Source organism: Lissotriton vulgaris, chromosome 5 (assembly GCF_964263255.1).
Source record: "Lissotriton vulgaris chromosome 5, aLisVul1.2, whole genome shotgun sequence".
Lineage (NCBI taxonomy): Eukaryota > Metazoa > Chordata > Amphibia > Caudata > Salamandridae > Lissotriton > Lissotriton vulgaris.
The window spans coordinates 1,694,622,318-1,694,694,406 of record NC_141693.1 but is presented as its reverse complement, the minus strand read 5'-3'; the positions used below and the strand labels follow the sequence as shown (position 1 = coordinate 1,694,694,406).

The 72,089-nt window shown below is 47.1% G+C and overlaps 1 protein-coding gene across 1 annotated transcript; it reads left to right on the top strand.

Annotated features, from left to right (window-relative positions):
- The first annotated feature begins 21,080 nt into the window (after positions 1-21,080).
- Positions 21,081-70,937, top strand: WNT9B (Wnt family member 9B). The gene is made up of 4 exons (XM_086920465.1): positions 21,081-21,226; positions 57,919-58,175; positions 59,175-59,440; positions 69,363-70,937. The coding sequence occupies exons 1-4, from the start codon at positions 21,144-21,146 to the stop codon at positions 69,834-69,836; spliced, it is 1,080 nt and encodes a 359-aa protein (XP_086776591.1). The 5' UTR covers positions 21,081-21,143; the 3' UTR covers positions 69,837-70,937.
- The last annotated feature ends 1,152 nt before the right edge of the window (positions 70,938-72,089 follow it).

The window sequence follows — 72,089 nt, the reverse complement described above, 5'->3', positions numbered from 1 at the left end:
ATCTGTAAATTGCCCATGATAATGTCAGACCACAATCCTCTGATATTAACAATGGATATTAATAGGCCGGCTAAAAAAGTAAGACCTTGGACCTTTGATAGGAAGCTTTTAATAGATGGTACTTATGTGGCAAACATCAAGAATTGGACTCAGGCTTTCTTTGACGCAAAAAGATATAGTGCATCGCGAAATGTAGTTTGGGACAGTTATAAAGCTGCTTTAAGGGGGGAAACCACCAGTTATACTACTCGGAAGTGGAAAATGATTAATTTAGAGAGAGAACAACTAATGTGTAAACTGTCTGACGCTGAGGGGCAGTACAGAAAGGATATATCCCAGGGGAGGCAGGGTATAGAAAGCCTAGAGAGTGTGAGTTCCATCAAAGCTGAGATACAGAAACAACTAGCCAAAAAAGCAGCCTCGGAATATCAGGCACATAGAACTAGGCTGTATGAAACAGGGGAACAAGCAGGGAGGGGACTCACACTCCGTATTAGACAGGTCGCTTCTATGAACTTCATCACACATATAGAAGAGCAGGGTCGGAGTTATGAGGAGCCGATTAAAATTCTAAATGTCTTTAGAAGATATTACCAAGATCTGTATCAGGAGGAGTCAGCCACAGAGGGTCCTAAGACAGAGTGGACAGGCATGGGAACTAAAGTGGCTCAGGGAGACAGGGAAATCCTCGAGCAGGCCATTACCTTAGATGAATTGTCGGAGGCCTTACAAGATCTGGCAACAGGTAAGGCTGCGGGCCCCGACGGCCTACCCCTCGAGCTATATAAATGTGTATCTGATGAAACATCCCCACTCATTTTGGATTGTTTAATGGGATCACAAATACGGGTATAATACCAGAGTCATGGATGTGTACTAACATCGTGTTGTTCCATAAAAAGGGCAAACCTAAGGAAAATCCAGGCTCTTATAGGCCCATTTCCCTGATAAACGCGGATAATAAACTATACGCTAAGATCTTGGGTACGCGCTTGGGGCGGATCATTGGTGCCTTGGTCTCTCCCTGGCAGCATGGATTCATCCCCAGTAGGGGTACTACGGACCATATTAGAAGGGCAATCACGCTGTTTGATATCCATGCTGCCGGGGGAAGGGGGGGGGGTCGCAATGGTCCTCCTCGATGCGGAGAAAGTTTTTGACCGCTTTAGGTGGGGCTTCCTGTGGAGTGTGCTCGATGAGAGGAGGTTTGGCCCGAGATTTCGGAAGGCTATTCAGGCAATGTATTCCACCGCGACTGCTAAGATTCAAATGATGGGTGAGAGCTCAGGGAAGATCTGTATAACAAGGGGGACGAGGCATGGGTGCCCCTGCTCACCCATTCTATTTGCGTTATACATAGACCCGTTAATGCGCCAGTTAATGAACAGCACCGCAATAAAACCGGTAGTTACGAAAGGATTTCAAACAAAAATCCTCGCATATGCCGACAATTTGGCTGTCATCACTATCGATCCTGAGGCGGCCATGCGGGAAATGGTGGGCATTACTAGCCTATTTGGGAGACACTCAGGTTATCGGCTAAACGAGGCAAAGACCCAGGCGCTGTGTTCTAAGAACATAATCAAATTAGACACAAGATTTGTTGACTCTGTGGTGTACCTGGGGGTAACGATCAATGCACAGCCGGAGTACATCATTAGAGATAACTTTACTCCCCTTATGAAATCTATGGAGGTGGACTTAAAAAGAATGGATAAATTGCATCTCTCAATAATAGGGCGGGCCAATGTTATCAAAATGACCATGTTCCCTAAGATTCTATATAAATTCCGGGCGATTCCCTTTAAAATAGAGGAAAAACTTATTAGGGAAATTGAAGCCATTTTCTTGAATTTCCTTTGGCAATATGGAAAGATCAGAAGATCCAGTAAATACATGTCCTTGCCACAGGAAAGGGGAGGCCTAGGATTGCCGAACCTTAGGTATTACCACTGGTCTTGTCTCCTTACGCAGATGGCTATACTATTTGATCCGGTGGATACCCCTAACAGACAAGGGGCTATCCCTTCTATCTTTCAGCTGGCACTTGGCAGGGAGGCAATCGGGGTATTATTAAGGAGAACAGAAAGAAGGTACTACAAAAAATCAAGATACAAACTATTGGAAGGTATATGGGGGGGGTCTGGGTGACAGTTCAGAAAGCTCTGGGAATTCCTAGATACAATCACCATACTCCACTCTGGAATTCTGGTCTCTTCCCTAATCTGTGTGATGACGGGTTCTGGAGATATTGGGAGCGACAGGGTATTGTGACATTGGGGCAAATAAGGGTAAGGGACGAGTGTAGATCTCTGGAAGATATGAAGCAGCGGTACTCTCTGCAGGGAAGTCAAGATTACAAGTATTTTCAGCTGGTTAATACAATCAAATCAAGGAGGCCTCGTATTACTCTTGATAAGAGGTGTGCCCTTTTGGACTATTTGAAGGGGGGAGGTCGCAGAATCAAGGGAGTATACAGGCTATTCATGGAGGGATCTCTCGATGATATGGTTAAAACCGAGGCAGGTTGGGCCTCTAAATTGGATGATCCGGATATCGACCTGGACAGAGCCATCTTAATGGATAAAAGATTTATATGCTCTTCTAATTTAAGAGCGCAGCATTTTAAAACATTATTTAACTTATGCTACACTCCCTCCAAGTTATATGATTGGGGCAAGAGGGCGGACAACAACTGTCTCAGATGCTCTAAAGGACCTGCTGATATCATCCACATGTTTTATCAGTGCGAGAAACTTGAACCAATTAAAACGGAGATCGAGGCATTCTTGGAGTGGCTGCTAGACGTTAAAATAGATCTAACCCCAACATTGATGATTGTAGGATGTGATAGTAAACTGAAACTTAAATATTGAGATTGAAGCTTTAGTCTTTATCTCAACAGCTGTACTTCGCATATTAATCTCTGCCGCTTGGAAAGATACTGAGGCCCCAACCTTTCAAATGTGGTTATGTAGGCTGTTAGGAATGCATAATGTTGAAGCGGCACTCTATGAACTCAAGGGTAAAAAAACAAGAGGGGCTGAAGATCTGGGCACCTGTAGCCGCTTGGAGGGCCACTAGACTATAGTGGGTACATACGGTGGCCAGTAATGTCTCAGGATATATGATATTGCTTATGACCATTGTTCTATCTCAATCTTAATGCACAGACATATCCTGTCATATTATCTCTCCTGATATCTTATGTACCATGTTTTATCATACATCCCTTTGGCTCAATTTATTTGGTTTATTAATTAACCAGCCGATGGTACTCATTTCTATTTTATCAGATTTTAATTAATGGGATCTGGCAAATTGATTTTGCACTTTTCTATTTTTAACATTGCTGGAAGATCGTATTTATAATGAATTCGTATTATTGAATGATTTGTATTGTGTCTTTTACATTGTGTTTCATGAACTCTCAATAAAAATAAAGGGAAAAAAAAGATACTGGTTTAGCCTTTCTGTCTGGCAACTGGTCTGAGGATGTTAATTGAATTATAAAGTCATCTGCAGTCTTAAAGCAAGACAGACTCTGGTAAAAAAGACCAGGCATACACACAATGACTAAGATAAAACATTGAACCATAACCTCAGCTGAGAGAATCTCTTTGAAAGGAGAGAAGGAAGTCATTTTTTAAAAGTAATCCACAATACCCGTTATTACTTGGTATCCAGCAGAAAAAAAAGAGTCACTCTGGGGTTCTGGGTTCAAGATGACATTGCAGGTCTAGTTCTTTTTGCCTAGGCAAGAGGGCGACATGTATGGACACCAGGATAGCAGTTCTTTCAGAGCAGCAGTCCAGCAGAGTGTCAGTCCTTGTAGCAGCACAGCAGTCCTTCTTCCAGCGGGAGTACCCACTGGTCCAGAAATGTACTGCAGTGGTTGTGTCAGAGGTCCTGCTTTTATACACAGAGTGGGGAGAAGCTTCTATTGGCATTTCTTTGAAGTGCACAGATGCCCTGCCTTCCCTGCCCTGGCTCCAGACTAAATGCAGGGGGTATGTAGCGCTTGTGTGAAGACAAGACACAGCCCATTCAGGTATAAATGAGGCTGGGCCCAGCTCCTTTCTTGCATCCTGCCACGGATGCCCCATAGAGTTACACCTAAGCTCCCATTGTGAATGGCTGTCTAGGAGAAATTCACAAAGCCCTGCTGCCAACTACACCCAGACATGTGACCAGAGACAGGCTGCAGGCACCAAATGGCTATATCAAGAAAATGGCAACTTTCTACAAGTCACATTTTCAGAATTGTAATTTAATATCCGACTTCACCATAAGTTAGGATTTTAAAATTGATTTCAAAAACACCAAACATGAACCAGTTATCTCTTCTCATTTGGAAATTACACTTATGAAATGTAATAAGGCAACTCCAATATAATCCCATAGGCGAGTTAGGCCTAGCAGTATTTGAAAACGAATTGAAGAGTTTTTCACTAGCATGACATGTAAAACGTAAAAGTACATGTCCAGCATTTTAAATACATTGCATCCTGCCCTTGACGCTGTCCAGGACCAACCTTATGGGTGAAATACGTATTAAAGTAGAAGGTTTGGGTGACCCCCCACTCCCCAGATCCTGAATGTCACTGGCGGAGTGAGGTCGGTGGGGTCTATGAGGTGATGCTAGGCCGATGGACGGAGGGTCCAAAACGCTAAGAAAAGTCCTGGCTTGACAATTAGACAGTTCCATTTCGTGACTTCAGCTTGAGGGCTATTTTGGTGGACACAATGATGCCCTGTGGGGGTGCAGCCTAATGTACATATTGATGTCTATGTTGGGGCCTATTTCACTAAGATACTCCGGCGAAGGAAAACATTACAGCACGCCAGCTTGCAGATCACCAGGGGATATTGCAGCCTGGAGGGGGCCTATGTCAGCAGCCACTGGAGCAGATAAACAGCGGAGTTTTGTAATCCTGCTGAATTGCGGAGACCCTTGATTGATCGCTGGCTATAGGGGGAACATGCCTGAGGTAGGGTCAGGAGCTGGGAGGCGACGGCCGGCTGTGGTGTCGGGTGGCATCCAGCACGCTTCCCTCTGCGGCCTGTGGACTGCACCTACAAACGCCTTTGGAGATCAGAGTGGTGTATGTTGGTACCTGCGGGTGTCGGACGGCAGGTGCGGAGGAGGGAGGGATGAGTGTGTCTTCCCAGACTATCGGCGAGACCGTCCACTGCCGGTGATATATCCCAGGGGCACAGTAAACAAGGCCCGGTGGTGAATCCAGGGCTGGAGCGGCAGGCCGAGTGGGGGATGTACGGACTTGCCCTGGGTCTGACAAGTGAGGCTGCGTCCATACAGCGGCCAAGATACCATTGGGAGGACTTGTGGTGGCTGGACTCATCTCCCGCTCCCCCACCTGCGTCTAGAAGTGGTGCTACTGACGCAGTGTCAACATGGCGACTGGGGGAAAGGGTCTCCGGAACAATCCCCAAAAGCAACTGGCTAAATTTGCATCGGCTAAAAATGGCGACAAGGGCGACTCCCTGCGATCTGACAAAGAAACTGACACGGCGATACAGGTGAAGACCCTTGAACCTACCCTTCATGATGTAATGGCGGCCATAAGCGGAATACGCACGTCTGTGGACTCAGTAACAGTGGAGGTTTCTCTCCTCCGAGCCGATTTTCGCAAAATGGACGAGAAAGTCAAAGAACTTAAAATAGTTACCACGGCCCTCCAGACGGACACCTCTGAGCTGCAAACGCAAATGCTTGAACTACAACGGAGGCAGGACAGAATGTCACAGCAACTAGACGATTACGAAGGAAGAGCCCGCCGCAACAATGTTCATATTTTGGGGGTTCCGGAAAAAACAGAGGGGCCTACTGCGAATTTATTTGTGGAGGACCTCATCACGGAACACCTCAAGCCGAAGACTCTGTCCTCCTACTTTTCGATTGAAAGGGCCCATAGAGTGCCACGAGGCAGACCGAAACCTGGAGCCCCCCGAGACCCATCATAGCGTGAGTCTTCAAATACAGCGATAGGGAGATAATTTTACAGACGGCACGCCCGAACCCCCCTCTGAAGATAGAGAACTACGAGGTTGCCTTCTACCCTGATTTTACGGCTAAAGTTCAGCCACAAAGACGCAGCTTCCAGGCCGTGAAGAGGGAACTGAGGGACAGACAGGTCAAGTATGCAATGTTATTTCCTGCGAAACCAAGGGTCGTATCGGATGGTAAATCCTGGTGTTTTGATTCGCCAGAGGCCGTCTGGGAGTGGATGGAGGGCTGGTCCACAGTAGGGAAGCAGAGAAGGGACCGGCAGACTCGCCCAAGCCAGCGCAGAGATGGTCAGGAGGGGCCGGACAATAACCCCCCAGACGATAACTCTAGCCGCCTGGAGGCACAGGTATGAGACTCAGGAGTCTTAGGCATAGTCAGCCCATGCTGGGACATTCAAGAGAACGCAAGTAATGGGGTTGAGGGGGTGGGGAGATGGGGTTTCTGCTTAAAGGTGTGTGATGTGTTATCGAGAAGTTACTCCCAAGTACAGGTTTGCCCTGTTTGTCTATCTGCATATATTATGGGGGAACTCCGATGTTTACAGAGTGGATGGCTTCTATGATCTGACCCATCGGGGGGGCAACTTTCCCCGTGCACTAGGACCTTTCTGGGGAGGGAGAAAAACACTATGCCAAGTTTGTGGGTTGGTAGTTTTGAATCCACGGGCAGGGGGGCAAGGAGGGGGGAGGAGGTGAGGGTGGGGGGAATAGGGTTTCTTTCAATGTTGTCGGGTTTATTGATGATCGGACTGACTTACTACGATGTTTGAATACGCTAGTGAATGTAGAATTGCATAGACTAAGGTTGTTTATTGATGATCGAACTGACTTGCTACAATGCTTGATTACGCTAGTTAATGTAGAATTGCATAGGATGATGCTGATTCTTTCCTATTCACAAGATGGTAATGATATATTGAAGGTTGAACGACAGTTGCCATGTATACAATATGATGTACTCTCCTACGCAGAATTGATCAGTAGACAGGGACGTGAGGTAAAATACAGACATGGGGTTGGGTAGTAAACGTACTTTAACTGTGATGTCCTGGAGCGTTAATGGGGTGGGAGATAAAATGAAGACGGGCATTGTGCAACACTACCTAAAGAGACACTCGCCGGACGTCGCCCTGCTACAAGAAACACACCTAGCGGGTCAGAAAGCCAAGGCCCTCACGAGATGGGGATATAGATTCTTGACACACTCAGACTATACAACGGGCTCTAGGGGCACGGCAGTCCTAGTGAAGAGATCCACTCCCCTGATCGTACACAAGACATGGACGGATAGAATGGGCAGATTTGCGGCGGTGGAGGCACAGTGGGATGGGAAAACTGTCAACCTAGTATCGGTCTACTTTCCACATGCGGCTTCCAAAACGGCGTTGGAAGACCTCGGCAGCTATGTAGCCAGAATTCAGGTGGGGTGCTAATCATGAGGGGAGACTACAACTTGACGATAGATGATACGGAGTACTGACACCCACCTAGGCCCCGGGACAGAGCTAACAACCAACTACCGGATTTCATACAAGCACTAGGTTTCGCTGATGTGGGCCAGGCGCTCCACCCCAATGACAAACAGTATACCTCCTTCTCCAACGCACACTGCAGCCTCTCCCGTATTTACTGCTTTCTTACGCATCTGTCATCAGTGGGTTTATTTGCACAATACACCGCATTGCCTAGAGGGATTTCAGACCACTCTCCGGTCTGCACACAATATACACATTGGGAACACCAACCCCCCACCACCCTGGTGATCCAACCAGGTTACTACGTAACCCCGATATTCGAGACGAACTCCGCACACATACGGGGAATTATTTCACTGAAAATGTGGGTTCAGTAGATTCTGCACAAACAATATGGGAAGCTTTTAAGGTGGTTATCAAAGGGCTGGCCCGGTAGTTAAAGACTGGTTACCTTATTAAGCAACATGAACTCCTGGTCAAAGTGGAAAATGAACTCCTTGAAAGGGAGAGGGAATATTCGCTTACTCCATCGCCCGATACAAGTCATCGGCTGTTCCCGAAGCAGGAGGAATTTAGGATAATGGCTAGGGAGCAGGCAGTGGTCAAGCAAAACGCGAGACAACACAGAGTATATGAACTCGAGGATAGGACCGGCAGGACATTGGCGTGGCTCAAGAGGCAGGAACAGGGATCTAGATGGGTCCCGATGCTGATGACCAGGGTTGGGGATATGGTAACATGACCACTGGATATAGCGAACTTATTTGCAGATCACTTAGAGAAGGTATATACCCCCTCAACAGCTTATACAGCTGACGACTCCCATCAATTACTTCAGGAGATTAACGTCAGACATAGAGAGGGATGCGATGGATGCCGACATCTCCACAGAAGAGATTGGCAAGGCCTTGGGACAGCTTAAATCAGGAAAGGCCATGGGACCCAATGGTGTACAAGTAGAATTTTTAAAAGCGACGGCCTCCTTGACTGTTCCGCATTTGAAAGCCATGTTTGATGAGAGCTTGGAGGTGGGACAGCTGCCTCTGGATCATCGCTTGGCCTCGATTGTTGTTATCCACAAGCAAGGTAAACCAAAAGACGCATGCAGTTCTTACAGGCCGATCTCTTTCATTAATGCCAAGACAAATATATTAGCGAAAGTATTGGCTAACAGGTTAACGTCTGTTATTACAACACTGATCCACCCAGATCAATCCGGCTTTATGCCAGGGCGGAACAGGGCTCTCAATTTGCGTTGTGTGCATAATGTGATGGCAAGAAGGCCGTACATTGAGGAAGATGTGGCGATCCTTTCTCTTGATGCCTCTATGGCATTCGATTCCATAGAGTGGCCATATTTATTTGAGGTGCTACGGAGAGCGGGGCTAGGCCCCAAATATGTGGCCTGGGTAAGACTCCTATATACGGAAGTGCTAGGGCAGGTGAAGGTTAATGGTTTCGTTTCCCGACCGTTCGAACTCCGCAGGGGCCCAAGGCAGGGATGACCGCTGTCCCCGCTGATTTTTGCCCTTGTGTTGGAGCCACTGGCGGCCTGGATACGTAGAGACGTGATGGTGCGTGGCCTGCGCTGCGCGGATGAGCTGGAAGATCGTGTATCGCTGTAGGCAGACGATATCCTATTGTATCTGTCATCCCCATACAAGTCTATTAGTGTAGTCTTAGACATTTTTACAAATTTTGGTAAATACTCAGGTTATGCCATAAATTGAACAGAAGTGATTGATAATTTATAAACGCAAATAAAAAGAGGTGCACCATACAGAAGGAAATTACACAATGCACAGCCTAGTTATACTTCAAGCCGCTCTGTCAGTTTAACCCATTTAAATCTTTATTTATTGAAAAAATACGATCAAGATCTGTGTTAACTACTTGTCCTAGAATTCTTTGAGCTGGTATACTTTGAATGTGACGCAAGTCAGAATAACCCGGAAGTGCTCTTCCTTTAAATTGGATAAGTTTGTCTAATTAGAATCGCGATCGCAAAAAGTTTTTAAGCGAATCAGGGAGGGATGCCGGATCGATATAAATCTTCACAATAAGGTATTTGACCGGGGTGTTCTTATGTGGAGGTATTGGATTAATAAGTGCCAGCATTTTTTTTCCAAATCGCCATGCTGCGGCTGCTGATAAAGAACTTTTCCGCCTCATAACCATAGCTCCATTCATTCACGGGTTTCCTTAAATTTCTGTGCTTTATCTGCCCACCCTACCGAGAGATGCCCATCCTGAAATTAATGTTCATAGCGTTTTCGAAAGGCTCTTAACACCAACATGCTTTCTTCCACAGATTTCATAAACAATGGAAACTGAGAAGCGCTTCCCCTAGTTACTTACACACGCACACTGAAGGTATCTGTCCATTTTAATATGGATTATTTTGTAATTTAATTTACGTGTGTGTTCATTTTTAAATGCCAGATTTTCCATCTCTTTTGGATTTTCTGGGTCCATCTAAAAAAAGTCCCTTTGCAAACATCGTTCCATAACATTGACTGCTGGACATCAAGTAAGTGTGCTCACACTTTTTTTTGGGTTCTCTCTATTTTTTGACGTCATACCTCAGATCTAATCCATGACTCTTAATGTTTGGCTTGTGATTCTTTTTTTGTTGTAAATTAGAATTGAATTTGGAAGACTTCCTTTCATTTGGACGTGAGATCGGCTGATCTCAATCAATAGGTAAGCACTCAAGTGCGCTTCTTGAGACTTAGCTTATTAGGTTTTGTTTGTTTATTGGTTTTGAAACTAAATTGTTTAATTTGTATGCTTTTTTCTAGTGTGTGGTCCTGAAGAGAACACCCATTTGAGACACAGGCGGTTCGAAACGCGCCGACCATTTCCAATTCCAACAAGTGTGATTTTGATGTTTGAGGTTTCTGCTTGGTTTACAAATTCAATTCAATGTAGTCAATTTCTTTAAGTGCGGAAAAACGTCTTGTGAAAAAGTTCACACTGTTTGTTTAGCGAGTTGTAATATTTTACAAAAAATATATGTAATCAAACCACTGTCAATTTTTTGAATGTCAATTGGTTTTGTGTTATTTGTTCTATGTTGTGTCAGTCTATGTCTAAATGTTGTTAAATGAATGTGTTTTTGATTGTTGTTTTCAATATGTTGCACATTTATTGATTTTGGGTATTGTCTTAAAGCTAAATTAATGTATGTTTTGCGTGTTTTGTCCTAAAAATTGATTCACATTTTAATGAAATAAATAAATGTGAGCGTTCTTATGAAATTGAATTAAAAAAGGATTTCTGATGAAAATAGACTCTGGTGACATTGATTAATGTCTGTTCACCAAGGAGTTGTTGTTATAAGAAGTTATCAGTATTGGTGACTTTGTAGTTGTTTTTTGCAGGACCATAAGTAGCATTTAGTTTATGGGTCCTGGACACATGTAGTGCACTTTACAAGACACGTATAAGTAAATTAAATATGCTAATTGAGTATACGTCAATTTTACCATGTTTTGAGCAAAGAGCAAAAGCACTTTAGCACTGGTCAGCAGTAGTAAATGTGTGCAGAGTCCTAAGGCCAGCAAAAAACAGGAGGTCTGAAGGCAAAAAATAAGTTGGAAACCACCCCAAGGATGCCAGATCTAACAGACAAAATAAGATTTTTTTAAATTCACAGATTGTTTTCAAATATGCCTTAATATGCTACTACCAAATGATATGTCCCACCAAACACATCGCTCAGGCATACTGCATTGATGCCAGCACCAACAGAAGCAAAGAAATCTTCGCTATTGTGAAGGCTTTTACTTTACCAGCAGCTGGCTCCAAATCAATCACCCCCTCTTTGGACCTCTGTAACAATCTATCTCAATACTTCAGCAACAGAATCACTGCCATTTACAGAAACTGCAACCCATAACCAGAGCCGACAGACCTTGCCAAAAGCCTCCTGATCTATCTAAAGAACCAAAGCTAAGTACATGGCCGATCATCACCCCACAAGAAACCGTCACCACCATGAAGTCCATCCACTCGGACTCCATTGGACCCTTACCCCCACAACACCTACTTAAGAGGACTGCACCCCATCAGTGCCATGCCCACACCCTTTCTGAATGCCTCCACCTATTCCATGACCTACCCAGATACTTGGAAAACCCATAGCTTTCCCCTCATTGCTCAAGAAACCCTCCGCAGACCTATCAATGCTCGCCAACTACAGACCGATCTCCCTTCTATCATTCCTGGCCAAGGTCTTAGAGAAAATCATCAATAGACACCTAACTGAATACCTCAATGGCCACCAACTACTGGATACCATTCAGTCTGGTTTCAGACCCAATCACAGCATGGAAACTGCCGTCATTTGCAAAACAGATAACATCACCATGACTCTGGATGGAGGAAACACGGCGGCCCTCATCCTCCTGGACTTCTCCTTAACCAACACCTACAAGACATCGGAATCCAAGGACATGCACTATGATGAATCTGCTCCTTCCTGATTGAAAGGACTCAGTATGTCATCCTGGCACTGTACACCTTGGACACTGCAACCTCAGCTGCGAAGTTCTGCAGGGATCCTTGCTTAGCCCGACCCTCTTCAACACATACATGATCCCTCTAGCCTCTCCTACACCAACAATACACAACGTATCATCTCTCTCACAGACCAGATGCCCAGTACCCAGATTAAGTTCAATGCCTGCATGTCTATAATCGCCCACTGGATGAAGGCCAACCGTCTGAAGCGGAACACAGACAACACTGAAATTGTGATGTTTGGGAAGAACACTTCACTGCGAGACTCCACCAGGAGGACAACAGCGCAAGGACCATCAACCACGCCAAGATCCTTGGGATCATTATTGACAACAAACTTGACAAGACTGCCCAAGTCAGCGCTGTCACAGCCTCATGCTTCTATACCCTGAAGATGCTGAGGGCAATTTTCGAATGGCTCCCAATCAGCACATGTAAAACTGTCACGAGCATTCTCATCACAAGCAAGCTGGAATACAGGAAAACCCTCTATGTCGGGTTGAACAAAAAAAACTCATCTTCGGGCTGCAGACCATTCAGAAAATTCCGAACTTGGCTGCCAGAATCACTCTCAACCTCACACTCCGCCTTCACATCACACTACATCTGAAGGAGCTCCACTAACTTCCCAAACAAGCACAATTCAAACTCCTCACCCACACTTTCAAGGCACTACATAACACTGGCCCAGCATAACCTCAACATTCGTATCTGCTTTCACAAACCTCTGGACATCTCCACTCATCCGGAGTCCAGCTTGCATACAGAAAACTGGATTCAGCTGTTGAATCTTCTCCCTACATCACTCTTAAAGCATGGAAAAACCTTCCGCTACACATATGAGACGACTCCTCACATTTTGAATCTGCAAGGAGCGGAAGGCCTGGTTTTTCGAGCAGTCCCACTAGGCCTTAGGTTTGGCTAGATTTGTCGTATAGTTCCTATAAACCTATATAGAATCTGCGCATTTACACAACATAGACTGTGGGATTGGTGTCCAGACTGATTCCAGACACCCCACTGGGTATGTTCGCCTGTATACCTAGCTAGCCCAGAGTGCCACTGCCAACTCCTCTTACCAAGGAGAGAATAGTTCCTGGCAACTATCGAACAAGACAACTCTGTCCCATCAGGGATCATGGAAACAGTACAGTACTTTTCGCTCAGTCACTCGTGCTCACTTTTGTCTCAGAGAGATACACAGAATAAACAGTGGGGACGTTTTCAATAAGCATTTATTGAACCAGCGTCATTCTAGTGTAAAATAGGTGTGCTGAAACAACCATAAGACAGAAACAGATTAAATGATATTAAGCACCAACAGAGTAAATCAATGGTAGATTTCTACCATAGTGCTAAAACAATGAATATATGCAAGCATATAAATACATGACAATATTAATGCGTACTCCTACGATGCAACCCTAACTAGATGTTACTAAGTGTACCTAGCATGTATGTAGGGGTAGTGCCAAGAATCCCCCAGGCTGAAGCCAACCCCATTACCTGGAGTAAAAGACTGTGGGACCCCATCTTGTTCTTGAGATGGACACCCCGCAAGGGATGTCAGACCACTGCCATCTGGCGTGTCTGCGTGCAGGAACCCCAGCATCTCACGCCAGTATGTCAGCATGAAAGCCTTTCTCCTCTGCCTGCCCTGGCAAAGATATGGTGTACAAATCTAAGCATGAGCGAATTTTGCGGATCTCGCGTTCGCGAATTTTGCGGATTTGCGGATTCGCAATCCGCAAAATCCGTGAATTCCCGCGAATTTGCGGATTTTTTTTTTTTTGTGTTCGCCCGTGTTTCTGCCAGTTCGCGAGGGTTTTGTACACTTTCGCAAATTGCGAACTTACCTGTCGGGTCGCAAGTTTCGCGAACTTGTTGTTTCTACGTGTCCAGCCTGTTTGGGACACTCTTCTTCATCACTGCCACTCTCTGTCACCACTGCCACTCTCTGACAACTCATGCCACCCTCTGGCCCACCCATGCCACCCTCTGTTTCATCACCACACCCTCTGGTTGTCCAGTGTACATTATTTTCGGCAAAGCAAAGCACACCTTCCCTGCCTCAAGTGACCTGAATTAATTTGGGGCTGATTAATGTGTCACAGAATATTTTTTTAGCTGGCACCTGCTTCCTTAGTGCGCCCTGATTAGTGATCTTTTGCACTTGCTAAGTGCTTTCATTGTTGCAAAATTAGTTACAACACCTGCCCTGCCCCAACTGACAATAATGAATTAGGGGCTGATTAATGGATTTTAACTTCCAGCCTGGCTCCTGCTTGTCTCCCTTAGCTGTAATTCAGGACCTTTGTGGCATATGTGTAACTATTCTGAGGTTCAGAGCAGGGTCACATAATAGTTTCAACTGGCAACTGAACTCTGGAGGGGCCCCTCAGGAAGCACTACAGGAAATGGCTACTAATGATGAGCCTGAACTTTTGAACCTGGTAAGTAGTTACTTTCAGTTTTGCTAAAATCGTATTTCTGCAATTTTGCACTTATTCGCGGGGCGCGAACTCACGCGAACTCACGCGAACAGTGCGAGCAGTGCGAGCAAAATCCGCTGCTCGCGGATTTGCGGATTTTGCGGGAGATTCGCAAATCTCGCGGATTGCGGATTTCCCGAAAATCCGCAAAATCCGCGAGCGGAACGGATTTTCCGCCCATGCCTAATAAATACCCAAAAAGGTACCCTCAGTGGATTCTACCTTGCTGTGTCATGTTGGCTAAGGATGACGGAAGGGATGACCCTTATAAATAATTGTGCAGATGATGGTAATCCAACTGTGATTCTGAAAATCTTCTTGCATTATTAATGAGGCTAGTTTTCGGGGGAAACCACACGTCATTTATGTAGCGCTTAACTAGGTAAGAGGTCAATACCAAAACCCATTATGTAGTGTACTGGTATGGTAAATGTAGGTGAAGGGTTAGGGGAATGCTCAAGCTTATATTGGGGTACCCTATGAAACATAACAGATTAACAACTGCCCAGCACCAGGATGCCCTCCTGGCTGATAGCGCGCTCTACAAATCTGCATAACATAACATCTAATGAAATAGGAGGTTCAGGGTAACGTTGAGAAAGAGCATTCACCGATATATTTGTTGAGCTAGGGATCTAGCTGATATAGAAGTCCTGATGAGAAAAGTAATAAGCCCACCCGGACTGTTTGCTATTATGACTTTGATATCTGTGAAGGCGTTGATGATTCTTGTTGCCCATCCTAATCGCAAAAGGTTCTCATGTACCAATTAAAAGGTATATCCACCCTTCATAAGCATGTTTTATAGTATGAATTTCCATCTCCACAACGAAGTAATTTAATTCATGGAACGTTAGTGCTCGAAAGCTAACAAATAAGATGTTCCAGATTGTCATCCTCCTATATCTGCAATAAAGCAGCACCAGCACCCACAGCTCTTTGAGAGGCATACGCTTCTAGAATAAACTTCTTGGAAAAATCCAAATGATGTAATAGAAGCTTTATTAAAATAATGTTTCATATCTTTAAAAGCTTACTCAACAGCAATATCCCAGGAAAATTCTTTAGGTTTTCTTTCTTAAGGATTATAAATACACAACTGGAGAGTTCCAATAAACTTATGGTAAACGGTTTCTAATCCCAAAATCATTGAGTTTTTCCTTAAACTTCATGAAAATTGGTCAATCAAGAATTGCAGGGATCATCTTTGGATCCACAGAAATACCACAAGATATTAGTAGAAATCTTATATATTCAATCTGTACCTTTTCAATTTTGTGTTTCTCAGTCTTACAGAAAAACTAATGTCTCAGCCAGGAAGGAAAAAAATGACATGAATCCTGTGGTCCTCAATTGTTCGGGTAAAATTAGTACATCATGACGAAATACTACCAAATATTCTTTCAAGATGCCAGCAAACATGTAGTTTATGAATCTTTTAAAAACTTCTGTGACTTTGCACCAGCTGAAGAACATGACCGGATACTCAAAATGAGCAAAGATAGTGCAAAAGTAGATCTTTCACTCAACTCCAGGCTTAATTCTTATCAGATGGTAGCCCCTTGAAGGTATAGCTAAGCAAAAATAGTGGTTCCTGGCAGACTCTCCAGGGTACCCTAGATCGAAGGTAGAAAATATATATCCTTAATAGTGACCATGTCTAAACCTTGATATCAATGCATGGTCTTGAGGCCTTGGTCTTTTTAGCAACAATAAACATTAAAGCACCGGCTGGAGAAGAACACTGAACAATTAGCCCATTCTGTATGTTTTCCTCTGGATGCTCTGAGTGTACCCATCTCATTTCCAGACAAAGATTACATTATTTCAAAGAGTATTAAAGCTTTGGGTTCATAGGAATGGCACAGTGAATTTCTGGCTGCTGGGTTCAAGAGAATTCATTAGGTATTTTTGATGATATCAGAGAAATCTTGCCACTGCAGGGGAAATCCTTGTCAAGGTGGCAATAGTTAGAGCTTCTGTGTTTTTTTATATTCTGCAAAAGGTGTTTAATGTTTCCATTTCTCCGTACACCTTTCACTGCTATCTCTCTACCTTTCTGACTATCTACTCACTTTGTCTGGACCATCTTCCTAAAACTCTTCTTATGCTGCTCCTCTCTCTGCCCCACAGATTTCACCTGGTTCTCTCTGTTTCTTTTCCTGCCTCAAGAATCTCTAGCTGTCAAACTCTATCACTCTCTGCCTTTACTTTCTTTAACTTACAACTCTTAACTCTCTCTACCTCAGCTACCATTGTCCCTCTTTCTCTATTTCTTTGTTTCTTGCTCTCTTTTATCTCCTTATTTATCTTTCTACCTCTGATAACCTACACCATCCTCTTTCGGTCTCTCTGTATTTTTCCTTGTGACTACTTCACTTTTCACCATTTACCTGGCATCTATCCCTATCTCACCTTTCCCTCAACATCATCTCACCCTCTACCTCCCTTTTACCACTTTTCACCTACTTGCAACGATGCCATTTGGTTCCTCCCCTGGCTCTCTCCCTCCAATATCTTTTACTTTGCAGAGTCAGATGTCCAGCCAGAGAAGACCACAAACAGACAGAGGAGAAGGCTGAGGCACAGGAAAAGAAACAATTAGAAAGTTATGAGATTTCACCAAATGAATGGTGGAAGTCCTCAGAGCAGTGCTTTGATTTCCACTGTTACAGCAAGAACGTCAGAAGTGAAGAGGGTTTGTTTGTGACTGAGACTAGCCAGATGTAATATCAAGTGCTATATGCAAAGGTCTTTTTTTAATATTACACATTAGCTTATTAAACATGCTTCAGTACACCCATGCAATGCAGTGTATTTCCTATGATGGGAGTAACAAACTAGTTAGACTGTAAATTCCATGTAAAATGTCATTGTGGAAAGAAAATAATAAAATATATATCCAAGTCCAAAAGGAAATGACTTGATTGTTTTTTGTTCAAGTGCTTTTATTTTATTGTTTAACTGGACAACTTGACTTTCACCTGCGCTTGCCTCTGTTTCTTAAGGTTTAGCATATAATTCAATATTGCTTGGCATCAAAATGGACTGAGTTAGGTGAAAAGTGGTTACAAATTCACAGTCGATGGGGAAAAGTTCTGGACACTAAGGGGGTCATTAAGATAGCGGGCAGATCGCCACTGCCTGTATGGCGGTGGCGATCCGCCCGCCAAAATCCACTGCCCGCATGTAAATTTCCCCCGCCCCATTACCATGGGGGGGGGGGGGCGGGCAGATGGAAAGACCGTCCGTTGGTTCTCCGCCCGGTCGAAGAGTCGACCGGGCGGAAAAGCTGTTAACATGGTGGCGGTGTCTGGGAGACACCGCCATCCATATTAGCATACATGCGGGGACATGCCTTTTCGTAGCGGCAACGCCGCCATGGAAAGGCATGTGGTTCCCAGCATTGGGGGCCTGTAGCGGGCCCCCCAGGGATTCTGGGGGGTAGGGGTGCCCATGGGGGGTACCTATGGTACCACCCTGTATTTGACAGTACAACGCGGCAGGCACCGCTCAGTGCCTATCACGTTGTACTGTCAAGTGCACAACTTGCATTTCTGGCATTATGGCGGAAAGTGCTTTCAGCACCGCCCGCCGCAATGTCAGAAATGCAGGATGTGCCCACCAGTGTGGCGGGCGCATCCTAATGGGAGGTGCCGCCGCAAGCATTGCGGGCGGTCCCATTTCCCGGGGGTCCGCCCGCCATACTAATGAGCCCCTTAGAGTGGCCAAGAGACTCGACTCTTCCACCTTTCATTCTTATTTTCCAGGTGGCAATATTTATTAGAAAGCAAAGTTTCTAATAGCTGAGAAAAGGATAACGACCGAGTAGAGCACACCAACTCATCCCTAATTCATTCCTCAAGACCCTGCCTAAAAAGCGACATCTGACTTCTTATAAAGTTGTTTCTTCTAAAATCCAGGTAGTTTCAGTGGCCAGCTTAGGAAAATTAGTCACCTAGGAAAGAATGTCACCATTCCCTGGTTGTATTCCACATAAGGCGTCTTCAGCTGAAAATTCTCTATTTGCTCTCTCAAGCATCTTCTTGAAAGAGCTCAAAAAAGTTGGATAATCATCCAGATATGGGGTTGGCTCCTAAACCAATGGAGAACTCTAAGCCAGAGCAGCTCCAGGTAGACAATCAATAAGGTGTTCCACCTTTGAGCGATAAGAGATACATGGAAAGTGATAAAAGACAAAATGAACTAAAAGTGAATTCAGAAATTCTTTTGACTTGGTGAACTCTCGATAGAGAGGAACAGTGCTTGAATTGGCTACAGGAAGATCTTGAGCGCCAATGTCTAAAAATGTCATTCTTATTTCTCAGCTGTTGGAGTTATTGAGCCTTCTGTCAAATTGCTACTGCCAGGTCCTGCAATGGAACCATTTCTAAACCAGAATTAATGAGTTTTTGGTTTCATAATCTGTCAATAACTGGACGCAACGATTGCATCTTCCTCTCTTGTAGCAGCTGCCAGGAATAAGGGCAATGCAATTCCTTCCTGTAGCCATTGTGTGGCTTAACACGTTAGGAATATCACATGGAAACAACCTTTGAATTCCTTGAAGGGTCACCGATGGAGGGAAAAGCAAACTCTAGTGCGACAGGCTCTCCTAGGTAGAGAACTGTAACAGAACTTTGCACTCACAAAACCAAGCCCAGAGTACATGAGATTTGGATCCAGATGAGCAGGGATACAGGAAATAGAGCCGGATAACAGGGGCAACCAGGAGCAAGTAACCAGGAGGCAGAAACCCACCGGCGCAATTTCCAGAACATAATCTGACATATGGTACTGATGAGTCCGTCTCCTTATGGATGAAAAACAGGAAGGGAGAAAAGAAGGAGGAGGAAGTGACATGCAAGAATTTACTCAACCATAATGGATTGAAAAAGGGATTTTTTTAAACTGGTGTGGGATCCGTCATAGATTGGGCACATCAAAATATGACACTTCCTGTTCCTGAAGAACAGAGAACAGAAAAAGGAACAATGTTTTGCTGAATCCAAGTTCCGGAGGTGGTGTTAAAAGAAAGATGGAAGGTAAGTGATATAATGCAGGGCTCTAAGATAGATTTAGGGAGGAGAGAGTATGTCAGCCTTTCCCCACACAGCACCAATGGAGAATGCAACACACTTGTGGGTCTGAGTTTGTTAAAGATTGAACTTGCAATGCAGTTTCCTCCTCCCGAAAGCCACTCCAGAAGAAAAGCCAACATCCATCCCCAGCATTAAAGAGAGGACTGTTAGAAACAGTGCTGCCTGGCGACCCGCCGAGGGTGCAGTGGCATAGCACAGTACTGAGTTCTGGATGTGCCATCATCGGGTTTAGGGTGTTAGCATTGGGTTTGAACAGTGGAGCTAAAATGAGGGAATGCAGCACCCCATACAACGTGAAAGACTTTAAATGGAGGCTGAACAATAAAAGAGCCCTTCAAAGTGTTTTTTTTTTCCTAGCAGGTCTTTTATATATTAAATGAAACACTTTGACGTACACCAAAGATGAAGGATCCAGGCACCCAAGTCCTGCACACGTCAGCACAAAGTGAAAAGAGTAGATCACAGTCACAATGGACAACAAACCCAACGCGCGACCCTTCCACACTTCTGAGAGGAAATTAATTTCCAAAATGAAACTACAAAACAGTGGCTCAGCACTCAATTTCAAAGTTAGTTTAATGTACAGAGTAAGACTTCAGTCTAGTGTACCCAATGTGTAATTACAAGCGACGTCATCTTTTGGTCTCAATAACCAGATGTTAGAGTAATATCTTCTTTCAGTAAATCTGTATTCGTCTTTTTTTCTTAAAAATCACATCAGAAGCCAACGCTTTTCGTCCGCCAAGGACTTCTTTAGGGAGAGTGCAATTGCTGCAGTAGAGTCCAGTGCTGCGTCCGATTCAAAGAAAGGCGGTCTGGCGCTGTTTAAAATTGCCTCGTGCGCTGTGCCACTTTAAGGATTTTGGGGGTCCCGGGCAAGAAATATTTAGGAGGCTTCTGTTGGGAACAAATGAATTCTATTACGCATTGGCTTCTCACTGAAGCTCCATGATGCCATTCAGAATTGAATTATAGGTTAAAGGCCGAGAAATAAAAACACAAGTAGGAAAGAGGAAAAGTTGATTCCACCTGGGGCCCCTTGGAATCATGCGAGGGGGTCGGGGAGGACGGGCTGCGAAATTGACCAGTCGCCTATGCCTTGCTCGTGCGGATTCTTAATGTTGTCACAAACAAGATTCTAAAACGCCTTTCTGGCTGCAAAGCAGTATATTTACATGACATTTGGGAGGAGTGAAGCCAGATGTGGAAGGCTGCATCCCCGCTCAATTACAGCCCAGGAAAATCACTGCCCGGGGGCCTTCGCTTACCTGAGGCCGGGCCTCCGATGACTGCACAGGTGAGCTGAAGCTCCGCCCCCTCACCACACCCGGGAGCAGGCAGCCAATAGGAAGTAGGGCATATGCCTAAGGCAGCCAATGAGCTGCGGTCTGGGTGTCGGCTGCGGAGCGGGGCTGAGCCGGGTGGGGATGCAGGGCGTCCGGAGAGGCGGCTGCTCAGAGGCCGGACACCGAGCGGCTCTGCTGCTGCAGCGAGGAGCGGAGCGATGAAGAGCCGGCACCATGCGCTGCTGCCCCCCGGACGCCTGCCTGCTGCTGCCTGCGCTGCTGCTACTACTGCTGGAGCCAGGGGCCGCGTACTTCGGGTGAGCACCTGCCCGCTGCGGGGACAGGGGACTCCGGGCACACTCCGTTCTGCACACCGGACCTAGATATTGGAGCGCACAAAAGTCTGCACACTTGTGGCGGAACCTCAGTACGTGGGACACAGGCACACACGGCTGGAGGGGACACTTCAGAATCTGCACACAAGGAACAAGGTCTGCTACAGGGGACACAAGAGGGGGACACTTCAGTGTCTGCAGACAAGTACCCGGTACAGGGGACACAAGAGTTACACTAGGCTGGAGGGGGCACTTCAGAATCTGCACACAAGGGACACGGTCTGGTACAGGGGACACAAGAGGGGGACACTTCAGTATCTGCACACAGGGTACAGTACCCGGTAAAGGGGACACAAGAGGTACACTAGGCTGGAGGGGACAGTGCCTGGTACAGCCATGGGACACAAGAGGGGGACACTTCAGTATCTGCACACAGGGTACAGAATGTAACAAACTTGTGGGTCTGAGTTTGTTAAAGATTGAACTTGCAATGTAGTTTGTGTAGTACAGGGGACACAAGAGTTACACGAGGCTGGAGGGGACAGTGCCTGGTACAGCCAGGGGACACAAGAGGGGGACACTTCAGTATCTGCACACAGGGTAGAGTACCCGGTACAGAGGACACAAGAGTTATACATGGCTAGCGGGGACACTTCAGTATGTGCACACAGGGGACAGGGCTGCTATAGGGAACACATCCGCCTCTACACATGGACATAGGGTATCGGGGCCCCATCGAAGTCCGCACACCCGAACAGGAACCTGGCATAGGGGACGCAACAGTTATGCATGGCTAAAGGGGAGACGGCCACATGTGAACGCAAGGCATATGCCTTTGTATAGGGCACGCACCCGTTTCTGCACACGGGAATCTTGTATAGAGGACGCATAAAAGTCGAGACACAAGGGCGGGTCCTTGATGCAGGGGGCATATACGGTGGTCACAGGTTTATGGGGCGCGACCATATCTGCACCAAGGGACAGAATCCGATACAGGGGACGTATCCGTGTATAGACAGAGGTCCTGGATATCTGCAACAGGGTACAGGGGTGCGTCAGTCTCTGCACCCATGAGACGCGGCCCTTATATAGGGGACACATGAAGTTCTACACACAAGGGGCAGGAGACAAGTCAGTTTGTGCACACGACCTGCATATATGGACAGGCCGATTGTCGCCGTATGGGACATATCAGAATACAGGGGAAACGTCGGGTTACACACACGGCGGCAGGATCTGGATACAGGGGAATGTCGACATCTGCACACTGCGGCTGTGGGCGTGGCTACCGTGAGTGCGGACTTATCTCTGTATGAGGAAGGCTCTGGGAAGGGGGCAGTTTGGTGCGACTATCAGCAAGGGGACAAGGGGGAAGGGCTGCATTGGAAGTTATTATCCGCGTTATGTTGTGTTGGCTACTTCGATAGCGCTCTATAGCACCTAAGCGCTAAATGGGGGCAGGAGAGATGGAAAGTGTGGCCCAGGATGAAGGGCAGGCAGAGACGTGATATTCTGTGTGGGGAATGAGGACGAAGTGTTTCAAGCGCTTAGAAAAACCCCATCAGTATATAGGCGGCAGCAAAGACTTCAGCGCACAGTATACATATAGGTGTAGAATACTGAATGTGCTGTACAGGGGCGACGACCTGCAGGGCAGAGGTGCCCAGTTCTCCGCATATACCTGCGCGCAGCCCTGCACATCTGGGATACACGCTGCTTTGATGAAAACACCTCACATGTGCCACGGTAAGGCAGCTGGCAGGGAATGCATATAGGGAACGTATGCACATGAGCCCTGTCTAACGTGTGGCTCGTGGCGGACAATATACCAGTGTATATTCATATAGTGGGGACAGAACGGACTACCGAGAGCAGATAGTATATACGGCAGGATCTCGACTTCCTTTCCTGGTGAAAAAAATAAATATATGTATGTATATATATATATACACACAAGGCCGGCCTTTAATTAGAGGGTGTACTATGCGAAACCAAATTTGGCACTCGTCCTCTTTAATTGTCTATACATTGAAAATGTGGGACCAGTAGGAAGGAGGTGGGCTAGATTGAGGACGTCATGAAAAGAAGCAGCCAAGGGCGCCAGCAGCCTGCACCTTTGGGCCCAGGTAAGGAAGACTAGTGCAGGGAGCTCCAGCGCCCCTCTGGAGATTGGCGCCCTGGGCCTGGCCACAGTTAGCACATGTAAAACGCCGGCCCTTTATGAAGACTTCATACGTGGGGCGGTGCATGTATGTGGTGAACACGACCTGCATTTAGAGAAGCGTGTTTACATAGTGGGGCCCTTCGCGGTGTGGGGCCCACTCTTTCCCTTACAACACTCCTTTTAGAGCGGACTCGCTTCGTATGGGACAAACACCTGTTTTTGGCAGGCGTGACATACACAGGCGTTGGTCCCATACGAAGCTCCCTATATGATCATCTCTGCATATGAGTGTCCGGGTGTTGCTATAGGGGATTGCCCGCGGACCTGAACACTCTCTTCTGAGGCGACACGACCCTCCCGCCCCGGACCGTGCGTCCTTCATGGAGGGGGCTGGGTCAATTGTGGGTACCTCGTGCCCTCCCTGAGGTACAGGCATTCTGCTTCATGGCCTCCCCCCCCCCCACGAGCGCGGGCACGCTGATGACCCGTGCTCTCTCGATGTGTCCCGAGAGCGCTCCCTTCCGGCCTATATCACCCTTCGTAGGCCGCTCTCTTCCAACTTGGAGCACTCTGCCTGCCCGAACTATTATCCATGGACACACTCCACCAGGGCTTCAGCGCTGGTGACGCCCCGTGTGACAATCATTTTTGGCTCCCCCACACCCCATGACAATCTCCCACCCTCATCTCTTTACTCACAAGTTGTTGTAAACACAGCGCCCCTCCCGAGGTTAGCGCCCCCCTCAGAGATTATGGCCCCTCTAGGAGGTTAGCGCCCAGGGCGGCCCACTGGTCACACTGCCTTAAAGCCGGCCCTGCTCTTCACCTGGACCCTCTCACTCCATCTGCACCAAGGACACACTCTTCAACATGAACCCTCGCTCTAAGTACCTCTCTACCACGAACACACTCTTCACCAAGCCTCCCACCCACTCTCTTCCCCGGAGCCTCTCACTGTCGATTACAGAAACACTCCCTGCATGGATCCAGTCTCCACCGCAGACCCTCTCGCTCCATCTCCCCCCCCCCCCCCGCCCCCCCCTCCGACTCTCGTAGTCCCCTTCTCCCACAGACACACTCTCCCTGTCTACCATTATGGACTGCCTGCCCCGCACACTAACCCCGTCCGCCCCTACACGCCCCCTCTCTACCAGGGGCGCTGTCCCTGGCACCGCGGACCCACGCTCTGTCCTGAACACGCTCCTCTATCACGGACAGGGCGTGTCTCCCCCCGGATAATCCGCCCTGTCCGCCACGGACACGCCTCCTGTCTGCCTGCTGGGGCACTCTCCCTGTCTGCCACCGACTCTGACTACCACCGACCCCCGCACCCTCTATCACAGACATTCCCTCTCCCCCATCCATTATCGGTGTCTATCACCCGCTCGCTGCTCTTTACCACGGACACTCCCTCTGGACGCCACCTTCTCTCGAACCCTGCGTGCTTCCCAAACTCTCGCCTCCCCCCTCCGAGGCATTGTTTCCAGTCCCAAGAGAACACAGTGCGCTCACACCTATCAGAACACACCTGATGCACCCCTGGTACCGCCGGGCCGTCTCTTGTGGCTGTCTCAGCCCCAAGGATATCACTAGCCCACCCCACCCCCACCAGGCCCCCTGCCACTGGTATTTATTTAATGCAGGTTTATATAGCACGAACTTTACCCAAAGGTGTCAGATCGCTTTACAAAAGAACCAGGTAAGTTACACAAGGAACACAAGATACAGTAACAAGTTACATATATACAGTTACAAAGGTACACAAGAAAGACTGCACGTTAACAAGTTACGTATATGCAGTTCCAAATCTAACAATTTGCATATTTCTAATGTAAAAAAATAAAAGGTGCCAGTGTTAGGTTATACCTGCTAAGTTACCCCGTGGCGGGTGGCAGTGGCACCGTCAGCCGGGCATGGACTTTTAGCCCACATCCCTGCGCTCGCACGGATTTCTGAGCTCCGTTTTACACTGTTAAAGATAAATCTATATGTTCCTAAAACTAACAGGCGCGTGGTTTATGTTCCCGTCCTGGCTGATTGGCACACATGACTCTGGCAGACCCGAAAGAGGTGCAAAATGCTCCCCCCCCCCTGAGATTATCTCACGCCTTTCTTAGTATTTTACACCATTTAACCTCATGCTGTTGTTAGCTTTGCATAACGCGTCGCTTAAGCTAAATTAAGAGAGCGATCCCGAGACATTTGCATTTGCTCTCCCTCCGAGTCAATTCTTCCTTGTGTTTTCTGTCTTCTAGGTTTTCATTTGTTTAATGTTTCCCTTCCACCTTTGCGTTCAAATTCCTTTCCCGCTTTTTCTCGGAAAATTGCGTTTTCATTGCTTTGCTTTTTACTTTATTTTCAGTGCTTGATTCAATTTCAGCACCCTGTCTTATTGTAGACCATGTATCCCACTTCGTAGTACTTTTTTGTTCCTTTTTGCTTTTGTGCTTTTTACATCTTCACTTTTTCGTTTATCATTGCTGTAATTTCTTGACCTCCAATTGTTGTCTCATACTTTTTATTTTCCTCTCAATTTTCTTTCTCTTTTCCGTGTTTTTCCTAAACCCATCCACCCTATTTAGCTCCCTTTCTTTTGCTCACATTTTGGTATGTTGCTTCTTTTTGTTCATATGGTTTTATTGGCTCTCTTTCTTTTGTTCAAATTTTGGATTATTTGCTTCTATCTTCCTTTTTTCTTTCAAACTTTGCATGTCCAGCCGGTCTCTCGGTTTATATTCTGTTTCGTTTTGTCCATTTTTTACTTGTATTATTTTAGTTCGTGCGAACCCTTCTCTCTTCTTTTTGTTGCTAATGTCATGCACACCCGGCCGTGTTCTTCAGATGTTATCTTTCTGTCTCAAGGCGGCCCCTTCACTTCGAAGTGTATATGCTTTTTTATCGCTAGTTAGTGTGTTTACCTCTAGTGATGGTCCGTGTTATTATTTTGCTCTAATCCGCGAACATGTCCCCTTCCCACTGTAGGGATAATATTATAATATTTTCGTTTCATCCCTTTACCCCGCTGTTCGTTTTCACATTTGACAACCGTGACTTCAGAAGTGAAAGACATTTGGCGGGACAGGCCGCGGTTGTCGGTTCGATCTTCTTGTCGACGTGAAATTAAAAGTGCGTTCGAATTTGTCGAACTCCTGCGTGAGGCGCGAGGGTGCGGGCGCGTTCGGCTGTTCTGCGGCTGTGAATAGAGACTGGAGCAGGTAGGGTGGGTGTGGACGCCCCAGGGGCTGACTGGGGGCACAAATGTCATGTATAGATGGGCTATTTAATAAATAAATGCGAGGCAGCGCCACGGAGAAGGCACGCACACGCGTGGGCGCTATTATTATTTTACCTGATAATTAGCAACAATAGATCAAATAAAAACACGGTATATTGAGAAAAGACAGCTCAGTGGAGCAGGGCGCCAGATGTAGAGATCTGTTCATAATAGCCAGCATGTAGGTGAATGTATCCTTTCAACTCTCCGAGGATATTACACTAAAAACCAGAGTTGGATAATACTGAGTGATGTCTCATAACAGCGGTTAGTGACCTTTTATTAGGCGCCGTATACAATCACTGATTACAATGATTACTATCCGACGCTTGCCACTTTTTCTAATCCTTTATTTAAATATTGTTCTTACTTTTTATAATGCTAGTGCATCGCCGTCTGCACACATGGTTGCGCGGATATAGTAAAAGTGTTGCTCTAAACTTAAAAATAAAAGGAAACTCGTGGCTTAAATACAGCGAGCTGGCGGCCCGCTGAGTATAGGCGCAGAGTCCCAGGCAGGCGCGACCTGGGCGGAACCTCTATTAGAGGCTATTCGCCCCTACTCTCGGAGGAGGTGCCTGGAGCTGACCCCCTACTCTGAGCTGTAGGCACACTCCCAGCCGGAGGTTCATGGGAAGAGGTCCTCGGAGCTGCATTCAGTGCCTGCCAGTGGTGCCTGCACTTCGACTTGCACCCGCCCTAGACGGCAGAGGAGCTGCAGGCACAATCCCAGGGAGAGTTAAATCGAGTGCACACATACTCACAGCGTGTTACCTTGAGCGGCACCATTACTCTTATAGCGGTACCTGGAGCTGCATCCTTACTCCCAGGGACTGTTACTGCGAGATGCACCCACACTTCTAGGGATGGTACCCGGAGCTGCACCCTTACTTTCAGGGAGTATAACTCTGCGTGCACCCATACTACAAGTGTGGTATCTTGAGTTGCATCCTTACTTCCAGGGAGTATAACTCCGCGTGCACCCATACTACAAGTGTGGTATCTTGAGTTGCATCCTTACTTCTAGGGAGTATAACTCCGTGTGCACCCATACTACAAGTGTGGTACCTTGAGCTGCACCCTTACTTCCAGGGAGTATAACTCAGAGTGCACCCATACTTCTATGGGTGGTACCTTGAGCTGCACCCTTACTTCCAGGGAGTATAACTTAGAGTGCACCCATACTTCTAGGGGTGGTACCTTGAGCTGCACCCTTACTTCCAGGGAGTATAACTCAGAGTGCACCCATACTTCTAGGGGTGGTACCTGGAGCTGCACCCTTACTCCCAGTGAGTATAACTCCGTGTGCACCCACACTCCTAGGGCTGGTACCTGGAGCTGCACCCTTACTCCCAGTGAGTATAACTCCCTGTGCACCCACACTTCTAGGGATGGTACCCGGAGCTGCACCCTTACTTCCAGGGAGTATAACTCCGCGTGCACCCATACTACAAGTGTGGTATCTTGAGCTGCACCCTTACTTCCAGGGAGTATAACTCAGAGTGCACCCAAACTTCTAGGTGTGGTACCTTGAGCTGCACCCTTACTTCCAGGGAGTATAACTCAGAGTGCACCCATACTTCTAGGGGTGGTACCTTGAGCTGCACCCTTACTTCCAGGGAGTATAACTCAGAGTGCACCCATACTTCTAGGGGTGGTACCTTGAGCTGCACCCTTACTTCCAGGGAGTATAACTACAAGTGCACCCATACTTCTAGGGGTGGTACCTTGAGCTGCACCCTTACTTCCAGGGAGTATAACTCCGCGTGCACCCATACTTCTAGGGGTGGTACCTTGAGCTGCATCCTTACTTCCAGGGAGTATAACTCAGAGTGCACCCATACTTCTAGGGGTGGTACCTTGAGCTGCACCCTTACTTCCAGGGAGTATAACTCAGAGTGCACCCATACTTCTAGGGGTGGTACCTTGAGCTGCACCCTTACTTCCAGGGAGTATAACTCAGAGTGCACCCATACTTCTAGGGGTGGTTCCTTGAGCTGCACCCTTACTTCCAGGGAGTATAACTACAAGTGCACCCATACTTCTAGGGGTGGTACCTTGAGCTGCACCCTTACTTCCAGGGAGTATAACTCCGCGTGCACCCATACTTCTAGGGGTGGTACCTTGAGCTGCATCCTTACTTCCAGGGAGTATAACTCAGAGTGCACCCATACTTCTAGGGGTGGTACCTTGAGCTGCACCCTTACTTCCAGGGAGTATAACTCCGCGTGCACCCATACTACAAGGGTGGTATCTTGAGCTGTATCCTTACTCCCAGGGACTGCTATTGCGAGATGCACCCACACTTCTAGGGATGGTACCTTGAGCTGCATCCTTACTCCGAGTGAAAGTTACTCCGAGTGCACCCACACTTCAAGGGTTGGTACCTGGAGCTGCACCCTTACTTCCAGGGAGTATAACTCCGAGTGCACCCATACTTCAAGGGTGGTACTTTGAACTGTATCCTTGCTCCCAGGGACTGTTACTGCGAGATGCACCCACACTTCTAGGGATGGTACCTTGAGCTGCACCCTTACTTCCAGGGAGTATAACTTTGAGTGAACCCATACTTCTAGTAGTGGTACCTTGAGCTGCACCCTTACTTCCAGGGAGTATAACTTCGAGTGCACCCATACTTCTAGTAGTGGTACCTTGAGCTGCACCCTTACTTCCAGGGAGTATAACTCCGAGTGCACCAATACTTCAACGGTGGTACCTTGAGCTGCACCCTTACTCCCAGGGACTGTTACTGCGAGATGCACCCATACTTCAACGGTGGTACCTTGAGCTGTATCCTTACTCCCAGGGACTGTTGCTGTGAGATGAACCCATACTTCAAGGGTGGTACCTTGAGCTGTATCCTTACTCCCAGGGACTGTTACTGCGAGATGCACCCATACTTCTAGGGATGGTACCTTGAGCTGCATCCTTCCTTCCAGGGAGTATAACTACAAGTGCACTCATACTTCTAGGGGTGGTACCTTGAGCTGCACCCTGACTTCCAGGGAGTATAACTACAAGTGCACCCATACTTCTAGGGATGGTACCTTGAGCTGCACCCTTCCTTCCAGGGAGTATAACTCCGCGTGCACCCATACTTCTAGGGGTGGTACCTTGAGCTGCATCCTTACTTCCAGGGAGTATAACTCAGAGTGCACCCATACTTCAAGGGTAGCACCTCGAGCTGCATCCATATTCCCAAGGGCTGTTACTCAGAGTGCATTAGTACTTCTAGGGCAGCACTCATCCTTCCATAGAGTATTACCCTGGGTATACCCATACTTCAAGGGTGGTACCTTGAGCTGCACCCATACTCACAGGGAGCATAAATCCAAGTGCACCCAAACTTCTAGGGTAGCACCTTGAGCTGCAGCCATATTCCCAAGGAGTGTTACTCGGAGTGTATCAATACTTCCAGGGCTGCACTCATCTTTCCATGGACTATTACTCCGAGTATACCCATACTACCCAAACTAACAAAATATTCTGTAACTTCATTGTTGTTTTTTCACTTTCCCGTAACTCCATATGAAATAACACAAACATCTAGAGTGAACACTAACTCCAAGAGTAACTAATCAGTGGGGAATATTTTCTTTTATGCAATGACGTGGCGGCTAGTTACTGTGATCACTGCAGAAGTCTGTGTGCGTGTAACCAGGGAGTCCTAGTTTTGAATCCTGGTTGGCACAGTTTGAAATAGTGAATTTGCACATGTATACTGCTGCTACACGGTCCTAGTTAGTAACAGAAAGCACTGTGAATATGCAACTTATTACTTAAAAATGGTGTTGCACACAGTATAAGATAAAGTGCCAAAAATATGCGAAAGATTTAGTGTTCACAATAAAACAAATGCTTTCAAGATATATATTTTAGTAATATGCAATCAGACTGTACATAGTGCAAACATTTTTTTAAAGTGCCCATTCAAAGGATGCACTCCAGAACTAAGCTGTTAACACCCTTACATTACCTTTAAAAAAGATATATATTTTTGTCAACTTGAAGCTTCAAGTGACTCCATCAGTTAGCGGCTTACTGGCTGCCAAGCAGCATTGACATTTGCTGATTAACCAATTGCACACCTTACATTTCGTTCAGACAGCAGGCCCCCCGGTGAGAAGGCTGGTTTCTTCTTTAGCCCCTTGTCCTTCCCTCAGTATCACAGTAAAAGTGCAAATAGGGCACAGACTTTATATTTGTACTGTCTGTGAAGATTCCCATTCTAGCCCAATTTTAGATGTTTAGGGACCAATTCACAAAGGCATTTAAGAGTGCGTAAAATATTACTACAAGAGTCCTACTTTATGTAGTCCAAAATACTCTACTTATGCCTAATTTCTCCAATGTGTAAATTTCACAATCAAATGATTCAGGAATTACTGTAATATACATTTTTAGGTCTCAACCTCTGCCAATGCGCTTGCGCATTGCAGATGTCGAGACTATTGAGTTGAAACCAGGAATGCTAAACCAGGCGGATTGCGCCGAGTGCATGTGTGTCCGTGCACGTGCTTCCCATTTGCTTCCCGAGCCGCCTGTCTGCTTCACACTTCAAAGGAATGCGCCCCCCGCCCACGCAATGCCGAGAGCCAGCGCTTCCCTCCGACTCGCTCACTCCCCTTCTCCCCCGCCCCCACCCCATCCAACTTGTTTTTTTTATTACCGCACGGCGTCACATTTACAGCCGCGCGGCGCCAATGCTTGTTATAATAATGTTTCACCCAAATTTTATTCTTCGTCCCTTTTTGTCCCTCAATTTACTCTGCCATTTACAGCTGCAGTAATTGTACAATTTAGATTCATATTACTGTGTTATACTAGACTCTACACACTATTGCATAGGCTTCCTGTCGCCATATGTGAACGCTTTCGCATTTTGGCGTATCATCCTTCGGGTATGCCATCTCCTGTGGCTTTTAGACTTGAGTTTTGATTTAGTGTATCCGTGACATGCACTGCCCTCTTGCTCATCCAGATCCTGTCTGGGAGCTCCCCATGTGGCCCAGGTAATGACCCATTTCCTGCCATGAGCTCGTAGAATTTATCTAAATATTTTTTCACATCCATATTCTTTTTCCTTTTTGTCCCTCGACATAGTCTGTTAGTTTTGACCCCAGTAATTGGTCTTTATTTTCACCATACTGGATCTACTAGGCTAAATCAGTTGTATCAGCTGACTCATGTCGATCGGGTCTTTACCGTGACCCTGTCATGTCAGTTTACGGCAACCGTCTGTTACTGGCATTTGCCTTCCGGCCCAGAGTTTATGTAAATGCAGCCGACTGTGCTACTGCACCCGCTCATTCAGAACGCAAAGATTTTCCACGCATCCCACTCAGGGATGCCTATCTTATCGAATCATCATTTGCTATGGTCAGTTTCGCTACCTTTACCTTGCAACTGCCACCATGCTCATGTCTACCCCCTTGTTTTCACTTCTTACCATCTTTTTAGTCGTTTCTCAAAAATTTCCCCAACCAAAATATTATGAGGTTGACTAAGCATTCCAAACAAAAACCGGCACCAGTCTTCCAAACTCTAACATAGAGGGGTTACGGGACCAGATGTTGGTGTGACTCCGGGTGATTCTTTGGCGTTGTAAGTAGGACACCCATCTAAATTAAAAGGAAAGGTTTATATTTCACATCTATCCAATGTTTATGGGCATCTTTATGTTCCATGATGGGGCACATCTGGTTCTGTTAAAAGTACCTGCTTCTTTACAAATGCACGTTTCCTACCACCAGGCCAGAGAAAGGAAAGGAAAGACCCCATATGCATGGCTAGAATTCAGTCTACAAGATTGGATGGGTCTACACGTCTCTAATCACACATAAAGCATGGCATGAGAGTGTGCTCACCTTTTGCATAACAAGAGCATGATCGTGCGACAATTTGATTATAACTACAAGTAGTAGGAGCATGGAGCCGTTCCTACCAGTGTATTTTGTTTACATTGGGAAGGACACATTGAAAAATTGCACAGAACTTGTTTTTAAGCTTGCAGTGTGTCACATACACACAGAACAAGCATTGGCATAGCCAATAGGTCTTGCTTTTGGGACCTTAGAAATATTTAGTTATGCAGCACAATTTCCTTGGTGCAATAACACTAACTGTTGCATGGCTAAACACTTATAAGGTCCTAGAGGCAAGACCTATTGGCTATGCCAATGCTTGTTGTTTATTTCCGATCTGCCGCCAGTTGGACTTCTTTTTGGTAGGCTATTTGTTTTGTGTTGGGCTTTCTTCTAAAGGGGATTGGACTTATTGAAGTCTTGTCTCACACTCTTTATGTCTGCTCACCCCACCAACCTTTTTAAAACAGCTACAGCCTCGTAGGAGCCACCCTTTGGATACTGCTTTCAGGTAACTTTGAAGTGAAAGCACAAAGCAGTGGTTTTACTTAAAAATGCTAGTTTTCCACCTCTCTGTTTTTTAAAAACTGGCGTGCACTTAAAAAGATGAGTGTCGTAATTGGCTGCCATAGTGGGGTCAGGCAAACAACGCTGTACTGTACAGGTCTACAGCCCTGCCAAGTACCAGGCAACAGGCCTTATAACAACATCACTTATTTATAGTGCCTAATCACCACCGTCTCTGCCGGTGCAGAGGCAGAGACAAGCGGGACCGAAATCGCCACCCTTGCCAAACACTCATGATAAGCGAGCAGCGTGGACCACATACTTGCTTCTTGTGCATAGTGTCAGACTGTGTGATAAAATTGCAGTTATGGCAGTACTGTAGTTTTGTGCAAATTGTTCATGCCAGGGCAGGAGTAGTTCACACCAACCTGGTGGCTCATTGCTGCGCTGGCTGCAGTAACAAGCATTCAGCAATATCTCACAGCTGCTAGCTGTGGGCGGTCCAGCGAGGCATTCACGTGACATGGTGGGTGTAGTACAACACCACAGTGAGGTCAGGTGAACGCAACAAACAGTATACTTTCTCTTGAGTTCGTGGCGTGGCGAGCTGCAGTAATGTTTCTTTAGTTTGCCGCTTCCCGCCACGCTGCAATAATTATACTGGTGCCTCCTCGATCATGCACCGGCATTCACTGGAAATTGAGAGAGACGGGTCGCACAGTCATAGTACGGGCAGGATGATAAAAAAGATCCTTACAAAACGATCTTAATGTCTCTGAGTTGTGCAGGACTTGTAGTGGCTGACAGGTCTGAGTAAAAATTAGGATAGTAATATTATGAGCGTTTAATTTAGCAGCCTGATGTTAACAAGCGTGGCGCTGGCTGCAGGGGGAGGGGAGAAAGGAGGGGACCGGCGCCTGATTTTTCTTGAGCTCACAAAGCGTTTCCCTTGCGTAAGCGAGCCAGGGGCACCATGTGTTTGTAAGTTAATTACAAACATATGGTGTCAAGCTCGCTCCTGCAAGAGAATCGCCAAACGTGCAACTGCATAGAGTGTGTGCGTGTATATCACGATTGAACGGAACGATAATCTCATACCGATAGGCTAAATGCCCTAATATAACAACTTTTAAAGGGTTCAGTTAAGCCCTGAAGAAAGCCGGATAATTCACACAGCAGTTCCAAAATTGGTTGAAACGTGTTGACCAGTGTACAGAGGAATTAATAATTGTTTTTCAGGCATCTCACTCTGTTTTTAAACTGCCAAAGGTGCCCCAAGAATAAAATAAACTTGGTATCACATCAAGGCATTTTTAATTCTTCCCCTGATCCCGTTCATTTACACCACACTTTCATCAAAGGGCTCCCTCAGTTAGTGTGTTCGAGCTCCAGGTAATGTTAGATATACCGACGAGTACTCGATGATGAAGCATTCCACACATTGTTTTGACCAGATTCTTTTAAAAAAACAAGGTTTATTTCCCACTTTTAGTTTACATATAGGTCTGATGACAACTATGTGTAGGAGACATTCTCTCTGGTGTAGTGAGTTGACTGAGCATCTTCATCAAGAGTCTAAGTTTTGTCATCTTTGCTGAACTTCGGCTGTGGACGAAATTACCAGCCCAAAAAAAGTTTCTTTTGGAGATATTCTTTGCAATTTTTTTTTTCACAAAACCTGTGTGTAGAGGAGATTTCATGCTCACTGTTTTAAAAATAATTCACCAACTTCATGTAGTTGGAAAAGTATGCACATAATAACATTCACCAATTTGACAAAAACAGATAATCACCACTTTTGCATACTCCTAAACCTTTCCTTTTAGGTATTTTATTATTTTCCTGCATTTTTTATTTTTATCTTTTATTTAATGGCGGCCTATACTGAAAATGTACATCTTGTTTACTAAACATTTAATTTTAGAGTTCCTAAAACTTGTGACTTCCTCTAACGAGTAATGCCACAAGTGATTTAAAAATATTTGAATGGCTCCTTCTTGAGCACACGTCACTTCCAGATCTTCAAAACAAGGATCCCCACTGGACCCCGCCAGAAACCTGTGATCAGCCACCCAGCACCTTCCGAAGGCAGACACATAGGAGCAGATCTTTGGAAGTCCAAACTCTGCAGCTCATTGAATTCCCTTTGAGGGCAGAATACAAGTCAAGTTGGGTTCAGAGAACATTTGAAAACTGAATTTTTGAAACATCATTTGGATAAAGTCTTGGCATTAACTGGAGTTCAATATCTTCCCATGGGAAAAGCAAATTGTGTAGCAGTGAACAGGGGCCACAACTGCATTTGGTTGGACTCCTGAGGCCATATTATCAAAAATGTCTCAGATGGACATGTGCACCTTCTTTTGCGCCCCAGGCCCTTTTGATTGAAGAGAGTGCAAACGCTTGTGCAGGCCCTTTCAATAATGCAGACTGGGCTCACGTAAAGCTAGTGAGATCACAAGCAGGTGTACCCTCGCTTTCATGGGGTGTGGCCCCAGACAAATGAGGAAACACTCTGCAGCTGCCCATACCACATTACAGACGCAGGCACAGAAGCAATGAGGCAGTCAGGAGGGGCACCGTCTCTCTGCCACACAGTGTCCCTACCCAAGGTCAGTCACTCGCTGCTTTCACCAGCGGGGGATCCTTGCACCCTCACAGAATCCACAAAGGGATACCACCTGCACAGTGAAAGGCAGAGCAGCAGTTTCAAACAGCAGTCTGCCTATGACTAAAGAGCTGCGCCCGGGACAGGCAAGCTGGGGGCAGCCATGATAGCAGGCACTGACCCGCTCTGATCTCAGTGTACTCGGTTCACAGTACAACATGGTGCAGATGAGGGCAGTTGCCACTTAGATGAAATATGAGCACTCTAAACTGGTCATATGGCGATGTTTACTATTATTTAACTATATCAAACTCATCAATAAGCTCTACTCAGGGTTAAGTAGTTTGGATATCATTATTGCATTACTTACAATTTGTATGTGTGTCTTTGGGTAACTTAAATGCTCCACAGTTGTGAATCACATTCAAGTGGCCTGTGCAATTGAGATGCAAGTCAGAAATCGGGGTGGAAAAGAGCTCTGTGACTCCCTTCTGTCCTGGTGACCTGGTAAATAACTCAAAAGATTAAAGGCCCAGTGGTGTTCAAAAGTCACCAGAACCAGAAAATGAAATTTTTGGACCTTAATGCCCCTGTTATCCATAGTTTAATATTAGCTCACATTAAGGACATGAGCTGTTTTTGGGCTTCACGTCAATGATGATCCATAATTCATGGTCGTGATTAGGGGTGGGCGTAATTTGCATAATTGCATTACGCATATCTCTGCAAAACAGTAAAAAATCTCTGCGAACACGCAGAAATTCTGAAAATGTGCGGAATTGCTTGTTTGCGATGCTTTTTTTCCTGTTCGCAATCGCTATTTGCATGCTCGCGGGAAAATATCTTGCGAACACGCATTTTGAGAACGCGAACAAGCAAAAAATTTCGCGAAGTCGCGGAATACAGAATTTTGGGCAATTTCGCATTCTCCGCGGAACACGAAATTACCCAAATTCCGCGAGCGGAACAGAATTTACCGCCCAGGCCTAGTCGTGATGTCATTGCCATTAATAATCAGTAATAATCATGCGTGATTTGCTTCTCCAGTCCAAGGTTTTTTCTTTGAATTCTGGCACCTGTAGAGTTGTTCATTCCAATAAAAAACAGGACAAAGTCCCAGCATTCAAAGAAAAAAACCTGGACTGGACCACCACATCACGCATGGACCTGGGAAACTTGCCAGCTATGCATCTTCCATGTCGACTGGGGTACCTATAGCTGGAACCGCTGCACTGCTGTAGTGTCGGCCACTTGGGTATGTAGGGTTGACAACATCGCCATGACTCTTGTCTAGGACGCTTTCTTTACAAATCATTGTTGTGAGATATGTAAGTCCAATCGGTTAAGTAGAAGCAAGCCAGGAACACTACAATGCCCAGAATTCTTGAGGTTGTCAAATGAAGGCCCATGATTGGAAACTTGCTGCCTTGAGGACATGGCGCTAGGTGGAAATTCTGCCTCAAAAATAGGTTCACCTGGTACAGGCCGGGTTCCCTAGCTATGAGCAGGCAGGTCACCGTGGCCAACAATGTACAACAGAGGTGTCAAAATCATATAAATTTAAATGTTAATTTCTATATAGCATTGAGTGCTGGATGGTACCATTTGTGGGGTTTTGTGTGCTCCCCATTTCGGTAGTTATTGAAACTGAGTAATAAGGTGGGACCCGATCTGTGTAGGATCACACAGCTTAGTGAAGCAGGAAAACTGTGAATGGCACATTGCAATCTATATTGGATTTTCTCAGAGGCGGTCTTTCATTAAAATGTTACATTTTTTCATTAGATGGAAGCATGCAAGATGGTGGGGTGTAAAGGTTTAGGCACGACAGCACTGTCCCGGAGCACAACGGGAGCTGATTGATGTTTGTATATTTGCTGATGCATAGTTTTTGAGAATTTTGCTGGACGTGCCACTGAGCTCAGTAAGATGATAAAGACATGGATCACAACCATTAAAATCAGATTCCCTGAAGTTCAGAACGTAATGGATGCGATATAAAGCACCTATTATGACAGAAACAAAATCTGCAAGCCCCTACATGAACTGGGCCATTAACCCATGAAAGTTCCGGCTGGTCTGAACTGTATTATCACCAGTGGTCGATAAAATTACCAGGTGTTGATAACCTTCGCACCATTTGCAAGTGGGATCCCTGCACAACCGATCGTAATGTAACCAGACACGCCTAATCGAATGCCTATGTGATGGAGGGTCGGAGAGGCTATCAGGAGAAAGATGAGTGGTGTACACAGGGACTAAACATGGAAGAGAGCAGAGGTTGAAAGAGAAACAAGGCTAGGAAACGTAAATCTGGTCTGGCTTAGGAAATTGCCTGTGTATGTTTATGGCAACGGTAGAGCAGCTTTGGAAAGTTTTCACGGAAAGGATTCAGAAGACGACATTTGTATAGTAAGTGGCGAACATAAAAGGCATTCACAGCAAACTAATGCACGACAGACACTTTTGACAAAAAGGCAGTATTTTCTGTAATCATGAGGCAAAATAAAACAAATACATGTGAGACGGCGATTAGTAACAACACTGCCTTTATGACACAGTAAGCCATCCAAACAGTAAGCAATTTCTAATTAAATAATGCATTAATAAACAATTGAAATATCATGTCACAAAAGAAAATACCGCAAACGACACACAGTGGGTCTCACTTACAAAGTAGTTCTACAGTTCAAAAAAAGGAATACTTGATGCTTCCCGACCAAAACCTAATAGAACATGGTAACCAACTTAGAAAGTAGTGGCCTACAAGCAGGGCCTATCTAAGCAATGCATAATGATAAAAAAGAGTGAAAGATAATGACTGAAGGGGGCTTACTCCATCTCTGTACCTCTTAGTGTATCATTTTTAGGAATTGATAACAAGAGATACAACAGAAAATCGGTCTCTTGCCAGACCAAAGAAGTGGCAGGCACTTTATATTTCAATGCAACCAGTCTCAGAGAAGTGCAAGTATTGCCACAATAGAAGCCATTCACCGCACCGTCCCCACTCCACCAGTCCTTGAGAAGTTCATAACCTGACCCCACTGAACTGGATACATGCTTCTACTTTCAGACTAAAGCACTTCCTGCCTCGTAACAGGTGCCACCAGAGCCTGACTGCAAGAGCTGCTGACATTTGCACTCTATTCCTGTTAGTACCACAGGACTACAAGTGTCAGCATCCAAAACAGCACTGGACAAAGGGCAACTTGAGATCCCTTAACAAACCCTATTGTGATTAATAAAACGAGGGGCCCGGAGGATGCAGCAGTAATGCTTTGGTTCCATACAGTAATTCTCATTAGCCTATGAGTAACACTTCTTATATTCATGCGGTCAAGTAATCGCTGTGTGACAGCAGCCTGGGCTTTAGGGCAATGTGACCGGTGCCACTGAACTGGGTGCCAAGCTTAGGGGGGACATGCTGTGAAATCAGCTGGTACGGTCTCATCGCCCAATCGCCTTCGCTGTGAGCACCGTTGCTTGTTATTCACTATCACAACGTCGGGTGTTGAAGTGATAATAAATGGGCAATGGTGCCCATGTAGTTAGGGGTGGGAGATCTGTCCCTTGGCCTGTCCGTCCAGATTGAAGCCCCTCCGCGCGATGCATCTCAGGAACGGTGTGGGGATGGGTATTGAAAAGCTCCTCCTGTGCTCAAGAGTCTGTCTGTATAATTGGCAGTGGTACTTAAGACAAGACAAAAGGAAAAAACTAGGAGAAATGAAACCATTTCTCCTCGCTATGCCTGATTTGGAGAGGCATAAGGTTTTGACGTTGCCCAGGTTTACGTGATTTTGTAAATCTGGGGCAGCGTCAAAATCCATGGGTGTTGCATGGGAACACCCACCGCGACGCCCATTGAACGCCTCCTTGGCGCAGAGTGACGCTACAGCTGCGCAGGGCTCTTGTAAATAAGCCCCTTAGTGTGCTTATCAGATGGCTCCGTGTCATTAGGTTCTAGTCCAAGGCTTTCCTTTAACAAATCATTGGTGGCTGCAGACATCATACAATTAAAAGAATAATTCCTTAAGCCTTGTTAAAGAAGAAAAAGAAGTGATAGAGCGGAGAGTAACAGGAGCAGTGGCAGGCCCCGCCACACCACAGAACAGCAGAAGCAGACACAGCCTGGATCATCGGATCCTGTTATGTGCATCAAAGGTGTCTCAAGAAGTCCAGGTAACTGCCCTGCACATTTCCAGAAGATAAACTCCCTTACTTCCGGCCCATGAGCCCGCAATCCCATGGGAATCGACCCTGAACTAAAAAGGGAAAGTGGCCTTTATTGGGTTCACAGGCCAAGGAAATAACATTCACTAACTGTGAAGACTCAAGGCTTCTTGCCCAAGTAACCGACAGCAAAAGCAACACTTAAAGAAACGGAAACACGGAATGAGCCAGTTCTGGAAAGGTCAATTATAACTTCGCCCACACCCAATGTACTATTATTATTATAATCCACCCCATCCCGTCCCTGATTTTCCGGGACAGTCCCAGTTTCTTTACCATATGTCCCGATAAATTTCACTAAATTTAGCCCATGTTCCAGTTTTTAGAGACGGTGTATTGAACACAGAGGGAGGTAAGATCTCATGTGAATAATTAATTAGCAGCAGCGCCTAGCAGCAACAAATTTAGTTAGCACAGATGCTACTGTGTGTAAAGGCTGCACTGAACTGCCATCGTGCCTTATTGTTTGTGTCTTCCATGTTGCTGAGAGCTGCCACTAAAGTCATCCTGTGCTCTTTGGTGGATGCAAAATTGTAGTCCTAGTCTATATTTGAAGACTGTCCTAGTTTTTTGTTTTCAAAATCTGGTCTCCCTACAGAGAGCAGGATTAAGAGGTGCCAACCCTTGCCAGATACAGGACTTTGACAGAATGTTAGGATTAAACAATGAGGATGAGCGAAGAACCAAACAGTCAGGGCGAAATCTCAGATAAAGGAAGGAAAATACCCACAGAGACTTAGAATACACTAAGCATCCTCTACCTTCTTCCAGTTGCACCGCCACAGGAACAGGAAAAGAGCAGGAAGTGCTCCAGGTGAGGACAGCTTCAGTAGTCTTCCCTTAAAGGGTCAATGGGTGAAAAGGCTTGTTTATCACATAAAACAAATATATGGAGTGGAGAGTTAAACTGGTGACTGCTTTCAAAGGCAGTCACCAGTTCAATTCGCCCTAATCGCTTCTTCATGTGTGATGTTTGAACAAGACTGTTTGTGCATTGTATATTACACCATGTAAAAACGACATTTCCACACCTTCTTGACCTGAGAGCTATGTACTGATGTGTTAACTTGAATCTTCATTGCAACCGTGGCTTATGCTTAAATTGTGCCCCGTTCAACCACCTAAATGGCTTTTGTGCGGATTCTGGTTCTGGGTGAACTTTCTTTAGGTTACCGTTCGAGGTAAAGACATTCTGGCCATAAGAGGCCGTTGTTTTTTCTGTCCTTTCCTTGAGGAGGAAAGATGGGATCGGGAGGGGATCTGTTCATACTCTGGGCTGGAATGCACATACATTAGCAATTGACAGAAGTCGAGAATGGTGCTTGGTGCTTTATTTCTAACTGATATGAAGGATCTAGATTACCACTGATTAGCTTCATTATCACTCTTTTATGGTTGCTTCTGATTTGTTAATGCTAGCGGGCTTCGCTCTTGTTCTTCTGTTTGGCACTCCTCCCGAGCATGGCCCAAGTACTTGTGTACTTCCACTGTTTGCGTTTTGTGAGATAATTATTTCTTTTTGTTGCAGCACTCCATGTGAGTGCATGTGTTTGCAAGCTGTTTTCCTCATGTGGCCCCCAGTGTTCCCTGTTTGCTTCTGTCCGCCGCAAGCGCTCGTTTCCGCACTCTTTGATGTTGCTTGGCCCTCCCCCGTCCGTGTTGTTGCTTGCACACTCCTACTGTCTGTGTTGTTGCTTGCCCCTCCTGCCTTCATCTCACTGTCCTGTTGTTGCTTGCTTTCACTGGCCCTCAGTGTTGATGCTTGCCCTCTCCCGCCCTCCTCGTGCTGTCTGTTGTTGCTTTCCCCCAACTGCTGTCTGTGTTATTGCTTGCTCCCAACCATTGTCCGTGCTCTTGTTTGCACCCGTATAATGTGCCAGCTGGTCGACCGCATTGTAGGCATGAAAGAAGTCAATGTCTCTCTCGGAGAAATCCCTCAACACAAGGAACAAGTTTGCTGCCTACATGTCTTCAGTGGCCACCAGAATAAAGTCCAACTATTTCAAACTTAACACTGTTAAAACAGATGTAGTGATCTTCAGAAAAAACGCATCCCATGGGACTCCACCTGGTGGCCAGCCAACCTCACACTGACTCTCACCCCTAGCTCACAAGCCAGAAACCTCAGGGTGTAATTGACAACAAGCTGGACATGTCCACCCAGGTCAACGCCCTCACTGAATCCTGCTTTCTCACCCTGAAGATGCTGACGAAAGATGTTTAAATGTCTTCTGAGCAACTTCAGAAGAACTGTTACCCTCGCCCTCATCACAAGGAAGCTGGACTATGAAAACTCTCTCTACACTGGGATCACCAAACATCTCAACCAAAGACTGCAAACCATCGAGAATGAAGCAGCCAGACTCATACTCAAACCTCCCACGCAGGACTTACATCACACCATACTTGAGGAACCTTCACTAGCTCCCGAGACACAAAGGTGCACAGTTAAAGCTCCTCACCCACCAGGGTCGGATTGGGATCACAATTCGGCCCGGGCACTGACGAAAAAAGTGGCCCACATTTAAGAGGCGTGGCCCATATTTAAGGGGCGTGGTCCACATTCAAGGGGTGTGCCCTTTCATGAAACACCATTTGCACAGACAAGGAATGAAAGTGGGAGGATACTGTTCTTGCACAAAACACAGGGCCAAGGTGACAATGGCCTACATGCTGAGCAACTAAAAAAAATAGCAAGGCCCCTTTTTGTCACAAAATTATTCCAGCCCTCCAGCACAGGAGCACCTGAAAAGCAGCAAAGCCCCTGCTATTACTAACCTACTCAGCCCTCCCCAGACCTTCAGCTCAGGAGCACATGAACAGAGGTAAGGCCCCTGCAATTAGTAAATTAATCAACCCTCCAGGCCTTGGGAAAATGTCCTGGCAGGGGAGCACAAAACACAGCTTTCTGGGTCATCCAAGGTGGCCAGGTAGCCATGGGCGAGGCTGAGGTGAAGCTGGTGCATGGGAAGTGCCTTCCCAGTGTGTTCTGGCAGTTTGAGTATTTACCATTTACTGTAGTATTACCCTTGTACCTGTGTATAGTACCCTTTTGTAACTTGCACAAGTCACTTTTCTCTTGTAACACACTGTTTGCTACCTCTCACTTTTGTTTGCTTTAGATGCTTGCACAAGTGCCACCATTGCCTACGTAACGTTTGTTCTTGTGCTGGAGTGTCTGCCATTAATTGCAGTATTATATCTCTACTTATATTTTGTACGCTTTTGTAACCTGCACACATATCTCTTTTTCCTCCTGTAATGTATTGTTTGCTCCTCTTGTATTTTGGTTGCTCACTATTGTCACTTTTGATTCATGTAACAACGTTTGCTTTTGTAATTTGTCCACTTATAATTTTCTCCTCATGTATTATTGCTGTTCCTAGTGTGAAACGCTCTGACACCTTCGGGTAAAGTCTGCGCTATATAAAATCGCATAAATAAATAAAACAAAAAAATTCCAAACATCACCAGGCCCCCACAGCTAGACCCATTCTTCCTCGCCCACTATGCCCTGAATGTGAAGGGCTGTGGGCGAGGTGTTAAGACTAACACCGTTTCTGGGCTGCATGGGCGCCAGGGGGCCGAGGTGCAAATGGCTCAAAGGCCTGAAAAACACCTGGCCCCCAGGAGGCCGATTATGGCAAACAATCACTCCTCCCCAGCCCAGCCTCAGCTTGATTGCTTGGCAGGGTAGGGGTGAAGGAGAGCCCACAGCTGACAATCGCTGTCTGGCCGCGCAGCGAGGCTGCTTTCATTTTCTCGGTCTCTGTCTCCGTGCACTCCGTGGGCCGTTTATTTTTCTCCCCTTTCCTAGTCCACTCTCTGTGGACTGGGACAGGGGAGAAAAAAAACGGCCCACAGAGGGCACTGATGCACCGGCCCTTCGGCCCATTCCCGAATGCCCGCCTTGCCAATCCGCCCCTGTCACCCACACTTTCAAACCACTCCACAACATGGCCCATCCTACCCGAAGAACTGTATCTCCATCCATCACCTGTCCAGGCACCTCCACGCAGCTGACACCTTCTTGCACATGCCCCATGAATACACAGGACCAGAACAAGAGGGCGAGCCCAAAGCAAAGCATAAACAACATCCCACTTCATACCAGCAGCCTCTTCCTTGCTTCCCGAATTCCACAAGAGACTGAAGACCTGGCTCTTTAACCCCGTTACCGCAGCCCCGATTTTCCCGCAGTGCGGCACTTCCGCAAAACGGGCGGGGCCGCATCGGCCATTGGCCGACGGCAGCATTGGGGAGGTAGTGCTGCCGTCGGCCAATGGCCGACGGCAGCAAGGAAGGGGTTAACTAGCTTGCGCCCCCCACTCACATGGCCAGACTCCTACACATGCACAGCACCATGATACCCTTGCAGGTGATAGTGTGCTCTACAAATAGCCTTAACATACCATGTTCCTGCTTACCCCCAGCCCTCCTCCCGCTGTCTGCTGTTGCTTGCCCCCTTCCACTGTCTGTGTTGTAGCTTGCCTCCTTCCACCACCCGTGTTGCTGCTTGCCACTCTTGCCCTCCTCCAACTGTCCGTGTTGCTGTTTGCTCTCTCCTGCTGTCTGTGTTGTTGATAGCCTCCTGCCGTTCATGTTACTGGTTGCCCCACTGATCTCCTTCCTTTATCTGTGTTGCTGCTTGCCCCCTCTCGTCCTCCATGTTGTTGCTTGCCCCCTCCTACCCTCTTTCTGTTTACCATGTTGTTGCTTGCCCTCTCCTGCTTTCTGTGTTGTTGCTTGCACTCTTCGTGGTGCCCCCACCCTCTGTGTTGTTGCTTGCATCCTCTGTGTAGATGCTATCCCCCTCCCGTCCTCAGTGTTGTTGCTTGCCCCCTCCTGCCCTCTTTCTGTTTACCATGTTGTTGCTTGCCCTCTCCTGCTGTCTGTGTTGTTGCTTGCCCTCTTCGTGGTGCGCCCACCGTCTGTGTTGGTGCTTGCATCCTCTGTGTTGATGCTATCCCCCTCCCGTCCTCAGTGTTGTTGCTTGCCCCCTCCTGACCTCAGTGTTGTTACTTGCCCCCTCCTGCCCTCTTTCTGTTTACCATGTTGTTGCTTGCCCTCTCCTGCTGTCTGTGTTGTTGCTTGCCCTCTTCGTGGTGCCCCCACCCTCTGTGTTGGTGCTTGCATCCTCTGTGTTGATGCTATCCCCCTCCCGTCCTCAGTGTTATCGTTTGCCCCCTCCTGCCCTCTTTCTGTTTACCATGTTGTTGCTTGCCCTCTCCTGCTGTCTGTGTTGTTGCTTGCCCTCTTCGTGGTGCCCCCACCCTCTGTGTTGGTGCTTGCATCCTCTGTGTTGATGCTATCCCCCTCCCGTCCTCAGTGTGATCGTTTGCCCCCTCCTGCCCTCTTTCTGTTTACCATGTTGTTGCTTGCCCTCTCCTGCTGTCTGTGTTGTTGCTTGCCCTCTTCGTGGTGCCCCCACCTTCTGTGTTGTTGCGTGCATCCTCTGTGTTGATGCTATCCCCCTCCCGTCCTCAGTTTTATCGTTTGCCCCCTCCTGCCCTCTTTCTGTTTACCATGTTGTTGCTTGTCCTCTCCTGCTGTCTGTGTTGTTGCTTGCCCTCTCCTGCTGTCTGTGTTGTCGCTTGCCCTCTTCGTGGTGCCCCCACCCTCTGTGTTGGTGCTTGCATCCTCTGTGTTGATGCTATCCCCCTCCCGTCCTCAGTGTTATCGTTTGCCCCCTCCTGCCCTCTTTCTGTTTACCATGTTGTTGCTTGCCCTCTCCTGCTGTCTGTGTTGTTGCTTGCCCTCTTCGTGGTGCGCCCACCGTCTGTGTTGGTGCTTGCATCCTCTGTGTTGATGCTATCCCCCTCCCGTCCTCAGTGTTGTTGCTTGCTCCCTCCTGACCTCAGTGTTGTTGCTTGCCCCCTCCTGCCCTCTTTCTGTTTACCATGTTGTTGCTTGCCCTCTCCTGCTGTCTGTGTTGTTGCTTGCCCTCTTCGTGGTGCCCCCACCCTCTGTGTTAGTGCTTGCATCCTCTGTGTTGATGCTATCCCCCTCCCGTCCTCAGTGTTATCGTTTGCCCCCTTCTGCCCTCTTTCTGTTTACCATGTTGTTGCTTGCCCTCTCCTGCTGTCTGTGTTGTTGCTTGCCCTCTTCGTGGTGCCCCACCCTCTGTGTTGGTGCTTGCATCCTCTGTGTTGATGCTATCGCCCTCCCGTCCTCAGTGTTATCGTTTGCCCCCTCCTGCCCTCTTTCTGTTTACCATGTTGTTGCTTGCCCTCTCCTGCTGTCTGTGTTGTTGCTTGCCCTCTTCGTGGTGCCCCACCCTCTGTGTTGGTGCTTGCATCCTCTGTGTTGATGCTATCCCCCTCCCGTCCTCAGTGTGATCGTTTGCCCCCTCCTGCCCTCTTTCTGTTTACCATGTTGTTGCTTGCCCTCTCCTGCTGTCTGTGTTGTTGCTTGCCCTCTTCGTGGTGCCCCCACCCTGTGTTGTTGCGTGCATCCTCTGTGTTGATGCTATCGCCCTCCCGTCCTCAGTGTTATCGTTTGCCCCCTCCTGCCCTCTTTCTGTTTACCATGTTGTTGCTTGCCCTCTCCTGCTGTCTGTGTTGTTGCTTGCCCTCTTCGTGGTGCCCCACCCTCTGTGTTGGTGCTTGCATCCTCTGTGTTGATGCTATCCCCCTCCCGTCCTCAGTGTGATCGTTTGCCCCCTCCTGCCCTCTTTCTGTTTACCATGTTGTTGCTTGCCCTCTCCTGCTGTCTGTGTTGTTGCTTGCCCTCTTCGTGGTGCCCCCACCCTGTGTTGTTGCGTGCATCCTCTGTGTTGATGCTATCCCCCTCCCGTCCTCAGTGTTATCGTTTGCCCCCTCCTGCCCTCTTTCTGTTTACCATGTTGTTGCTTGCCCTCTCCTGCTGTCTGTGTTGTTGCTTGCCCTCTCCTGCTGTCTGTGTTGTTGCTTGCCCTCTTCGTGGTGCGCCCACCGTCTGTGTTGGTGCTTGCATCCTCTGTGTTGATGCTATCCCCCTCCCGTCCTCAGTGTTGTTGCTTGCCCCCTCCTGACCTCAGTGTTGTTGCTTGCCCCCTCCTGCCCTCTTTCTGTTTACCATGTTGTTGCTTGCCCTCTCCTGCTGTCTTTGTTGTTGCTTGCCCCCTCCTTGTTTACCATGTTGTTGCTTGCCCTCTCCTGCTGTCTGTTGTTGCTTGCCCTCTTCGTGGTGCCCCCACCCTCTGTGTTGGTGCTTGCATCCTCTGTGTTGATGCTATCCCCCTCCCGTTCTCAGTGTTGCTGCTTGACCCTCAATCAATCAATCAATCAATCAATCATAATACTTGTATAGCGCGCTACTCACCCGGAAGGGTCTCAAGGCGCTTGTGGGGAGGGGGCCGCTACTGCTCGAACAGCCAGGTCTTGAGTTGTCTCCTGAAGGCGAGGTGGTCCTGGGTCAGCCGTAGGTGGATGGGGAGGGAGTTCCATGTCTTGGCCGCCAGGTAGGAGAAGGATCTGCCTCCGGCTGTGGCACTTCGAATGCGTGGTACGGCGGCGAGGGCGAGGCTAGCGGATCGTAGCTGGCGGGTGGGCGTGTGGAAGGTCAGGCGGTCGTTGAGGTACTTGGGGCCCAGGTCGTGGAGAGCCTTGTGTGAGGAGCCTGAACGTGATCCTCTTGTTGACGGGGAGCCAGTGCAGGTTCCTCAGGTGGCCGGAGATGTGGCTGCGTCGAGGGATGTCCAGGATGAGTCTGGCGGAGGTGTTCTGGATGCGTTGTAGTCTTTTCTGTAGCTTGGCTGTGGTTCCGGCGTAGAAGGTGTTTCCGTAGTCTAGCCGGCTGGTGACGATGACCTGGGTGACCGTCTTCCTGGTTTCGATCGGGATCCATCGGAAGATCTTGCGGAGCATGCGGAGGGTGTGAAAGCATGAAGAGGAGACGGCATTGACTTGTCTGGTCATCGAGAGGGAGGAGTCCAGGATGAAGCCCAGGTTGCGTGCGTGGTCTGTCGGTTTGGGGGCGGTGCCCAGGGCTGGGGGCCACCAGGAGTCATCCCAGGCAGTGGGTGATGGCCCCAGGATGAGGACTTCCGTCTTGTCTGAGTTCAGTTTCAAGCGGCTGTTCTTCATCCACTCGGCGACGTCTTTCATCCCTTCGTGGAGGCTGGTTCTGGCGGTGTCGGGGTCTCTGGTGAGGAAGAGGATCAGCTGGGTGTCGTCGGCGTAGGAGATGATGTTGAGGTTGTGTTGGCGTGCGATGGCTGCAAGAGGTCTCATGTAGACGTTGAAGAGGGTGGGGCTGAGTGATGATCCTTGCGGGATGCCGCAGATGACTTCGGTGGCCTTGGAACGAAACGGGGGGAGGCGGACTCTCTGTGTTCTTCCAGCGAGGAACGAGATGATCCACTTCAATGCTTTCTCTTGGATGCCGGTGTTGCTGAGGCGTTGGACTAGGGTGCGGTGGCAGACAGTGTCGAACGCGGCGGAGAGGTCCAGGAGGATGAGTGCCGCTGTTTCCCCGTTGTCGAGAAGGGCTTGGATGTCGTCGGTGGCTGCGATGAGGGCGGTCTCGGTGCTGTGGTTGGCTCTGAAACCGGACTGCGAGGGGTCGAGGGATCCATTTGTCTTGAGGAAGGCGGCAAGCTGTCTGTTGGCGATCTTCTCAATGACTTTGGCAGGAAAAGGGAGGAGCGAGATAGGGCGAAGGTTCTTGAGGTCGGTGGGGTCCGCTGTTGGTTTCTTCAGTAGGGCGCTGAGCTCGGCATGCTTCCAGCTCTCCGGGAAGGTGGCGGTGTCGAAGGAGGTGTTGATGACGTCTCGGAGTTGGGGTGCGATGGTGGAGTCGGCCCTGTTGAAGACGTGGTGGGGGCAGGGGTCAGTCGGAGATCCGGAGTGGATGGTGTTCATCGTGCGGGCTGTGTCTTCGGTGGTTACTGCGGTCCAGGTGCGGAGGGTGGCGGTGGGTTGCGCTGGTTCGACGGTTGGGTGCGAGGACGGTGTGCCGAAGCTGTTGTGGATGTCGGCAATCTTGCGGTGGAAGAACGAGTCGAGGGAGTCGCAGAGATCTTGTGAAGGGGTGATGTCGTTGTTGCCGGTGCTGGGGTTGGAGAACTCCTTGACGATGCTGAAGAGTTCCTTGCTGTCGCGGGCGTTGTTGTCCAGTCGATCCTTCAGAGATTTCTTTTAGTGGTGCGGATGAGCTGGAGGTGCTTGCGGGTCGCGTGCTTGAGGGCGGTCATGTTGTCAGTGGTCCGGTCGAGGAGCCAGGCTTTCTCGAGGGTGCGGCAGGTCTTCTTGGAGTCCTTGAGTTCGTCGGTGAACCAGGGGGCTTTCTTGCTTCTGGGTTTGCTGGGAGGGTTCTTCAGTGGTGCAAGGTCGTCGGCGCAGGCGGTCAGCCACTGCGTGAAGTTGCGGGCTGCTTCGTTGGGGTCCGGTGTGCTGGTGGGTGGTTTCTGGCTGAGGGAGGCGGTGAGCTGGTCGGCGGTGATCTTTCTCCAGCTTCTGTAAGGAACCTGTTGCGGGTGGTGGTGGGTAGTGGTTTTTCTGAAGCTGAAGTGGACGCCGCGTCTTGCACACGACTATAAACGAAGCTACAAGAACACGGCCACTCTGAATAGACGATAAATCTATAAACATCAGTGTTTTCACCGGCTGCTACGTGATTACAAAATAAGACTTGAAAGCCTGAGATCTCCACCCCCGCTCCAAAAGATATGAATGAAAGTGTTGATGGGTGGTAGTAAGAAGGTGGCAGTGAACACTGCCTAGACAGCTATCACATACCGTATCCGGATTTGTAAAAAAGAAGGAAAGGTGCCTTACTTCCCACAACCATTGTATATCCGTCTGGTTATCAAAAACACTTTTTAGAATAAATTGGCTGATCATCCGTTTTGTCCTGATGAAGACAAATGTTTTTGTCGAAACGCGTTGACACACGACCACAGCCTAATTCTCAACAATTAGAGAATCCCCTTGAAGATAAAGAATTATTTTTATATGTTATGAAGTCTTTTTATATATTTTGAAAATAATTATAGGAACTTCATGATTTAACATGTCTATTGTGTAATGTATTAACTTTATATGTATATTTATCTTTTATATATCTACATTAAAGAGTATCTCTTTTGATATCATTTCAGTGCATTGCAGTAATTATTTTTTATTTGTGTTTTTTGAATATTGTGTTTCACAATCAGCTGGCTCTTGTACTTCTAGCCTGCCTGGGTTTTTTACCTTCACAAAAAATTGTTGTCCCTGACCCAGGAGTCTCATCCTTATCAGGGGGTCCTTGATACCCACAAGTTGCTTGCCCCCTTCTGCCCATTTTCTGTTTACCATGTTGTTGCTTACCCTCTCCTGCTGTCAGTGTTGTTGCTCGCCCTCTTCGGGGTGCCCCCACCCTCTGTGTTGTTGCTTGCATCCTCTGTGTTGATGCTATCCCCCTCCCGTCCTCAGTGTTATCGTTTGCCCCCTCCTGCCCTCTTTCTGTTTACCATGTTGTTGCTTGCCCTCTCCTGCTGCCTGTGTTGTTGCTTGCCCTCTTCATGGTGCCCCCACCCCCTGTGTTGTTGCTTGCATCCTCTGTGTTGATGCTATCCCCCTCCCGTCCTCAGTGTTGTTGCTTGCCCCCTCCTGCCCTCTTTCTGTTTACCATGTTGTTGCTTGCCCTCTCCTGCTGTCTGTGTTGTTGCTTGCCCTCTTCGTGGTGCCCCCACCCTCTGTGTTGTTGCTTGCATCCTCTGTGTTGATGCTATCCCCCTCCCGTCCTCAGTGTTGTTGCTTGCCCCCTCCTGCCCTCTTTCTGTTTACCATGTTGTTGCTTGCCCTCTCCTGCTGTCTGTGTTGTTGCTTGCCCTCTTCGTGGTGCCCCCACCCTCTGTGTTGGTGCTTGCATCCTCTGTGTTGATGCTATCCCCCTCCCGTCCTCAGTGCTATAGTTTGCCCCCTCCTGCCCTCTTTCTGTTTACCATGTTGTTGCTTGCCCTCTCCTGCTGTCTGTGTTGTTGCTTGCCCTCTTGGTGGTGCGCCCACCGTCTGTGTTGGTGCTTGCATCCTCTGTGTTGATGCTAGCCCCCTCCCGTCCTCAGTGTTGTTGCTTGACCCTCCTGACCTCAGTGTTGTTGCTTGCCCTCTCCTTGTTTACCATGTTGTTGCTTGCCCTCTCCTGCCCTCAGTGTTGTTGCTTGCCCCCTCCTTGTTTACCATGTTGTTGCTTGCCCTCTCCTGCTGTCTGTGTTGTTGCTTGCCCTCTTCGTGGTGCCCCCAGCCTCTGTGTTGGTGCTTGCATGCTCTGTGTTGATGCTAGCCCTCTCCCGTCCTCTTTCTTGTTGCTTGGCCCCTCCAGCCCTCCTTCTGTTTACTGTGTTGCTGCTTGCCCTCTCCTGCTGTCTGTGTTGCTGCTTGCCCTCTCCCGCTGTTTGGGTTGTACCTTGCAATCTTCGTGGTGCTACCCCCCACCCACCATAACACATAAAAAGTGTGACCCAGCCATCGCTAGACCAGTTATAGCTTTTTTTTTAAGTTTCAGCCATGCACTGGTCCCTGATGCTTCACACCAAGCAAGTCGTTCTCTACAATGAGAGTGGTGTCATCACCCCACCACAGGACCAGGAGTCCAAGCAGAGTGAGGAGGGACATGCAAGTCTGGGTGAGGTTGCTTGAACAGAACAACTGCGTGACTTTATGGCTGCAAGACAACCCAGTGACCTAGAATTTCTTTCTGGCGTGTTGAGAGGAGAGGGCTGTACTAAAAGGGGCGGTGGTTTCCAGAGAGGTGGCCAGAGAGCGGGCCTCTCAGCATCGCTTTTCTGGGGCACTTCATGGAGACACCGTTTGCACTTAAGTAGTAGCATTTCATTCATTTATTCAGTTTGGTGATTCTGATAGTGAAGTGGGGCTGCGGGGTGGCAAGCAGCAGGACAGGAAGGTGACATTCATGGTGGACAGTAAGCCAGTGATGCAGTTACTAGATTGTGGCGAGTTTGCTGAGTGAGCCAGCATTGCTGCTCTTGCACTGGAACATAAGGTTTCATGCAAGTGATACATCCCAGGACTTTACAATGAGGTTCTGTGGGTTTGCACCAGAAGTGAACTTGACAGCTATGGCAGTACTATCGAAATCTGGCGAGTCGGTTAGTGAGGGCATGGCATTGACCTAGAAATCTTGAGCTGGATCAGTGAAACAGAGCTACTGCCCAGCGGGGAGGGAGGTCCTGGACTCAAGCACACACAGGAGGGATAAGTGTGAAAGCGGCATAGAGAGCCGGAAAGGAGACATAGAGGACTTTTTGATGGGACAAACAGAAAAAGTGTTGGGCCAGCGGCAATAGTAGTTAAGTTTGCAGATAGAGCGTTGTATGCGAAAAGGTGCTGGGAATATGAGCCAAGCAGGGTGGAAAATTGAAGGCTGGGCTACAGAAATGTGGAAGGGGGAATATTTGTGGTGATATGTTTGAGACATTCATGTATCAGAGATGGTGGGGGCAAAAGCGCACGAACGGCTACGGCTGGAGGATGTGTGGTTGATGAGGGATGAGATGTGGATCCGAGTAAAGAAAGCCAAGGCAAACTAGAGTGTGGTGGGCAGCGAAGTGAGGACAGGAGCATCAGATGCTCGCGAAAAAGAGAAGAGGGATACAGCCAGACTGGTGCTGGGGGAGGGGGAGGGGGGCTGAGAAGATGCCTGCAGAAGGGAGGGTGGAATACCTAGCGTTTTGATATTTGTTTCAGGGTGGAGGGTGAGGGGGTACACCGAGCAGTTTGCCCTGGGAATGAGAGAAAGCGATTTGAAGAAGCTAGGCCAATGGATGAGTGACAGTGTGTGGGGTTACGAAAGCCCAGGACTGACATTGCAGTTTTATTGCCAGGTCCAATAGTGGGGAGAGATAGAAAGAGAAATATGGATATGCAGCAGCCACTCCATCTGAGCTCAGGCAGGGGGCAGTGCTGAGGATAACAAATGGGACTGGACTCTGACAGAATGGCCGTAGGATGGTATAGCCTGGGAAGTGTGTGGTGGGATCCGCTAAGCTCAGCTCAGTTAACATAACATAACATAATGCCTAGATAGTGGGGCTTGAGGTCAAAAAGACCTCTTCCGGATCCTTTTCTAGTCCACCCTGTCTATGAATGCCTTACGTGGTTCTGGTATGACTGGTGCAACTTTTTTCTGTTGGGTAACCAGATTTTTTGGGAGAAGGTACTAGAGTTCGCGGAGGCATGGTGGGTGAGGCGGAAAGGATTGGAGGCAGAAAGAACACTTCAGGGGTGGAGAGGGTTTTTCTGGTGGTGGTGTGAGGGATCTAAGGAAGAGATTAGGTTGACAGGTAAAGAGAACAACAGAAAGAGTAAGAGGAGAGAGAGAAGGAAAGGTGAGTTGGGAAGTAGGCCTGTTCCCTGATTGGGCCATTCAAGCAAACTTTAGCAAGCATTATAGCCAAGGAAAAGAGTACACTGATTTGAAGATAAAAAGTGAAACTGGAGTTTCCAAATATTAAACAGGAACGGAGATACCTTAGGAGATGGAATTGTTTAGAGATTGGGGAAGGGATAGTTATTGAATCCTAGATCACTGTAAGTGCATGTTACTATGTACGGCATTGCCAAAAGCTTGTACAAGCGGAGAAAAACCTGCTCCCCAGTAAAGCAATTGACAAGCTGATGGACATGCTTTTGGAGAATTCAACCAAAGCTAATGTTAATGGAAGGTCTACTTTATGTAGGGATGGCAGGGTGCACACTCTTATAGTGGTCGTTTTTTGACTGAGGATGAGAGGATAACTATAGGCCAGATGTGAACCTCTGAGTTGAGGTGTTTCCAGAGGCAAGTCACAGGGACTCAACTAACATTGCAGCATTTATGTTTTTGTCCATCTTCTATGTACAAACTGCTCTCTCTCTCTCATCCATTGCTGTATAAGGACTGGGCATTGGAAACGGTCACCGGTCTATTAAATATTTTTATAGAGCACACAGCTCTATAAAATTCAAATAATTCAAAGAACTTGTAAAGTGTACCTTCTACTATATACTTATAGGTCCATCAGTAGAAATAGAAACCTGAATCTTTTCATGGTGTCAGTGTAGAATAGGAATAGCAGGTCTAATCTGACCCAGTTTGATTCGCTACTATTGCGCCCCTTTCTGAAGCCACCAACTTACCCCTGAAAACAACTTTTACGAGGGAGGAGTCAGAGGTCAGGTCCTTTGGGGAGTCTGCTGTCACCAGATCAAAGATCCCATTCGGTAACAGCCCCTCCCTATGAACCTAGTGTGACAAGGACACCTGTGGAGAGCTCACCTAGTCCACATTTGTATTACCTATATGTCACCCACTGAATATCTCAACAGAACAATGGTTTTGGAGTCTAATTTTGTGTTGTTGCCATGATTACTCCAAGCGTGCAAGTGGAACCTAAGGTTCTACAGATAGATCAAAGAACAGAACTGTAGTGCCTGAAGCTTTGGCCGTCGCTTAGAGGCGTATCTCTGGTCTTACTTCAGAGAAGTCACCACAAGGTATTACTCAATATTATTACCAAGACCAAATATTCTTCCCACTTCTCAGAACCAATCCCCAGATTGGTGCTCAAAATTAAAATTTACAATTCACTCTTTCACACCCTGCTGGGTGAACCTGATTATCACCTATTCAATACCTCATTGCTCAAAATTGGCAAAGTCTCACCAATACGAAAAATGAATAGGGCGGAGTGAGATGATTTGGACAGTTACAGTCTGAAACTTGCTTTTCTTAGCAAAAGTGTCAGAGAACTGTTTGGAGACCCAAGTCAGATGCTCTGTACATGCAAACAACCTCCTTGACAAGCTCCAGGTCAGGATGCAGTATAGAGACCACAACTCTAGTCGACTCAGCTCGTACATTCTGGACAAATGTGGCTTCTGCTTGCACCCCCTTCTGAACCTATCAGTGGCCTTTGATACCCTGAATCACATCACTCTCCTGCAGATCCTGAAGGAGAGAAAAGGGTTAAATGTTGCAAACCTCTATTGGCTCACGGCATATCTGGAGAGCAGGGGTCAATACATAGAAATAGCTGACCCCACCTATAATACAAAGAATTTCTACATCAAAGGGTTCATCAATTCTCTCGCCTACATAGTACATCATGCATGTACTCTCAGACGGCCTAACATTTTGCACCTTTTCTATTCTGATGATAACCAGAAAAAGTCCTCACTGAAAGAGGTAGATCTCTTAGCCCAAATCTTGGAGGGCATTCAGAGATGGACAATGCTAACCCTGCTGAAAATGGAGTTCCTTCTGATCTCTCCACAACTGATACGGACTGCTACAACCTTGGTTCAACAAACTATCTTTTCTGAATTGCACACTATTTAGTTTATCATGTTCAGTAAGAACCTCAACCTAAACGTTTACATAAACCTAATAGTCAAATGGGAACAATGTGAACTCAATGACCTTCAAGAATTTAAACCTGTTATCCAACATTTCAAACGAGTAATTCAATCCCTCATACTCTGGAGGTTGGATTGTGGTATCTCACTGCGTGTAGGTATTCCCAGACTGTAGCTGTCTCCTCGCAAAGTAACAATGCATGCAGCTGTCAATCTGTGTAGAGTTTCATGAAAGTATGATCACATCTCACCAATCTTCTTACTGAAATGCCATCCTATAGATTTTTTCTAACTAGCATACCTTACTCACTCGGAACTACACTCAGAGAGACCAAACTATCTCTCCATGAACGTGGTCATCTCAGGCAGCCATTGGCACCTTCATAACACTGACACACTTGTGCTTGGAATTCACCTTTTAAGAATGATAAAGCTTTTAGGTCCTGTTTTTTGGGGAGAGCGCCAAGTGTGGGGAACTCATTCTGCCACCCATCAGGTCAACCGTGTGCTATTAAATGTTCAAAATGAAGTTATAGAGCTTGTCATTTTAACATCACTTCCCCGCATGAAAGGCACACAAACAATGTAAGTTCTAATGTAACTCATTATCTTTGCATCTTTGCTGCTCCAGGTATCTCTGTAATAGTGCTTTCATTCATGTAGCCTTAGTTTCACCGCCTTCAGCTTCCTGCCCAGGAAGCTTTGTATCCTAGGTAACTATATTTATGATCCAATATACACATTTTTCGTTTATATCGTAACTATACCGCAGATTGCTATCTCTGACTCTTGGGTGTTCCCGCATTTGGTTGCTGAAGAGATTTTGCTTTTGGACACCCACTGCTGACTAGTAGTCCTTTAGTAAGAGTGTCCAGCAGCTATTTGCACTGGTTAGGCACAAGGGTTGCTGGAGAGTAAATGTGGACTATTGCTGCCTTGTTCCAAGACTCTGATTCATTTTTTAGTTGGTCAACATCTCTGGAGAGCAATCTGTTGATAAAATAATGTTCTACGTTACAGAGTAATAGCTAAGGCTCTCTGTAATTTTGTTAAATCAGATCCAAATCAACATTCATGAAGCGCTACATTTTACAAAACCACTCTAAGCCTTGGCAACACGTGCAACTTAAAAGCTCTCAGTATTTGTCAGGGCACAGATTATGCTTATGAAAAGTTCGTGTTATGGCTGGTGATTGATCCATGTTAAAAGTTTTTTTTGCCCAGTTTGGGCAGCTGACAAGTTGCTGTAGAACGTTTTGTCCAGAGATGGTGGTGTCACATCTAATTCCCACCACGTGGGTAGTCAACCCTGAAGACAGTTCTACAGAGTGTTTTGCCGCTTGGATGCGGTCATTGACTTGTTCAGAGAGCATCACATTGTGCATGCTTAATATTAGATCTACTGCTTGCTTGTTTATAAATTTGGCTGACACCACGTTACTTGGCATTAAATGGTAAATCAGGATTATTTTGAGGAATTTGTGTAGACATTCTGAGTGCTAATTGGAGCATCTGATTTTAAGTCCAGCGGTAAATTCGCTTTTTTCACTATCGTGGGTTTGATGTATGATTGTGGATTGGGTGGTCACAGTGATTTCGAATGATGCCAATGTGAGATTGCAATGATACTTCTCCTCAGTTTATCATCTAGGTTTGCTCATTTTCTTAAGCATTGATCAGGAGTTTATCTAGAATAGCGATAAGATTATTTCACAACCAGGTCAATCTAGGATTGCAACAAGATCATTAGTCTGCCAGGTTTGTCTAGGATCGTGATTAGATCATTGGACAACTATCTTGGTTCACAAAAGTTCTAAGACCATTAGACAACCAGGTTTCCATCACTGTTGTCCGAGATTATTATAGAAAATATGATCCTGAATGGTAGCTGCATTCTTTACTAGTGATACAGGGTACATGTGGCTCTCAGGCTGTGCTGCTTGAGTAGGTGCGGAAATAAGCAGACTGCCAATAGTGCCATGGTAGCAGAATTCAGAATTATGATTAAATAAAGCCACAGTGAAAGATTGAACTATACTTCATGGGCACCCATGTTGATGTGAAACGCATCTAAAAAGTGATTCAGTAGTACTTAGATTTAGATCTTGGCGGGCGGGATACTCCGTCACCACTGTGACAAATATCCCGTCAGCCGAAATATAAATCCCATTATAACCTATGGGATTTATATTTGGCGGTCAGGATATCCGTCACCGTTGTAACGCAGTTACCCGTCTGCAAAGATCTGAATCAGGCCCTTAGTCTCAAGGTTGGCACTTCCTCTAAAATTTTGAGTGAGATCAGGTTGCAGCACTAGACTTGTATTCGATATGGACATCCAGTTAGTGCTGGAGGGCTGTGACCTTCACACAGGGAACTTATACAAGCTATTCAGCTGGTAATCAAGGCAGTAGACAGTCCAACCTATTCTGTTTTCAAGTAGTGGTCCACACCTCAGTAAAGTTCATGTTCATTTGTATTTTCCCATCTTCTTGATCATTTCTACCTAAGCATGCCTAAATCAGAGTCTAGAACGGTAAACTCACTAACCTTGTGGTAAACTGTTGGGCCACCTACCCCGACTCATCCATAACAAACTGTACATAGTGATCACAGTAGCACCCAGCGCTGTATTTAATTTTGAAGCACTTATCCTAAGAACTCAGAGATTTTAACTGTTCCTATTACGTTTTTTTGCTTTTAGACTGACGAGTAAAGAAACCCTGACCCACTTCCCATTATTGGGGCCATCTACCAATCCGCCTCCTCGGCGGGAGCACCTGAAGCAGTGTGATCTTCTAAAACTCACCCGCAAGCAGAGGAGGCTCTGCCGCAAGGAGCCTGGACTGGCCGCCACCTTGCGTGATGCCATCCGCCTGGGCCTAGTAGAGTGTCAGTACCAGTTCCGCAACGAACGCTGGAACTGCAGCTTGGAGGGGCGGATCAGCCTCTTGAAACGAGGTATGTTTAAACATTCCTAGTCACTGTCTAGAAACCAGTATCCCATGCTCAGTCCCTTCGGTACAAATTTGCTGTTCCACTATTGCCTGGAACCCAACCTGTCCATGTCTTGAAAGCTGCACAAGTATGACCCACTCCTAATTAATCCTAATGCTCGGTTTATACTTTTACTACTCAATCTCTGCTTAATAATCCCCTTCTCCACTATCATCCTCACTTCAGCTCTTAAGAATTTCCCCCTGTACCCATTCTCATAGCATCACCTACTGAGTATATCCACTCAACAGTCTGTGTGCACTCTAAGGTTACCTAGAAGTGTTCTCTTGATAACCATAGTGGTCTTTGCACTTCTTTGCTTCCCATGAGTGAACAGGCTCTTACCTCATTGCCCTGCACATTTTCATACTCTTATATTGATCAGTCAGTCACTATAGCTGTAATCCTCCATGGTAAAAATCGGTAAATTCCCAAAGACATTCGGAAGTGAAAAGCTTCTCACTACATTGTTCAAGTTACGCTTTCCAGTGGCAATCCACTGCGCATCACAGTAATCTTTCCTCCATTTTACTTCACCTCCAAAGAGGTAGTCCCAGTGCTTAATTTGAGCCAGTGGTTTCTGGTGCTCGGCACCGACACTTAATTGTCAACACCAGCACTAATGAGAGCAGCCACATGGTAGCAATGTTTGTGTAATTAACAGATGAGCAGAACAACAGTTGTTTATTAATTTAATATACATTAAAACAAATAATACCTCATGCCCAAGCCCATTCCTATAGCTTTGGGAGCCTGGAATAGTCTGCACTGTCACGTCACACTTGTAGGAGTGTGATGGTTAGTACTTGTGCTGGTACTATCATTGCCATACAAGCTGTGGTTGCCCCCTAGCGAGGGCCCCAGCACTTTTTTTTTTTTTTTTTACAAATTAAACAGTGCCGTAGTGCCCTTTGCCATGTTTACATAAAAAGGGTTCTTAAGCTGCTTTTTTCTTTCTTTTAGGCTTTAAAGAGACTGCCTTTCTCTATGCAGTCTCAGCAGCAGCTCTCAGCCACTCCCTGGCAAAGGCGTGCAGCAGCGGGCGCATGGAGCGGTGCACGTGTGACGACTCGCCAGATCTGGAGTACCAGAAGGCCTGGCAGTGGGGCGTGTGTGGGGACAACCTCAAGTACAGCGCTCGCTTTCTGAAAAACTTCCTGGGGCAGAAGAAGACCAACAAAGACCTGCGTGCAAAAGTGGACATCCACAACACACTTGTGGGCATCAAGGTAAGCAGAGCACAGGCTGGACATTGCACATGGAGGGTCTTTCACTACAACACTTTTTATGTAGAAGGAAAGATATTAGTGGACAGATTTTTGTAGGCATGTTCTTGCAGTTGTCCAGGACCATGGTTTAGTTGTCAGTAACATGTTGTTGAGTACTTCATGCAGAGTTATATGATAATAATGATAACTTTTCTTATGTAGTGCTTTGTGCCATACCATTGACATTTCTAAGTGCTTTTTAACAGGTTTGGTGTTATCTAGTTTAAAGCCCTCACTTTACTTACCATGGATTGATTCAAGTCTCACTTAGCCTTTCTAGGATTTGAACTTGTGATCTGCTGATCCCATCAGACGTCATCAGCCAGCTCGCTGAGCATGTCTTCTGATATCAATGGGACCACAAAACCCTTAAACACTTTGAGAAATGTCAATCGGGTTGTGCATTACAGAGCTTACTGTATACCTCCAAATAAAAAAGCCAGTAGGAAAAAATGAGACGCAGAGCCTATTCCAAAGTAACAAACAGCAGTTTTCATTAATAAAAGGTAGAATAAAAGCATTGGTGTACTGGAATTATCTGAATGACCTCAGAACATGTACAGTTACACTGAACGCTTTCTACTGAAATCACTGAGGCTTATTTTGGAAATATTTTGGAGACACAGTACAAAAAAAACCTTGTAAATAAATGAATGTCATATTGCATACATTTTTAGGTCTCGCCCTGGAATTCGCATCCGAAGGATGCGTCCAGGGCGGAGACTTATAGTCGGCTGACACGGGGGAATGAGGGACACAAAACTGTGACGAGCGTGGATTGAGCTGCGTGCACGCGCGTCAACATTCACGCATGCGCACATCACAGCCACACGCATACACAGCACTCACGCATGCGCACATACACACGCATACACAGGCACACCCCCGTCACCTACACGCATACACAGAGACCCCTCCACACACACCAGCCCCTCTCCTCTCGGCTCCACACACACGCACACGCATTTACACTTACACAGACACGCAGGCACCCAGACAGGCAACCCCCCCCCCCCCCCCGTCACACACACGCATACACACAGACTCCAGGACACATACACATACACACACACACATGCACGCTCACACACATACACAGTCCGCCGCCGCGCGCGCGCACACAGATGCCCCCCGCCCCCCCCCAACAAGGCGACGCCCCACTCACCGGCATCCTCAGTGCAGCGGCTCCCACCGGCAGCAAGACTCTTCTTCCCTTCTTCGGCACCGGGGCGCAGGGTAGGCTCCTGCCTGCTCCGGTGCGCCAAACAATCGCGGCTCTTCCGTGGGAGGCGGGGTAGGCTCCCGCCCTCCTACTTCCGGTTGTCCCGCCCGGCCTGCCTGACTTCCTGGTCGCAGGCCAGGGGCTGAGCAACCGTAGTGGCGAAGCGAACCTGCCCTGTGAGGCGGCCTGATTGCTGTGGCGGAGCCGGAATCGCGGCGCGACAGACCGAGCCCGGGCCTCATTCAGGTGCGGAGAGAGGCGTCCGCGAAGTAGCAGCAGCTCCGGACTGAATTCCGGCCGCCTTTACCAAGATGGCGGCCGTTTGAGTGAGGTTCCGGACCACAGACGCGGAGACCGAGGGAGAAGCGGAACGGGTCCCACCCGCGAGGCACGGCGCTTGGTGGAGGTGCTACCCGGGAGCGGAGAGCGGGGGGATCCCTTCACCTCCCCCCCCGCACCCCTCCCCCTCCAACGACGAAAACCGCGGGCGCTTGGATCGGCGGAGCTGGTCCGTTCCCGCAGGCGAGATTGGACGCCTACAACGGAGGTGAGCCCAGGAGTCAAAAGCGGAGGAAGGGACCGCTTGGGGGGAGGCCTTGCGCCAGTGGCCTACCGGTCCGGTGCATACCCCCGAATTCCCATTAGTGCCACCCGCATCGACGGAGGTGCCCTCTCCCCACCCCCCATACACACATTCCCGCCTGTGGAACGGCCGGTGGGGAGGACACACGAGACACGGGGGCAGGCGACAGACTACGGGAGGCACCAGCAGCGGAGGCTGACCCCGCCAGGGACGACACTAGCAAGGAATCGGGGCCACGCAGGGAAGGGAGAGCAGAACGATCACGAGAGCGGCAGGGGGTGAGACTTCGGACATTGCCCCCCCTCCCCCTACGTGACAAGGCACACAGCCGAACGGGGAAGAAGGCCCTGAAGCAGCAGTGGGGATACTAGGAACTGGAAGAAGAGATAGTGCCCCCCCCCCCACCCCCCCCTGCACCAGGGGTCATTGTGAGAGGACAAGCGCTACACGGGAGAGGGCCGGACCATATTCACGAACCGGGCGGAAGGAGAAGGGATGAGATAGCCACCTCAGCCAACCCTGACCTCAAGGGCCACACGGAGATAGACCACTTGCAAACGCACAACACGCCCCTGCTGGCAGAGACCCGCCTGGGATAGCTCCAAGGGACGGGCTTCGGAGCGACTGAAGACTGAGCACAGGGAAGAAAGACACCTGGATACGACGAGGGGGGTGGCACGATCGCCCCACCCGGAACCCTGAGGTGGGTGCAGAACCAGACAAGCCCGATACTGTGCGTGCAGAGTGACAGTGAGTGCGGAGTGACAGTGAGTGCAGAGTGACAGTGAGTGCAGAGTGACAGTGAGTGCAGAGTGACAGTGAGTGCAGAGTGCGTGCAGAGTGACAGTGCGTGCAGAGTGACAGTGAGTGCAGAGTGACAGTGCGTGCAGAGTGACAGTGAGTGCAGAGTGACAGTGAGTGCAGAGTGACAGTGAGTGCAGAGTGACAGTGAGTGCAGAGTGCGTGCAGAAACAGTGAGTGCAGAGTGCGTGCAGAGTGCAGAGTGCGTGCAGAGTGCAGAGTGCGTGCAGAGTGACAGTGCGTGCAGAGTGACAGTGAGTGCAGAGTGACAGTGAGTGCAGAGTGACAGTGAGTGCAGAGTGACAGTGAGTGCAGAGTGACAGTGAGTGCAGAGTGACAGTGAGTGCAGAGTGACAGTGAGTGCAGAGTGACAGTGAGTGCAGAGTGACAGTGAGTGCAGAGTGACAGTGAGTGCAGAGTGACAGTGAGTGCAGAGTGACAGTGAGTGCAGAGTGCGTGCAGAGTGACAGTGAGTGCAGAGTGACAGTGAGTGCAGAGTGAGTGCAGAGTGACAGTGAGTGCAGAATGAGTGCAGTGACAGTGAGTGCAGAGTGACAGTGAGTGCAGAGTGAGTGCAGAGTGACAGTGATTTCAGAGTGAGTGCAGAGTGACAGTGATTTCAGAGTGAGTGCAGAGTGACAGTGAGTGCAGAGTGACAGTGAGTGCAGAGTGACAGTGAGTGCAGAGTGACAGTGAGTGCAGAGTGACAGTGAGTGCAGAGTGACAGTGAGTGCAGAGTGCGTGCAGAGTGACAGTGCGTGCAGAGTGACAGTGCGTGCAGAGTGACAGTGCGTGCAGAGTGACAGTGCGTGCAGAGTGACAGTGAGTGCAGAGTGACAGTGAGTGCAGAGTGACAGTGCGTGCAGAGTGACAGTGCGTGCAGAGTGACAGTGCGTGCAGAGTGACAGTGAGTGCAGAGTGACAGTGAGTGCAGAGTGACAGTGAGTGCAGAGTGCGTGCAGAGTGACAGTGAGTGCGGAGTGACAGTGCGTGCGGAGTGACAGTGAGTGCGGAGTGACAGTGAGTGCGGAGTGACAGTGAGTGCGGAGTGACAGTGAGTGCGGAGTGACAGTGAGTGCGGAGTGACAGTGAGTGCGGAGTGACAGTGAGTGCGGAGTGACAGTGAGTGCGGAGTGACAGTGAGTGCGGAGTGACAGTGAGTGCGGAGTGACAGTGAGTGCGGAGTGACAGTGAGTGCGGAGTGACAGTGAGTGCGGAGTGACAGTGAGTGCAGAATGAGTGCAGTGACAGTGAGTGCAGAGTGACAGTGAGTGCAGAGTGAGTGCAGAGTGACAGTGAGTGCAGAGTGACAGTGAGTGCAGAGTGACAGTGAGTGCAGAGTGAGTGCAGAGTGACAGTGAGTGCAGAGTGACAGTGAGTGCAGAGTGACAGTGAGTGCAGAGTGACAGTGCGTGCAGAGTGACAGTGCGTGCAGAGTGCGTGCAGAGTGACAGTGAGTGCAGAGTGACAGTGAGTGCAGAGTGACAGTGAGTGCAGAGTGACAGTGAGTGCGGAGTGACAGTGAGTGCAGAGTGACAGTGAGTGCAGAGTGACAGTGAGTGCAGAGTGACAGTGAGTGCAGAGTGACAGTGAGTGCAGAGTGACAGTGAGTGCAGAGTGACAGTGAGTGCAGAGTGACAGTGAGTGCAGAGTGACAGTGAGTGCAGAGTGACAGTGAGTGCAGAGTGACAGTGAGTGCAGAGTGACAGTGAGTACAGTCACTCAGCACCACCACATTATCACTCAGAACCACCACAGCATCACTCAGAACCACCACAGCACCACTCAGCACCACCACAGCACCACCACTGCATCACTCAGCATCACCACAGCCCCATTCAGCACCACCACAGCATCACTCAGCACCACCACAGCACAAATATGTTCTCTCAATGTTTCAAGCTTTATTACAAATGTCACAAAAAGATGTTAATATTTCACTTCTGTTCTTGGATTTTGTTACAATAAAATACACTGAACATAATCTTCACAAAAGTTATTTACAAAAGTTTAAGCTATTGCCATTATAAATTACAATCACTTTTATTAAGTATTAAAAAAAATTAAAAGCCATTGTTATTTGTAATATCAATACATCTAAGTCACGTAAATACAAATGTTGCATGACAAATGCTATAGGTGTCACATTTGCGAAAGTTATAACTATTGGCATTGTAAATGACAAAGCTATTAATTTAGCTATTTTCAAAACCAACACATAAATGAACATGTGGTGAATTTCCATTAAAATATTTGACTTTTTTACTAAGATAGTATTATACTGTTTTATGCAAACAAAATTTAGATACTGCATAAATAACTTTAATAAAACATATTTTATATGAAGCTTTTTATGTAAAAAAAAAAACTATAGCATAAAGCAAAAAACAATTGCCATTTACAATGCTAATAGCTCAAACTTAAATAATGCGAGACCTATTGCATTGCAAATGCTTGTTAATAATGGCATAAGTAAATAGATTTACGGTCAAGGAATGTGTGATAAATACAACAGTTTTTTGCTGTGACTGACACGGAGGTGCAGTCCAGGGGCGGCTCCGCCGCTATAGCTGAGGAGCGTCGCCCCACTGAAATGCCGCTAGAGATAAAAAAATAACATGTTAATGAATTGAATTCATTACCATTTTATTTTTCGTCACCCTGTCCTGAATGGAGTGTCAGGATGGGGGGGGGCTGCTGAATGGTAGCGGAGAGGAGGGTGAGGTGCCTTTGCACTTGTTTAAAATGCGCATGTCTCATTGGCATGTCGTCTTGTGACGGCCAGCCACACATGCGCACTTTAAAACTCTCTAAGCCAGCTGGGTTAGAGAAAGCAAAAGCCTCCAGTGATCTTGTGAGTGCTGATAGAAGCCGCTCCCACAAATCCTGGCGCTGCTCTGGTGCTGGTTACCAGCACGAGAGCAGTGCCAGGATTGATTAAGGGAGTTAGCTGGCGCCCTGTAGTCACGAGGTAAGAAGACAAAGTGAGGAGGACACAGCAGCAACCATGATAAGTGCATTTTTATTTACTTAATTGTTTTTATTTTATGAAACCACCCACCCACCACCTATTTGCCCGTGCCTCCACTCGCCGAAGTCGGCAGCTGTCACTGGTACAGACTCTGACTGATGAACTTTTGTGACATTGGTTGGAACTCTTAAATTCATCTCATCCACTGGTAATTACTAAGGGCTGCATTCTTGTGCATCATTGATTGACCTGCCTACCATGCCACCTCAGACAGGAACCAGCCATGTACAAATCAGCCTTGGTCCTGCTCCAATAGGAACACTGCAGCTCAAACTGACATCCCAGTTGCCCTCTAAATAGGAAGAGAGGCAACTCCAAACCGATTTTGGCCCACATCAGTAAGGTGCAGCTTGAGTCTTATGGCACATTGAGCCCAGTGCCCACATCTGGACATATATTTTGCATTTAGGGTGTCGCTTTGAGGGAAAAAAAAGTGATGGGTGGCATGCTTGAAATAATCTCAGCTAATTGTATTTACTCAAGGCCACATCCCAGTCTATCGTTTTTTATTGCCCACCATACCACCTTGGAGAGGGCCATGGCTGATTGGCAAATGGCTGTTTAATTTATTGAGATAAGAAGGGTGGACAATGGCTGAGACTTGAATTAAGAAATTGCAGAAAATCCCAATGTCTCTTTCACCTATGGTACACAGAACAAATGTTTTTGTTTTGTCAGCAATCTTCCTCATTTAAATAAAAAACACGTTTTAGGCCTCGCCGACAGACAACTTTACCGTATGATATTACTAGGTATATATATATATTTTTACAATTTCTTTTACGAGGGCCTGTCGCTAACTGTAGACTGGTACCAGGTTATGTGCTTTTTTTCGTTATGTGCTCCCACTCATACTTTTTTTAACATTGTTCTTGAATGGCTATCAGCCATATTGGTAATAAAAGTGCCAAAATGAATGCCTCCGTGTCACAACGCAGCACAAGCGTGCTCATGTATCGACGGCAGTCTTGCAAGGATTTTTGCCATAAAGAAAAATCCTTCTTAGCTGGCTGTCCATGCCTGCACTTGCATTGTGATACACCGCCATCCATTCTGATTTTTTGTACTATGCCAATGGAAACAACTGTGAGATCTACCGGCTCTGCTATTGTTCAGCCCTCCTTTTAAGAACCCGAACTTCCTGTAAATATCCCTCACTAGATTCGATAGCTGTAAATCTCATCTCATCGAGCTATAGAAAATTTGAATTTATGGTTTGAAGGTCATGTTTGAGAATATAAGAAAGATCAAGCTATGAACAATCACTATTGAGTAAACATTTGCTATCAGTACCAGTAATTCACTTTGGCAGCAAACAAGCTGCTTAAAAATACATGATTAGGCTATGTTAGTATTGCCATTCATTGTTTGCATTGTTACTTGCTATCTTACATGAAGTAAACTCAACTCTGCGCCACTCCTACCTACACACATTCAAGAAATTCCCAGTACAGGAGAAAAGAACATGTTTTCTCAGTCTGAACAGCAGCCTCGGCAGGCAATCTCTTTTTTAGCAGGTTCATTAGGACAAAGAGGGAAAGAGAACATTCAGAACTCTTTCTTATGCTATATTTCATATATTATCATTATTATTATGTTTCTTATATAGCACCTGAATCGACCCCCGAAGGGGTATCTCCGCGCTTGCCTTGGGAAACCGTCCTGGCTTTTCCCTGTGAGATAGCCCTACAGGGCATCCCCAAGGTGAAAGCCAGGCATCCCGCCGCGGGGGGGGCCATTGTGGAGATTAAGCAAGCTTAATGCCCAGAGTTGCAGAGTGTGAACCCATGATTAGGTTAGGCACCGAAGCGAGAATTATCGAGTCCATGGACATTTGAGCTCAAGACCCTGCAGTGTCGGGAATTGAACCCTGGTCCCGGGTCTGACCTCTGCTTCAGGGTCTGCCTGCTCTAACCAGTGAGCCACACTACTCCACTATATTATCATTGGGCATTAACATAGTGAGTTAGTTGGTAAACACACAGTGGTGATAATCTCTACTTCACCAGCAATTCCTGGATGCCTCATCAGCTCATAAATGCTTCAAAAAAGGCCAGGAGTAGCCACATCAGACGAACAAAGTCCACTTGATGCTAGGAGGGTCCCCTCTCACGCCTCCAATCTGATCTTCAGCTGCCACATAGGAGCGATAGGCGCTGTGGTCTAGAAGAGGGCAAGTATATGGTTCATGCGTAATTCCTTCCTGGCTGTAGGGCAGGGGACTTCAATCTCTACACTTCGGTCCATCTCTGTGATGAAGATATTCTGCTGCCCATTATCTGTCCTTCAAGTCAGATGGGCAGCAGGGAGGGCTCGATGAGCAAATACATGTGAAGAGCATGTTCAGAGGCATTTTTTCACCTTTCTTTTCCCTCATATCAGAAGTAGTGAGAGGTGCTACTGAAAAGGGTTTTGGGTAACAGAAATAGGAATGTTTAGCTCCTCTTGTTAGCAAATACATTCTCAGTAGTTTAACAGAGAAGAAACAGATTGTTTGGTAGGGAACAAAATGTCATTCAGACTTCTACTTTCTCTCTAAAATCACAAACAAGTTACCACGCAAAAAAGTAAGAAAAACATAGTGCCCAAAATAAAATCCAAAAGTGGCTTAAATTGACATCCTTCTTATCCGCTTCTCAAGAAAACAAACAGAAATAAAACATGGAACAACATTAGAAACAACAATGATATTGCAAGATATAACAAACTGAATGATAATTTGCCCCAACATTTCATTTGAAGGGTTAACCCAACTGATATAAGGTCAAATATATTTATCCCAATTCTAGTCCCATTCTTCATAAACAAATTCAGGAAATGATTCTAACTGCACATCATGATCAGTGCAAATTTATGCAAAGGGGACCCACTTGGCTTTATATGCCGTAGTCGTATAGAACAGGGGTTCTTAACCTATGGTCCAGGGACCTCTGGCAGTCTGCAAAGACTATTCAGTTGGTCCGTGAAAGCTTGAAAAAGTAAATAATTTAACAGTTGAATAAATTATATATAAAAGCAAAATTGAAAATGGAAAACTTTGAAACATCCTGTAAATGTGAATGAATTGGAAATTCGAGGCTAAAATACTGCTGGTATCCTTAGATTGATTCATGGGACAGTGCAAATACATGAAGCAGAATACAGGATGGACAATTGAATTTAGAAAAGCTCCAATCTTCCCATTAAAATTTAAAAAAATTTGGGGGGAACATTTGTTTGTGAATAAAATAATGCCTTGTTTTGTGGTTCAAATCATCAAAATTGCTTAGGATGAAGTTCCCGGCTTCCAGTAAAGACTCCGTGGGGGTCTCCGGATTCCAACAACTATTTAGTGGGGGTCCCCGGATTCCAGTAATGATTACGTTGGGGTCCACACAAGTCAAAAGGTTAGGAACCACTGGTATAATACAATGGCGTTGGAGACCAATTTTTCTGTGCAGAAAAAACTTCAGTTTACCCTCAAACTACTTATTTCCCATTATTGTGGAACAAATATAGGCAGCATTTGTTGTTGGAGCCAAATAGTATACTCAGCACCAAAGGCAGGGTTTAAGGTTGGTGATCATTTTGCAAAAGTCTTTCTTTTCAGTATAGAAACTTGATAAGAATGTGCCTAGTGTCTCAGGTGTGGATTAATCCCCACTTGAAGGTGTTCAGATGACAGGGTGGAGATGCTAATCTCCTTCAGCTCAGATGACCTATCAGCATATCTGGTAAACCTACCTTGATGGACCCTTGTTCAATTTATTTCAAGAAGGAAACTCAACACATACGCATGCCTGTCTATTAATTAGGGAAATCTGAACATTGTACCTCAGTACAGGGAAAAATATTATCTGGCAGATTAGGCCATCTCTTATAGCATTATAAAGTTTTTACATACAATGGGTTGCAGATTTCAAGAGATGGAGAAATATTCTTGATGTAGAACATGTACCAAACCTTTGATAATCTTGTTAGAGACGACTGCTGAATCCAACTATGTCAAAGGAACTTTGATTATGATAGTTCTAGTTTTTTATACTTTGGAAAATACTTCACATAGAATTCCCAAGAACATACTTTATTACGACCATACAGTGCCTACCTGCCTTCTATGTTTATATTTGCAAAAATCCTCAACAGGCATACTTGTACATATTTGTCGAACAATAATTAACTGACATATTTAAGTTTCTGTCCATTTTTCATTTTCTTTCTGCCAATCTTGATACTGACTATCATTTTTGTTCATGTTCTTCCTCAGGCAGTGACAAGCGGTTTAAAGACCACATGCAAATGCCACGGAGTGTCTGGCTCCTGCGCCGTGAGGACCTGCTGGAAGCAGCTCTCCCCCTTCCACGAGACAGGCAAGCTGCTGAAAATCAAGTTTGACAATGCCGTGAAGATTTTCAGCGCCACCAATGATGCCATGGGGCACTCAGAACTCATGGTTTCTCCAAAGTCTGGACACTCATTTTCCGGCCGAACCCCCCGCAACACTGACCTTGTGTCCATTGAGGACTCGCCAAGCTTCTGCCGGCCCAGTAAGTACTCGCTGGGCACTGCTGGACGGTCGTGCTCCAAGGAGGCCAATTGTGAGAGCATGTGCTGTGGGCGGGGTTACAACACACAGAGCCAAATGGTGACCTTCTCTTGCCACTGCCAGGTGCAGTGGTGCTGCCATGTGGAGTGTCAGAAGTGTATGCAATTGGAGGAGGTGTACACATGTAAGCCGTGAGCAGTGCCAAGAAGACAGGAGTGAAATCAAGGAAAGAGATTACTGCAGGACATAACAAAAGCAAGAACAATAATAACAGTGGACCACTTGGCAGGAAAAACACGACTCCACTCCAGAATTAAAGAATTTATCTGCATGAAGATGAAGCACAGTGTCCAAGACTATTGGGCTAATCTACTCCGAAATTAAGTTGCATTTGAAAATCATGGAAGAGCCATCTCCTCTGGGACAGTGTTCCTGATTTTTCGAAATCAAGAGTTGCCTTCAAGTACATCAGCAACGCTCAAGTTGACAATTCTGTAAAGGAGGTGAGGAAACTTGTGAGAGAGAATAAGAAAAAATCCTACTGAGCGCGTTCTAATGCCTCCTCCTACCCAGTTATCTTATTCACAGGACGGCGGCAGGAACTAAAGGAACCTGGTAGGAGTCATCCACTGTTAGTTAGGCAGTCTGCCTGATTAAAGGAGTTTGCTTTAAGAACATCAAGTACAAGAAAGTATAACCGCTGTGGAGGGGTGTGAGGAAAAGTGTTTGAGAAAGAGAACATTAAAATATTTTATGTAATACATTTTAAGCACCCCTCCTAGCGCTAAATTTTATTAACGGCACATGATCAGATGCAAACGCTCGTAGCATTTCTCCTGACTAGCGAGCACTTGCCACAGGTCGAGTGGATGTTTTGGACCAGCGCCCTCTGCCCTTCCCAGGAAGAGGCGACCAAAGCTGCAGAGAGAGGCCGCGCCACGCGGCTGTCACGTGGGAGATCAAACAGCGACGCTGGACGCGGAGGTCAGAGCCGGAAGTGGTGAGAATACTCGCATGACCCCACGGCATATGAACACGTGCATCCTGACGAAAAGGGCGGAGGGGTGTTATTGCAGCCACTCCTGGAAGAGCGGGAAAGCCGGTCATGTGTTGAACGGGGTGTGGCTTGATGCCAGGCTGCCACCAGGTGCCAAACTGACTGACACTGGCTGCGAATCAGACCCGGCTGGAGAGATGTAGACTAAGACTGGGCCGTCTCAGACTTGCATTGGGCATGATTTCGTTTTATTATTAAACGACAGGCTATGGAAAGGCAGAGACTGGAAGCGTTTCCCACTTTACCATATTAACTGACTCTGGCTTTATCTGCCTACAAAAGATCTAGAAAATTGCAAGCTCTTAGGAATATGCTAAAGCACTGTAAAAGCTAGACCCACAAATTATGATGTACTCCTTTCCCCAGCCAGCCCGATGGGAGTAATGTTAACCCCCCCCCCCCCCCCCCCCCCCCCGGTCTGTCATAATGTACTGTCTAGGTAAGGATACTTAGTCTTGCTCCTGAGAGGTTCGTGGGGTTCCACTCGATGGACCTGCTGGAGCTGTCAATTCATGTATAAAAAAAACAAATGGAGCACAAGGGTATCCTGAGGGATGGGTCAGTCGAACTTTAGCGACCCTTGGTTGGATGTGAGGGTGTGAGAAGATGGACAACAATAGGAATTGAAGATTACATAAACATATTTCCATGAGCAATGACAGTCAACGGGTAGGTCACTTACAGTGAATTGTACAAGTGTGATGCGTCAACAAAGACGTGGTGTAGTAGTTTAAACATATATGGTGCCACTCAAGGCATATTTCTCTCACAGACAACATATGTATTCATGGCACATCAGTTTGTGGGAATAGCAGCTTACAGATGTGACCCTGTACTTTTGTATTGAATTACCCAAAGGTTCTGTGTCCAACTATAATTCATTGAGAGCTTCCACTTGCCTTTATTGCGTTAGATGGGCTGTCTGCCGCTTGCTTTTGAGTCCTACAAAACTAGTTGAGGGACAGGCCATGGAGGCCTGCTCCATATCACCATACTCTTAGTAAGCAATTCATTCACTCCGTAGTGTGCTCAAGGATGCGCAAACAGAGGCCTCTGGATCGCAGCCGTGCAGCGCAGCCATAAGTCTCCCGCCACAAGGATGTGGGTCTGGGAGTATATCCTTCTTGGAAGCTCCTTATCGTATGGGCAAACACTACATTAAACATGCAGGTCTGGGAGTGCAGATAACCCACTGGGCTGGGGACAGGTTGGCGACATTTATTTCGCAGTGCTCCCACAGTCTAGGCCTCTGTTCCCACCACCATGCTCCTAATAAGGTCCCGCGACTGCTATCTCACATGGGACATTGTTGTGCACACAGCACAATAACACACGGTGTGCTTATCACTGGGTGTTGCCCATGTCATGTGTCTTTGATTCAGAATCTACAA

Coding starts and splice junctions, on each gene's coding strand:
- WNT9B (XM_086920465.1), top strand. CDS start 21,144: ATGCGCTGCTGCCCCCCGGACGCCTGCCTGCTGCTGCCTGCGCTGCTG. Junction 58,176..59,174: donor GATCAGCCTCTTGAAACGAG/GTATGTTTAAAC, acceptor TCTTTCTTTTAG/GCTTTAAAGAGACTGCCTTT. Junction 59,441..69,362: donor ACACACTTGTGGGCATCAAG/GTAAGCAGAGCA, acceptor GTTCTTCCTCAG/GCAGTGACAAGCGGTTTAAA.